Source organism: Lynx canadensis, chromosome E2, assembly GCF_007474595.2.
Source record: "Lynx canadensis isolate LIC74 chromosome E2, mLynCan4.pri.v2, whole genome shotgun sequence".
NCBI classification, from domain to species: Eukaryota; Metazoa; Chordata; class Mammalia; order Carnivora; family Felidae; genus Lynx; species Lynx canadensis.
The window spans coordinates 57,077,404-57,149,492 of NC_044317.1; the positions used below are offsets into that span (position 1 = coordinate 57,077,404).

Sequence of the window (72,089 nt, forward strand, 5' to 3'; positions counted from 1 at the left end):
GCAAAGGAAACAATCAACAAAACTAAAAGGCAACCAACGGAATGGGAAAAGATATTTGCAAATGACATATCGGACAAAGGGCTAGTATCCAAAATCTATAAAGAGCTCACCAAACTCCACACCCGAAAAACAAAGAACCCAGTGAAGAAATGGGCAGAAAACATGAATAGACACTTCTCTAAAGAAGACATCCGGATGGCCAATAGGCACATGAAAAGATGTTCAACGTCGCTCCTTATCAGGGAAATACAAATCAAAACCACACTCAGATATCACCTCACGCCAGTCAGAGTGGCCAAAATGAACAAATCAGGAGACTATAGATGCTGGAGAGGATGTGGAGAAATGGGAGCCCTCTTGCACTGTTGGTGGGAATGCAAATTGTTGCAGCTGCTCTGGAAAGCAGTGTGGAGGTTCCTCAGAAAATTAAAAATAGACCTACCCTATGACCCAGCAATAGCACTGCTAGGAATTTATCCAAGGGATACAGGAGTACTGATGCATAGGGGCACTTGTACCCCAATGTTTATAGCAGCACTCTCAACAATAGCCAAATTATGGAAAGAGCCTAAATGTCCATCAACTGATGAATGGATAAAGAAATCGTGGTTTATATACACAATGGAATACTACGTGGCAATGAGAAAGAATGAAATATGGCCTTTTGTAGCAACGTGGATGGAACTGGAGAGTGTGATGCTAAGTGAAATAAGCCATACAGAGAAAGACAGATACCATATGGTTTCACTCTTAGGTGGATCCTGAGAAACGTAACAGAAACCCATGGGGGAAGGCAAGGAAAAGGAAAAAAAAAAAAAAGAGGTTAGAGTGGGAAAGAGCCAAAACATAAGAGACTGTTAAAAACTGAGAACAAACTGAGGGTTGATGGGGGGTGGGAGGGAGGGGAGGGTGGGTGATGGGTATTGAGGAGGGCACCTTTTGGGATGAGCACTGAGTGTTGTATGGAAACCAATTTGACAATAAATTTCATATATTAAAAAAATTTTTTTTAATTTAAAACTTTAAAAAATAGGAAAATCGAAAGTAGTGAAAAACTTACCAGAAATGAAACAAGCAATGACCAAAATAATATAAAATAAAAATAATGATTCTTTAGAGTTTTCTAAAGATCATATCATCTGTGAACAGAGATTTTTTTTTTCCTTAGGAGTTTGTGGCCACCTTTACAGTAGTGTATTCCTGTGATTTGGTAACCTGGCAATGCTGGTACCACAAAGTATTTTCATATTTTCTCTTTTCACTCCTTGGAAATACTTGAAGAGATTTAAAGTACTTTCTCATGAGCTGTTTGTTTGAATTCTCCAATGAAATCCATCAGACATAGGACTTTTCCTTATTTGGAGTTAGTTTGATTTTTTTGTTTTTCGTTTGTTTTGCATGTTTTTTATTACTCTTTAAGTCTACATAGTTGTCAGCACTAGTGATTTTTTTTTTCAGGATGGAGTACAGGTGCTTCTACCATTTTTTGAATTCATTCTCCTTTCTTGGTATATATTTGTGGGCATATAAGTATCCATTATTGCCTCTCATAATTTTTTTAATTTCAGTTGTATCAGTTATAATGTGTCTGCTTTCACTTCACTGCTGTCTTTAGTTGGTCTTTTCTCTTTCATTCTGACTTGAGTGAAAGGTCTATCAATTTTGTTCATCTTTTCTGAAAGCCAACACTTCCTATGGTAGATATGGTCTTAGTTTTACTGTATCCTGTCTTAAGGATTTCAGTTTTATGTTTAAGTTTCCTTCTGTGGTGATTTTGGGCTCATGTGGTACTTTTCTTGATGATTCAAGGTATAGGAAAATGATTTGCACGATAGCATGACAATACTACAGAATTATCTATTAGGCTATATGGTCAGTGTCTTGTGTGCAAGTTTATGTGTCCATGGAGGAATGAAGTCCTGATGACTCATTCTCAAACATTTGGCTGACGTTTTCTGATTGATTCTAAGGTTGCATAATAAAAGTCTTCAGTATATTCATCTGAGAGTAGTAAGTGGGATGATTTTACTTTTCTGTTATTTGATCTCTTTCAGCTGTATCTTCACAATGCACCCAGAATTTCCTGTCAAAGCCGTACTTAGAACCTTCTCTCCAAAAAGTGTCAGTGGGTGAACATAGTACCTATGAGAATTTACACTTAATGATAGACTGGGACAACAATGGGGAGAATGAAGGGCATCAAACATATCATGACGGACATTTCCAAATGGAGACATCTGCCCATGAAAAGAATCTCATTGCCCCATATGGTGAAGGATATAAAGCATTTTGCAAAACCTCCCCTTGTAAGTTAGCTACTTCTACAAAGCAGTGTGTTTCAGTAACCAAACACTCAAGTCAAAAATTCAAACATAAATATTTGTCGATAGAAAATTTGGAAAATCTGGAAAGTTACCTCATTCAGGTGGAAAATAAGTATTTGAACCAATTTGAAAATAGGATTGGAATGACCTATCAGTCAACTGTTTCTGAAAACCATAGATTTAAAAATAAAGAAGAAAGTGTTAAGGGGTGTCCATTTGAGGGGCACGTCACAAAGAAAACAACCCTACAAAACAATGAGAGTATTTTCAATGGACATAGAATTGCTCCTTGCAGTGAATCTGAGAAAACATTTAACCAGGGCTCAAATGTTAACAAATGTCTGCGTACTCATTTGCCAGACGACCATTTTGAATGTAATAGAGGTAAGGAAGTCTTTTCTCAAAGATCTAAACATATTATACAGAAGAGTACACATATGAGAGGAAATCCTTATAAATATAATGAATGTGGGAAAGATCTCAAGCAGTCCTCTTATGGTGATCATCAGAAGATTTGTGAGGAGAAAAACCCATACACATGTTATAAATCTGGAAGTGTGTTTAGTCAGTCACCAAGACTAAATACACATGAGACAATTGGTACTGGAGAGAAAAGGTACACTTGTAAGGACTGTGGCATGTCTTTCATTGGCAGTCAACACCAACTCAACATCAAAAATGCATGCTGGAAAAAAATCATACAAATGTAAAGAATGTGGTAAAGCCTTTAAGGACTGCTCATCGCTAAATAGACCTGGGCAAATCCATATTAGAGAAAGACTTGATAAATGTCAACAACGTGGCAAGGTCTTTACCAGGCATTCAATTCTAATTCGCCATCTCAGAATTCATACTGGAGATAAACCTTACCAATGTAAGGAATGTGGCAAGGCCTTTACCCAGCCCTAAATCCTTACTCAACATCACAGAATTCACACTGGAGAGAAACCTGATAATGTAAAAAGAATGTAAGTCAGTGCCTATAAATGGTGCCCAGACCTTACAGGACATCAGAGGATTCCTATTGGAGAGTAACCATACAAATGTAAAGAATGTGCAAGCTCTCCCTGCAAGTCACATCTTACTCCACATTCTAGTTATCACATAGGAGCCAAAGTGTGAAATGGAAAGTGGCCATGCCTTTACCTGGAATTCAATCTGTGCTCGATATCACAAAAGGCACCCTAGATGCAAACCCTAGAAATTTAATGAATGAACAAAGACCCTCACTTTAATATACACTTTAGGAAACACAAGAGATGCATATAAGAAAGTAACTGGAAAGGTAGATTTACAAAAGTATTTCATTGAACATCAAATGTCAATGTTACAGAAATCAAGTGGAAAGGAGTACATCAGTCACTCTATTCAGACATTGCTTCGAAATACTTAAGGAATAATACAGAGTTAGACACTTGGAAAACATATATGCTATCTGGTTCAAAAGATCTAGGGGATAGGTTTTTGCATAGGTATACTTAATTTCAAAATGTGCTTTTTTTTTTTTTTTTACATTGACCCTATTTGGGATTTGTAAGTAGCAAGTATTAATGTATTCCTACTCTCAAATCACTTCAGAATATTCATTTCTTCCTAGTGGGTGTGTGAAACCATGTGGCTGACTGTTGTTGCATCAAAGGTGTGAGATGCCCTTCTTCATTAGACGGGACCCAGGCATGTCTAAGTTTCCACAATGGATAAAGGACAGTATGATGCACATCTGAAACAAATCTAAATGGAGATGCTGTTTGTGGTTATACCACTGATGTAAGTTGTCCTGAGACAGGTGTTGAGAACACCATTGTCCATTTATTAACTCTAAAAACTTCCTGAATATTAGAAAGAAAATGTTTTACGATAAGGTCTTAAAGGCAAAAGAGGTGGCAGTCCAGTGAACTGATAGATCTTTACAACAGCAATAGTCAGAGCACATGAGTTGATGTGGCTGCAATGAAGACATCTTCACAGATGGCAGCCAGAACCTAGCTAACTCTTCCCCCAAATGGCATAAATTGTACATCCACATCTCTCAACACTTGTCTCCGGCCTGACACTTATGGAAATCACTATTTCCATGTCATTACATCAACAAATGAATGTTTTTTTAGCATTGTATTCTATATTTTGAACAACGATTTGTTGAGTCGAGTGGATTTGAAATGCATAAATTGGTCTGTGTGAACTTAATATATTTTAATTAATAAAACATAATGGTTTTTAATGTGTTAACGTGGATGTGTAGTGAATGAACTGTGATCCCCCCAGCAATGTTAGCCCATCCTCTTGTATTTAAGGTTGTAGGTAACTGATGGAATCTATAACTCATTTCCTAACCCAAAGGCATAACATACCCAGTAATCCGTTTTCTCCGCGGCCTTAGGATTTACATAATATGTCATTATTTTTCCCCTCGTTTATCCATGATACCATTTTCTCCTCTTTGTGAATACTGTGATATTATTATGGATATATCATAGATTCTACAGGGTTACTGTTGACGTTTTACTTAAGGTACTCCATGAAACCCTATTTGGCATTCATTTTGCACAGCGAGTACATATGTTTTTAAGTTTATTTATTCTGAAAGACAGAGAGTACAAGCATGGGAGGGGCAATGTAGTAGGGAGGGAATCCCAAGCAGGCTGTGCTGTCAGCCCACAGCCAGACACAGGCTTCAGACCCATTAACTATGGAATCAAGAGCCACATGCTTAACCTACTGAGCCAGCCAAGTGCCCCTAGCCAGGAGTTTTACAGGGCCTTGACTGACACCAGCCCCTCTCACTAGTACATTCCCTAGAGACTCACAAGATAATGTAACTTTTGATAAGATGTTTTTAATCTGCCTTTCTGAGCAACCGGATCTAATTTCTTCCAGTGCTTTCCCCTCTGTGTCCCCTACAGAAGGCACAGAGGTTGCTTAAACCTGTTTTAGTCTGAATGGTGAAATCTGGGCTTAGGGAGGGGGTCCAAAGCATGCCTCCGTGACAGCTAAGACAGCTATGTGCCCCCGTCATGGCGGGGGGAGGGGGGGTATTGTTTTGACGTGCATATGAAGCAAACATGGACATATGCTAGTACTGGGTGTGTAATAGATACCCCATAAGTAGGAGAAACAAATTCCAATAGTAGAGATAATGTAGCCCCAGATGAGACATAGAAAATATACAAGGTAAGGAATTAGCATAGTGGATTCTGCGTGTGGAGGAAACACGTGTCTCAGGTTGCACAACTGAGAATGCATATAGAAAAATAATTTCTACTTGTTTTATTTCCCAGTTGTCTCCATATCTCCGGTGCTATGTTTGTTCATTTTTGGTGCCAGATTTGTAGACATCACAAACATTCTTCTGTGCCTGTGTTGTGGTGAGAGTGTCTTCACTAGCTGCTTAGTTGAGATGAGAGAGATGTAAGGCCGTGGATATTCAGACCTGTAGCGCTGGAATGTGGGATGGGAATAGAAGTAAAATATGATGAAGCCATCATCCTCAGAGAGAAAGATAAGACCTATGAAAAGAAAATGTGAAGGACTCTTTCCAATGCAGGGAAGTACCTGGAGGTTGTTTCCTTTAGTCACCCAGGGTCCCAGGCAGCTCTAGCTGGTGTCATTGGATGAATAAGTGTCATGGAGATAAGGAATTGGCAAAAGTGGTAGATTTCTGAAGATTGGGGATGTCCTCCTGTATCTCCATGATTGCTCTGAATTCCTTTGTCTTACTGAGGCCCAGAAGCTGTCAGATGACAATGATTACTGGTTTGCCCAGGCCTAGATCAGAGGCAGTGGATGGAGGAGGGGTATTAGATGATGCAAACGTTTTGGGCGTAGCTTTAAAATGTCACATGGCACAGTAGATTTTGGAGATGAAGAAGATTTCTAGATGCTGTAATGGGATCAGCGGGACATGTGCTGTGGTTGTTCAAGCACTAATATCCCAGGATATAACTCCAATGAAAGTGAGATCCAGTGTAGATGGATGACCTCTCAAGAAAGACAATTCATTGTTGTGAGGGACCTTCCTGTCATCAGTCAGCTCCAAGATGAGTATAATTCTGTACTCTTGCTCTGTCCAGGGCCCAGATTTGTTGGAACAGCAGTTCAACAGTGACAGCCAGTGAGCTTTTCTGATTCCAACAGTCCAGCACAAGTGTTCACTGACTCCTGAATGAATAAAGATTTGGTGTGTATGTGAATGTTAGTAGACACAAAAAGGTATGAAACCTTGCCATTTTTTAACATTTATTTATTTTTGAGAGACAGAGAGCATGAGTAGGGGAGGGGGAGAGAGAGAGACAGAATCTGAAGCAAGTTCCCAGGCTCTGAGCTGTTTGTTAGCACAGGGCCCAACACGGGGCTTGAACTCATGAAGTGCAAAATCATGACCCGAGCTGAAGTCTGAAGCTCAACCAACTGAGCCACCCAGGCACCCCAGAAATTTTGCCTTTTGTATGAGTGGGTGGTGTTACAGAGTGTTATGCTAATTGAAAAGTCAGAGAAAGACAAATCCTGTATGATTTCACTCACATGTGGAAATCAAGAAACAAAACAAGTGAGCAATGGGAAAGAAAAATAACAAAAGGGAGAGGGAGACCAAGAAAAAGACACTTAACTATAGACAGGAAACTGATGGTTACCAGAGTGGAGATGGGTAGGCAGATGGGTTAAATAAGTGATGGGGAATAATGAGGTCCCTTGTGAGTTGAGACCTGGGTGTTCTATGGAATTGTTGAGTCAGTATATAGTCCACATGAAGCTAATGTTACACTGTATGTTAACTACCTGGAAGTTAAAGAAAAACCTCGGGGAAGTGTTTTGTTGTTTACTGATTGAGGAACCTTTTCCTCTTAGGTTAACTGACTTCAGCAAGTGCACAGAATATAACTTGGTGAACAAATGGAAACATTTATCTCTTCTTCCTACCTGGTTCTTCCAGATCTCAGAAACTCTCAGTGCCTATTCTTATATGTTTATTCCAATACATGTGTTTGCATAATTTCAATCAGTATCTTTTCTCTGTATGACAAGACGCAGTTGGAAACACTGTTAGGTAACCAAGACTTTGACTAGAATATCATAGCTGAGAAAGTCCGAAATCGATTCAGAAATGAGGAGACGGCTATAATGATTTCTGATGGACTTCATGGACCCAATAAAGCCCCCTTGGAAGTATGAGCATGATTCCTTGCTTACAGAATCCCTGGAAGCCTTCCCAGGTGAATCAAGAACTTTATTCCCTAATAGGCTCAATAGTCTTGGGATGTTTTGGAGACCTCAAGAATAGAGAAGTCACCCAAATCTATAAGTGTTGCAGGCAAAACCGATGGCAAGTATTTGGCTTCGTTTCTGCCCTTGAGAGGCTATTGAAAGTTTAATGTAGTGACTTCCTATGAAAAATTCCAGGAAAGCTGGTTTTAAAGAATCTATCGGTCAAACCTCTATTGTAGCTGCACTTATATAAATAAGGAGGTCAAGTTTTTTTCTCCAAATACACTGAATTTGCAATCCCATTACTGTTAATTTGGCTCTACTTGGTAAACTAAGGATGATTATAGACAAAAATGTTTCAATAACACATCTTTGTTGATTTAGACTTTAATAGTATTCATCATAAATTGTACCAGATCCTGATTTCTTCTTGTGTCCTCCAATGCCTGGCTACAAATACTGAGAAGAACGTTTTATTAAATCTGTGTTGAATTAGAGAGAGAGTTAGGGTGCACAAGTGAGGGAGGGGCAGAGAGAGAGCAAGAGGGAGAATTCCAAGCAGTCTCCCTGCTGTCCGTCAGGGCAAAGCCCAAAGCTGGCTCAATCCCTGCAACTGTGCAGTGATGAGCCAAGTCAAAATCAAGATTCGGCGCTTAATGGACTCGGCCACCCATGCACCCACCACCCCCCTAAAGTAACATTTTGATTTTTCTCCTTTCTGTCTTGGAATCATTTGAGGACAAAACTGCCTTCTGTCCTGAAGCTCTGGAAACTTCATATAAGTACTTGATGGAAAGAAATCGTCATAATAGCTCATGTATAGAGAATCTTTGTGCTGTGGCTGTATGGGCCACTGAAAAGATTACCAGAGGCATTCGAACTATAAACCAGGAAGATCCTTCAGGTTGCTCCTACTTGCCCTCACTGTATCTGAAGATGATTCAAGTCTGACATCTAGACGTCTGTGCCTCTGGCTACCCTGAGAAGTCAGGAACTGGCCTAAGAGTTGATGTCATCATGAAGCATAGTTGTCTTCTTTGGTTTTCATAGAAATGCCTCATTGAATAACATTATATGAACCACAGGGCTAACTTTGAAAAGGCACCTGCATCAAGGCCTCCTAAAACGAGTTTGACTAAACAGATCTACCGTCAGAACTAAAATGCTGGATCCATGACATGAAACAATGTAGGTCAACTTTTAATATGTGCGGCTTCCAGGGAAGTTTCATATGGGGGAATGGAAGGGGTTTAGGACAGCCTTTCCAGTCCCCTCACCCCCAGGATGGCCACTTTGTCATGCAGATACTTTGACATGAAGGTACTTGAGAACCTGCTGGTTCAGAAGAAGCTTTTCCCCCTTAACCAAGCAGAAGAGTCTAAATTGGGGAGTCTTCCCAGAAAAAGAGTTATTAACAGAGCCAAAGTTATCTCAGTGACCCATCTGTAAGTTAGAACAAACATCTAATTACCAAGTATGTGCTCTTCTGATCGCCCTGTGAAGTGCATTGCTTTCCTCTGAAGCCTCAGGCCCCTACCCCTTTTTCCTTAGTTCACCATGATATTTGGATCTGACGTTGCTGGACAGTCTTTGGAATTTCCATGTTTGTGTGGATTTCCTGTACATATGTGTATTAAATTGGATTTTTTCACCTGTTAATCTGTGTCATGTTAATTTGATTTCCCATCCAGCTAGAAGGACCTTTGAGGAGACGAGAATTCTTGTTCTCTGACAGAGGGTTTGACTTTAATGCCTCATTTCCTGTCATTCCATTTCACATATAAAAAAAGGCTGGTGCAGCAGAAAGTACTTCCACAGGGGTTGATATTTTTGAAGAAAGTTTTTGTCACTATTTCAGCAGATTCCTTATTTAATACCTGTGTGGATACTATCTTGTCAGTGCTTTCCTTAAAAGTTTCTAAGGAGCACTCAAAATATGTATCCAGCTCCATTTGTCTAGCTGATTAGATGGCTCTCTGAAGATGGGTTGCATGAGTACACAGATTAAGTATTTCAAGGGACCTCACTTAGGCCACTTGAGCATTGAAATCATCCTTAGGATCCTTTTCTATTTATTTAGGTTTTTGCAAACATGTCCTCCGTGTGTGTTAAACACGAGTCCCACCAGATTGTTGGAAGGTGGTTCTCCATCCTTTTTCCCCATTGTGATGGTTTATTTTGAATCCTAGTGGAATTAGATGTTCAGCACTACTTAAGGATTTTCAGCTGTGAATGATCTTTTTCCCTCAGATACCATTCTGGAGTCGGTTGATTGTATTTTGTGTCTTGGTTTTTTCTGGACTTAGCCAGCCTAAATTCACAGCGTTATGTATGTTAAAGGGCTCTTTCATCTCTTCTTCCTGCGAGAGTGCAACTAAATTTTTTGTGTTGTGAATGGGAATCCTTGTGGGATGGCTATTGGGTAGTGTTGACTCTGCCCCCGTCTAATGATGGAGCTAATGCCCTTTGTCTTTGGATTCAGTCAGAATCTTATCTACAGAATGCATCAAGCATTTATGTTGGAAACACTGTGAAGAATGTTAAGTTTCTAGGAGGAAAAGTCATTTCTGCCACAGACCTGCATCTTTGCTTTTCCTGATTGTAAAGTGTATTGTGGCCATGGACTATTACAGAGGAAAATCATCTTTCTTTTAGTAGGGTCTTAATGGAACACCAGTCAATTGTGTAACATGCAGCCTCACAGGCTGCACAAGGAGAGCTAGATCAGCAACACTTCCCCCATTGCTAGCCAAGAAGAAACTGAAACATCACCCAGAGAGAACCAGAAAGAGAAAACATCTCAGATTCTTAAACCTGCTATAAACAGAAGAGGACTAGTCCTCAGGAAAATGAGTTGATGATGAAACAACAACCAAGTAATTAAAAAAGTTCTTTACCAAGGGAGTCCTTCCAGCCAGATGCTTTATTTCTCTCACTGCACAATGAAAGCACCATAGTCAAGAGACATTTCACATTTTCCTTCATAGTCTTCTCAAAGGTAACTTTTTGATAGGCTCTGTCATTTTAAGCTAACCTTTTGTGGGGCACCTGGGTGGCTCAGTCAGTTAAGAGTCTGAGTCTTGGTTTCATTTCTGGTCGTGATCTCACAGTTTCATGCATTTGAGCCCCAGTTGGGCTCGGCACTGGCAGCACAGAGCCTGCTTAGGATTCTCTCTCCCTTTCAAACCCTCCCCATCTTATGCATAAATTGGTCTGTGTGATTTCTTAGTTTCTTCTTCTGCTGCCTCATTACTGGTGTATAGTCATGCAAATGATTTCTGTGTTTTGACTTTATATCTTACAACTTTGATGAATTCATGTATCTGTTCTAGCAGTTTTTTGGTGGAGTCTTGGGGGTTTCTACATAGAATACCATGTCTTCTGTGAAGACTGATAGTTGCACTTCTTCTACACCAATTTGGATGGCTTGTATTTCTCTTTGTGGTCTGATTTCTGAGGCTAGGACTTCCAGTACTATGTTGAACAAGTGGTGAGAGTGGACATCCTTGTTGTGTTCCTGACCTTAGGGGGAGAGCTCTCAGATTTTCTGCAGTAAGGATGATGCTATCTGCGGGCCTTTCATATATGGCCTCTCTGATTGTTGAAGTATGTTCCTTTTATCCCTACTTTCTTGAAGGTTTTTATCAAGAAAGGATGGTATATTTTGTCAAATGCTCTCTATAAACCTTACTTTTTGATGATAGTAGCCACTACACTAATTAATTGTATTTTTGGATTTCATCTATTTTTTATGCTTTTGGATAACAATTTTCAACTGAGTGCTTTTGAAGAAACTGTAGGGGGGTTTTTTGTTGTTGTTTATTTACTTTTGAGAGAGAGAGGGAGACACAGAATCCAAAGCAGGATCCAGACTCTGAGCTCTCAGCACACATGCAGGTGTGAATCTGAAATGCACGCACTCTAAGATCATGACCTGAGCTGACTTGGGATGCTTAACCAACTGAGTCACCCAGGCACCCAGAAGACTATATCAGTGTTAATCCAAAAAGGAATCAGTCATATGTCAATTGTCAATAACATTATATGTATATTTGTTTTGTCAATATTAAATGTACATTTTTGGTATATGACATACCCTGTTTGTTTCTTTTCATGGTAATTTGTCAAAGGTTGTTTCATCCTGGGTAGGCTGTCATATGGTATTCTTGTCTTTACCTATTTGTGGGTGAGTTTATATTCTCTTTGAGAGCAAACAGGTTTTTGAATTTAAGGTAATTTTTTTTACCTTGGGTTGGTAATCTTATTTTATGTGAGTTCTTCCTTCTAAAACCCTGGGAAATGAGTATGGTATGTTCATTTATCGAGGAGAGTTTGGTTGCTGGGTGAGCCTTCCTGGGAGTAGAGATTGTTTCTCTTCTTTTGCATTATCTTAAAAATAATATTAAGAATAATATTGGAGGTGAGGGCACAAGTATACACAGCAGAGTGAGAGATAGTAAAGAAGGCTGCAATAGAGGCTCTGAGGAAAATTTGATGGGTCAATCATTTGCATTTGTGTATTTGGTCAATTTGAATGTGTGACTGTCAATGGACAGCCCAGAACCAGAAGATGAGATGCAACATATTAACTTGGGAGCAAAGTTTGAACCAGAAAGGTGAAACTGACTCCCCAAACTATAAGTCCTTTCTCTCCTCTATGTGAGTCTGAATGTCAGGAAAGTATGAATGCCAACTTGGGTGGCCCAGCAGGTAGAAAAGTTAGGAACTCTGTTCTCAAAAGGGAGGATCAGAGACTAGCAGTGGAGCTGTGGAGAAAAATTTTGTGGTGTAAGAGGTAATTTTTGACAGAATCTGAAGGGAGAAGTCTCTGTTAGATTCTGCAAGCCCCATGTAGGCAGAGGTACTATTCCCAATTCATATTCTGAGGCAGCTGAGCTGTGTACCCACAACATTAAGCCTGAAGTATGAAACTGGCAACTGGGGACGTGAGAAGTTCCACTGGAGAGGTGGGAATGACGGTTGGCTTATGAGTTTCTACTACACAGTGTGGTCCTGGGTAACCAGATCCCACTCCCCATCCTTCTCTGTGGTCCTGTGCATTGCTGGAAGGGCCTCATCCGGGTCCTGGAAGGCTTCACCTGCATTCTCTCTGTGCACATGTGGGAAGTTTTGGCAACAGGAAAGACAGAATTGGGAGAGGACATCAAAAACTCTTGGTATGATAAGGGGGTCTGGGTGACTCAGTCAGTTGAGTATCCGTCTTTGACTCAAGTCATGATTTAGCAGTTTGTGGCTTTGGGCGCTGCTTGGGGCTCTGTGCTGACAGCTCAGAGTCTGGAGCTTGATTCAGATTCTGTGTCTCCTTGTCTCTCTGCCCCTAACCCACGTGCACTCTGTCTTTGTCTCTCTCAAAAATAAATAAACATTAAAAAGAAGAAGAAAAAATCTGGATGTGGTTACAACATTGTTCAGAGGGAGGACTGGTCTGGACATAGACTCTGGTGTCAGTTTATCAAAAATGTGAACTCAGGTGTGTGGGCTTGGTCGAGATGGGATTCTAGGCTAGTGCCTGGAGACCTGGGATGGTGGGAAAAGGAGCACATGAATGCAGGTTTTGGCCCTGGAGGATCTATTGGTGCCACCCATCCTCTGTGCGCGTGTGCATCATTTGTTGGGGAAATTCTGTCTGTGCAGGAGGTACCCAAGGGTGAAATCTGGGCAAGGGAGGGCAGAGTCACACTGGTGTCCTAGGTGCATGTGCAAAGAGGATGGTGAGAGGCTGGGAAAGGTGTCATGCTGAGTCTTCTGCCCAAGTTGCAAGGGGGCAAGGTGTTCAAGCCATGTGGGGAAAGCGATCAAAATGAAAAGGGGTACTGTGTAGGGTTAAAAGATGAACTGATATACATTCCAATTTTCAAGACTTAATTTGACCATTTAATTTGTCTTTCTTATTTGTATGCAAATAGATAGACATGCTCCATCTGTAGGAAATGGTAGTAAGGTTTTTACAGAGACCATGTGGAGACAAAGCAAGGGCAGTGGTTGATTGGATATATCGTAAGCATTTCCCTTCTTTTTGGGAGTCTCAATTGACTGCAATTATTTGCTTATATATATTTTTTCCATTCAAGTCCAATGACTGAGAATTAAGTTGTGGTTTCATTACAGAGGCTGCCATGGCATTAGAGCCTCCTCAGGTTATGGCTTCCCTATTTAATTTACTTCACAGTGGAAACACACTTGGTAGGATACTACCAGATTTATGTTTTTTGTTGTTGCTGTCATTGTGTTTTTTTGTTTTTCTTTTCTTTTTGTTCTTTTTTCTTTTTTCGTTTTCTTTCTTTCTTTTTTTTTTTTTTTTTTTTGAGAGAGAGATAGTGCAAGCAGGGGAAGAGCGGCAGAGGATAGAGAAAGTCTTAACAGGCACCATGCTCAGAGTGGGGCCCAACTCACAGCTGGATCCCACAACCCTGGGAATATGAGCTGGGCTCCAAATTCCAATGAGTTTTTCATCTGACTGAAACACTAGGGCACCTTGTTTGTTTGCTTGTTTGTTTGTTTTTTAATCCATTTGCCAGTGTGATTTAGCAATTGTCCACCCATTATAAGAATGGTTCTTATGGTACAACAATCCCATGTCCCAGAACCACCCAATTAATTCATATGTACAAACCAAACATCCACATTTCAAGATGTGTGTGATAACAGAAGACAGATACATTCAACCATGCAGTTGTATAAAAAAGAATGTTTCCACATGGAGGTTTTCTTTACAATTACCTTGGGATATGAGGTGTTTCTGTGTTGCAGTAGATTCGTTTCTACCTGTGTGAAAATGTCACTTTCATGTAGCATGGTTAAGGAAAGCACTGGATTAAGTCGATGTGACAATACTTATGTAAACATTGAACCAAGTGCAAACTATTTTAGTGTCTTTGTGTTATACAATTGCAAATGCAATTTACATATACTGTGAAACTGCATAGTAGGCAGGATCCACCTCAACCTAAAACTGTTATGTTTGAAGATCGATCTATTATTGATGTAGGTAATTAATGGAGATTTTTACTTGATTTAAATACTTTATGAGTTTATCATTTTCATTTTACAATTAATGGCATGCCTAGGTGTAGTTGTGTTCTATCACTACCACAATCGATTGCATGCATTTAGGAACTATAAAAACATAATTCTGTCGTTAATAAGTCTGAAATTCAGTGGACTTGGCTCAGCTTTCTGTGGAGGGCACTCTGGTGTTAAAATCAAGGTTCAAAACTGAGGGTTGATGGGGGGTGGGAGGGAGGGGAAGGTGGGTGATGGGTATTGAAGAGGGCATCTTTGGGATGAGCACTGGGTTTTGTATGGAAACCAACTTGACAATAAATCATTTATTAACAAAATAAAAATTTAAAAAAATAAAATAAAATAAAAGTTCATGAGGCATTTGATCTACTTGGGAACCTCTACAAGCGCAGTCACTTCCAGGACCATTCAGGTTGTTGGCAGAATCCATTTTGTTACCATGGTTTCCACATGATCTCCATGGGCACACCTTGTGCATGGTTATGTCCGAAGAAGAGAAAAAGTGTTGAGTCTCACTGTTTACTCAAGGTTTCAACTGTGGTCCTTTATTGTCTATTCAGTTGAAAGGATTACTGGGTGTTTTATAGAAGTAAGGTTTTTGCCTTGTGGGCTGAACTTAGACACCACTCACAATTGTGAATCAAGTGCAAATCAGAGACTTAATGAGGATGAATCCATGATGTACAAAGGGACCCTGCAATTGTCATCTCCCCCATCTCCACCCCTCTCTCTGTGTCCCACATTGTGACCTCAGTCTCTCCACTCCTGGTGCCTCTAGATATCCATGAAACCTGACTATTTCCCTGCAAATGACACTTCTAGTCTTCATTGCTCTGTTCAGTCCTGCAGGTGCACTTTTTTTTTTAATTTGTATATGTTTGTTTAATTTTGAGAAAGTTTGAGCAGAGGAGGGAAAGAAAGTGAGAGGGACAGAGGATCTAAAGTGAGTTCAGCATGACAGCAGCAAGCCTGATGTGGGGTTCAAACCCATGAACCGTTAGATCAAAACCTGTGTCGACGTTGGACACTCCACCTACTGAGGAACCCCAACACATGTATTTCTTTCTCTTTTAAAAAATAAAATAACATGTTCATTTGCTTTTGAGAAAGCATGAGCAAGGGACAGGTAAAAGGAGAAAGCGGCAGGGGATCTGAAGCTGGCTCTGCATGACAGCAGCGAGCCCTATGCCATCAGGTGTATTTAGACCTCTATACCAACAAAGCACGTTTCACGTGATCCCAGAGTCCTCATCCCGAATTTCCTCCCCTTCCACTGCCCCTAAATACTCCATTCTCCATTCTTTCTTCCTTCCCCATTCCAATACGTCAGCCCACTTCTTGTGTCTTTTATGTCCACTGCTCTCGTGTGCCAGCCAACATTTATCAGGAGTCCTTAGTTTCCTCATGACCCTGCACTTATTATCCCCAACCCTAAACTTCCTGACTTTCTCGTGAGCCCTCTAGCCTCCTGATGACCACCGTTCTCCCAGCTCTCAAGGTCCCCACCCACCCATGCTAACTCCCTGTGCCCATGATGTTTCCTAGGCATCATCTTTTCTTTCTACTCTTTCTCTCTGGTTGGAGCACTGAATACTCCCAGGACTCCAGTCACAGGCAACTATCTCCCTTCCATCCCTATCTTCTTTAATCCTTCATTGGCAAAAAGTTTCTATGCTCTCTACCCAACCTTGTCACTTCACTCCCTTTGCCAATTAATTTGTCATCCATTATCCCCTCCTTCCTAGGACTTCTTTTACCCTCTTATTCTTGCAACACATATAGCCCAGCCTTACTCTCCCTGCCTACACTCCACTCCCAACCTAAAACCAGTAGTGCACCTTAACCCCTCAGTCACATTTCACAACTTAGTGCCCTTTAGCCTTAGTGTGGGTTACATAGTGTGTGTCAAATAAATATGCCTGAGTGCTAACCCTCATTACCTGTAATTGTACCCTTTGGGCAGTAAGCTCTTGGCAGATGTCTTTACATTAAAATGAGGTCATGCTAGATATGGGTCAATTTTACTCCAATGACTGGTATCCTTATAAGAAAAGAAAAATGAAGACACACACAGAACAAGGTGTGATGATGAAGGCAATGATGGAGATACATCGACAAGCCAAGCCAGGCCAGGGACAGCTGGCAGTCCCCAGGAGTTAGAAAGAACAAAGACTCAATTCATGAGCTGCGAACATCTCCCTTCAGATTTCTAAGAACCTCCAGAACTGTGAGACAGTAATTCCTCAGTGTGCTTAGACTAAGAGACCACTGCAGCATTGCTCATTTTAGCCAGTCTATATTGTATATATGCAGCATATTATCTACACAACTGACTATGGACACAAGTTATTTTCATGTCTTGGTTATTATGAATAATGGGGTATGTTGCTTAGTTTTTGCACATTTGTGAGTTTTCTAGTTTTGTCCTGTTACCTGACCTCTAGTTTCATGCCATTGTGGTTGAAAAGATGCTTGATAGGATTTCACTCATAAATTTATTAAGACTTGTTTTGTGTGCCAACATATAATCTATACTGGAGAATGTTCCGTGTGCATGTGTGAAGAATGTGTTTTCTGCTGCTGTTGGATGCAATGTTGTAAGTCCGTCTGCTGAATGTCCTTGAAGTCTGATGTTTCTATATTGATGTTGTGTCTGAATACTCAATCCATTATTGAAAGTGCAGTGCTGAAGTCCTGCACATCTTAATACATGCTGTATACATACATAGCTGCTTTTATGGGGGGGGAGGATAAATATTTATACAAGTTCTTTCCTTTGGTGGAATCGACTCCTTTATTTTTTCAGTTTTGTTCTTAGCAAAAGCAGCTTATATTTATTTCAAAAAACTATAAACGTTTACTATATCTCTATAAAAGAAAATGATTTTAAAAAGTGATGCATATGTATCCAAATGTGACCAAATCAACACAACAATTCAATGCACAATAAGAGTATTATGTAACTCATGGAACAAAAAGCAACACACAACTAAATGTTTTGTCAATACAAATGCTACACACGTATACAAACCTATATAATACAAACCTATATAAAGCTGTAATGCAACACAAACAAATCCTAAGTACATGGGATAGCTACCTTTCTCCTACATTCAAGGAGTGAATGTCTTCTATGTAGTAAATAGACATAGAATGTATAAAAACTTTAGTCACATATAGGGTAGTCTAAAAAGTGTGAAGTGAATTAAATGCAGGGTTACCTTATGGGAAGATGCACATTTCAGAAAGAACTCAACTTAAATAAATCCACTATATTGACACGGTGATCCATAAAAAACCCATCATTGCAAATGTACACAAACAACTGCCCAGAAATATCAGAAATCTTACTGTGAGGTATTATGGTGCCCTGCCTGAAACAAAAAATAACTTGCTTGATGGCTTAAAAGAGCAGATAACAATGAAAATTAAATAATATGTGAGTGAAAATAATTGCAAGGTATAATAGTACAATGTTCAAAAAGTGAATACTCTGGGAAAGATGTATTAGCCTGTACAAGTTGGTTTCGATCAACTATTGGCTGCTTTTGCAGTAAATTACCAAGATTTCATTGCAACAGTATTTTCCCACACACATCAAAATCTTGAAGTATTAGCCTTTCCAACTTGTCATTTAGCCTTCTTTTTTTTTTTCCCGCAACCCTCTAAACAGAGCAATCGGTTTTTGAAAATCAAGTAGCCATTTCGAGGAGTCATAAGATACAGATGTTCAGAAACATTACACAAACTACAATTCAGGCATCTGCACAAACACCACCAACACTTATGGGAAAAGGTGTTTCTTTTCAATGTGGTCAGTACATGAGTTAAAAAACCATACTATTATTGTCCTCCAAAACCAAAACGGGAGCAAACTTTATTGCCTTCTGCCAAACAAAACTAAATGCCAAACATTAACTGAAAACCCTGCACAAACTGACCCCTTTGTTTAATACTGACCTTTGCCATGTCTTATTATAGTCCTTGCACTCAAGACCATTTTGTCTGAAGCATAGCTACCCCATTTCTTTTGGTTTCTGATTGTATGCAATATCGTTTTGAATATCTGCCCTTTCAGGCTGAGTGTGTTCTGAGAGCTGATGTGAGTCTCATGAAGGCAGCATAGCACTGAATCTTGGATTCCTTTCCATTCAGCCAATGTCTATCTTTTGATTGGGGAATTTAGTCCCTTTATATTTAAAGGAAGTATTTGATACAGGCAAGGAGTTTCTGTTGTCATTCTTTTCATGGTATTCTTGCTACTTTAGAATTGTTCCTCCCATCCATATCCATTTTCTCTTTACCTTTGCGATCTGATGAGTCTCAAGAATAGTAAATCCTGATTCTTTCCTCTTTATCTTTTGGGTATCAATTACCAATTTTGCTCAGTGGTTACCATGAGGATTCAGAAGACATGACAGTCTATTTTAAGTTATGTACAGCTTAATTTTGCCTACTGAACTTATTCCAGGCCTGAGTTGACTCTTCAAAACTGTGAGTGTAGAATCCTAGCCATTTTAGGAAGGTTTTGGTATACTCTTTCTGATATCTGTGAAGATTTCTTCCTTTCAATCATATCAGTCGATATTCTGTACTTGTAGCTATTGCTATCATGAAGCTGCTTCTCGTTTTTGAGTGGACTGACCCTCTTTTTCCTTAAAGATTAATTAGTACAACATGTTATTTGTAATACACACTTTTAGTTGAAATAAATGGACATTGGTGTCCTGAACACCTCTTTCGTGATAATTACAACAAGGTTAGAGGCACAGAAAGTATCTCCATATAGATTTTATTCAACTCTTCTCCTTCACCTTCCATGGAAAATTACATATGTATGAGTCCCACCTAAGAAAGAAGGGAACTCATATCACTGATGTAGCAACACTCAGCCACATACATTCAAACACCCACTAGGAGTAAATGAATTTTCTGAAGTGATTTGAGAATAAGAAGTATATTAATGTTTACTAGTCACAAATCTTAAATAAGGTTAATGTAAAAATATTGAGATTATACCTATGCAAAACTCCATCCCTTTTATCATTTAAAGCATAATAGCATATACATTATCTAAATGTTTAACTTTGTATTATTCCTTCTAATAAGTATTTTGATGTAATGTCTGAACACACTGACTTATTGCTTTCTGCTGTGAATCCTGTGACACGTGTTGACATGTTATGTTCAGTTAAATATATTTTTAAATACTTCTTTCAACTTACTTTCCTTTTGGTACTCTCTGCTGTTTTCCAAATGGCATATTTATGAACAAGGGCTTTCCTCATGCATTAGGTTTGTATGGTTTCAACTCAACATGCATTTGGAGATATTGAATAAACATTGAATTCCAGATGAAAGCTTTGTCATTCTCTTTACATTTTAGAGATTTCCTCTGATATGGGAACTACGATGTTGAATAAGCTAGGACTTCCACCTAGGGGTTTGCCACATTCATTACATTTGCAATGTTCCTCCTATGTATGAACAATGTGATGGTGAGTAAGGCTTGAGCCATGTGAAACGTTTCACCACATTCTCTACAATTATAAAGTTTCTCTCAAGTATGAAGTTGGTGGTGTGGAATGAGGCTTAAGCACTATTAAAGGGTTTCCCAGATTCTTTCTATGTGTAAAATCATCTCTATAACACATTCTCTAACAAGAAATCAGGGATCAGCATTGGTTTAACTCTTGCCACATAGTTTACTTGTGTATCGTTAATCTTCAATGTGGATTCTGTGATGTGGAGTAGCATTGAGCAGTCCTTAAAAGTTCTCTCACAGTCTTGGGGCTCCTCAGTAGCTCAGTCGGTGAAGCATCCAACTTCACCTCAGGTCATGATATCGCGACTTGTGGGTTCGAACACTGCCCCAGGCTCCGAGCTATCTGTGCCGACAGCTCGAAGCCTGGAACCTACTTTTGATACTGCGTTTCTCTCTCTCTGCTCCCTCCTACTCATTCTAAGAAAAAAAATTTTTTTAAATAAAAAGAAGTTCTCTCACAGTCTTAAACTCTGTCTTAAACGTTTGCTCCAAGATGATTTGTGTGATATTGAATAAAGGGTGATTGGTGATTAAAACCTTTTGCACATTCGTTGCATTGGTAAGGATCTCTCAAGTATGAATTTTGTCATGTCGAGTAAGTTTTGAGTGTTTGGTAAAGGCCTTGCCACATGCCTTATATGGTAAGCTTTCTCTCCAGTATGAATTCTGTGATGGTCAATAAGGGTGACTGCAACCTAAAGGCCTTGCCACATTCTTGACATTGGTAAGGTTTCCCTCCAGTATGGATTCTGTGATGCAGAATAAGGCTAGAACCGGAAACAAGGTTTTGCTGCATTTGTTACATTGGTAAGATTTCTGTCTGGTATGAATTCTGTGATGTCGAGTAAGGATTGAGTATTCACTCAAGGTCTTGCCACATTCTTGACATTTGTATGGTTTCTCTCTGGCATGAATTCTCTCATGTCAAGTAAACTGTGAATACACCTTAAAGGCCTAGCCACATTTGACATTTGTAAGGTTTTTCTCCAGTATGAGTTCTGTGATGTTTACTAAGGTGTGAGTTTTGGATAAAGGACTTGCCACATTCTTGACATTGGTAAGGTTTCTCCCCAGTATGGATTCTGTGATGCCGAGTCAGGGTTGAGTATTCACTAAAGGCCTTGCCACAGTCTTGACATTTGTGAGGTTTCTCTCCGGTATGAATTCTGTGATGTTGAGTGAGTAGTGAGGAACGGGTAAAGGCTTTTCCACATTCTTGACATTGGTAAGGTTTCTGTCCAGTATGCATTCTATGATGTTGAATAAGGGATGATTGCTGGCTAAAGGCCTTGCCACACTCTTGACATTTGTGAGGTTTCTCTCCAGTATGCATTCTGTGATGCTGTCTAAGGCACGATTGCTGGCTAAAGACCTTGCCACATTCTTGACATTGGTAAGGTTTCTCTCCAGTATGCACTCTATGATGCTTACTCAGGGATGACTGCCGGCTAAAGGCCTTGCCACATTCTTGACATTTGTAAGGTTTCTCTCCAGTATGCATTCTGTGATGCTGAGTAAGGGATGATTGCTGGCTAAAGGCCTTGCCACATTCTTGACATTGGTAAGGTTTCTCTCCAGTATGAATTCTGTGATGTTGATTAAGGTATGAGTGCCATTTAAAGGACTTACCACATTCTTGACATTTGTGAGGTTTCTCTCCAGTATGCGTTTTGTGATGTTGACTAAGGGATGATTGCTGGCTAAAGACCTTGCCACATTCTTGACATTTGTGAGGTTTCTCTCCAGTGTGGATTCTGTGATGCTGAGTAAGGGATGATTGCTGGTTAAAGGCCTTGCCACATTCTTGACATTTGTAAGGTTTCTGTGCAGTATGGATTTGACTGTGTGCGTGAAGTGATGACCCACCCTTAATGGTTTGACCACCTTGTTCACATTTGTCAATTTTCTTTGCAGCATGCATTTGCTGATGTTGAGATAGTGTTGAGTGCCTGTCAAAGGTTTTGCCACATTCCTTGCAAATGTACCTTTTCTCTCCAGTACCACTTGTCTTACAGGTATTTAGACTTAATGATTGACTAAACATGTTTCCAGATTCGTTACCTGTGTATGGGTTCTCCCCCACACGAATCCTTTGATGATCAGCAATACTGGAGGACTGCTTCAGAGCTTTCCCACATTCATCATATTTAGAAGTAATTTCTCCCCTTTGTGTACTCTTACTATTGGTACATTTGGAGTTTGGGTAAAAGACTTCCTCATCTTTATTAGGTTCAAAATGGTTTTCTTGCAGAGGAGTCCTCAGACATTTGGTAACATGGGATCCCTGGTTAGACTGTGTCTCAGATTCACTGTATTGAGCCAGTGTATCTCGATTGAAAATGTACTGGTAATGTTGTAGGGTCACCTCCTCTGTGAAGCACCTCCCAAACTGAGACGTCCTAGGCCTTTCATCTTCATTTTTGAATCTCTGAGTTTTAGAACTATTTGACTGAAAGGTCAATCCAATCCCACTTTCACAATGGTTCAAAGCATTGTTTTCAGCGTGGACGAGGTAACTTTCCAAATGTTCCAAATTTTCGTTGCACAAATATGTATGTTTGCATGTTTGATTGGAACTTCTGCTTACAGATGCACACTGCTTTGCACAAATAGTGGATGTAAAAAGGGTGGTTTTCCAAGATGTTTTATGTCCTTCACCACTTGGGGCCATGAGGTTCTTATTATGGGCAGTCCTCTCAATTGGACCACGTCCTTCATGAAACTTCTGGTGCACTTCATTCTTTCTACTACTGTCCCAATTTATCATTAAGTGTAAATTCTCAAAGGCATGATGTTTCCCTGTACCCAGTGACACATTTTGTGAAGAGGTTTCTATGCATGGTTTTGGCAGGAGGTTCTGGGTGTCATGTGAAGATATAGCTGAAAGATAGCAAATAACAAAAAAAGGAACATCATTCCAATTACTACTCTCACATGAATGTACTGACAACTTCTAATATACAACCTTCAAATCAGTCAGAGAATGTCAGGAAGATGGTTGAGAAGGATTCATTGGGACTTCATTCTTCCTTGACACAGAAATTTACACACAACGTGCTGAAGACATAGCCTAATAGATCCTTCTGTAGTTGTTCAATGGTGTAGCACAAATCACATTCCTGTGCCACAAAGAATCAGGAAAGTACTTTATGAGCCAAAATTTAGAAGGACATTTAATTTAAAACTCAAACAGAAATGATGAAAATACGATATAGCAAAAGTAGGAATAAAACAACAGGACGAGTTTGTTTTTACAAATAACCCAAAAATTTTACAGACCTATACCACCATCAACTAAGGATGAAAAATTGAAGTTCACCTAAAATCAGAAGTGAAGAAGTAAAACAAGACACAGTACATGTGATATCATAGAAATAAAAGTAATTATAATTGGGAAAAAGGATAATAACATGCTAACAAATATGTATCCAAAAAATAAAAAAATAAAAGTACCTATTTCAAAAAAGGTATAACCTACCTGACATCATCATGGATTAAAGAACATGATGAAAGGGAAACCTGAGTGGGTTAATTGGTTGAGTGTCCAACTCTTGATTTTGACTCAGGTCATGATCTTAGGGTCATGTGATGGACCCCCATATCAGGCTCTGCCCTAAGCAAGAAGCCTGCTTAAGATATATTCTCTCTCTCTCTCTCTCTCTCTCTGCCTGCTCCCCCACTCACTGACTCTCTCACACTCAAAAAAAAGAATAAAGTCAACAGATGTACAACTACTAAGTAGATTAAAACTGTAATAAATAAACTCCCAACAAGGGAGTCTTGTGCCACATGAATTCACAGGATCATTCATAGACACACATGACAACGTACTAGAAATCTCCCCAAACATTTCCAGGGAGGGAAGAGAAGGGAGATTATGAAACCACTTGATCATATGAGCATTAACAGGTTATCAAAGCTAAAGGAAGATGCGACAAGTATACAAGAATATGAATTACTATCTGTGGGGAATATTCATAAAAGTCCACCATAAAAATAAGCAAATAGGGGAGCCTAGGTGCCTAAGTCAGTTAAGCACCCAACTCTTGACTTCAGCTCATGTCATGATCTCAGTTGGGAGATCAGGCCCATGTCCAGCTCATTGCAGACTGTGAAACCTGCTTGGGATCCTCTTTCCTCCTCACTCTCTGCCCCTCCCATTCTCCTCTTCCTCCTTCTCCCTCTCAAAACAAATAAACAAAAAACAAACTGAATCAAAAGCACATTTTACCATTTTACAACACAATCAACTGGGAATTCTTCCTGAAATTCAAGGGTGTTTCACCATATGGCAAACTATCGAGTTGGGACTGCACATTAGAGACTAAAGATCACAAAGAGAGGATAATCTCAATTGATACAGGACAGGAAGTGAGCATATTGGACACCATTTCACGATTAAAGATACTCAATAAAGGAGAAATCAAAGGAAACTTACTCAACCTAATAAAGATCAGGTATGTGTGAAAAGCTGAAATCTAACAAAATCAATGAGGAGACCAAAAGCTCTTCCTATAGGATCAGAAACAAGGTAAGGAAGCGACTCTCCCACTTTCATTCCACACAGTACTGGGACTCTTCACAACAATTAGGCAAGAAAAAATACATAAAAGGAGACCAAATTGAGGACGCTTGGTTGGCTCAGTCGGTTAATTGTCTGACACTTGGTTTTCAAGTGGCTCCTGATCTGACACTTTGTGAGTCTGAGCCCCTTTGACTCCTCTGCATTTCAAGACTATCCTTGAACATGCCTTGGAGTGCTGTTCCAGTGGTCACAAACTCCTTTAGTTTCTGTTTGGAAATCGCTTTCTCTCCCCTTTAGTCTGGATGATAGTCTTCCTGGATACAGTATTCCTAGCTGCATATTTTCCCCATTCAGCATTTTGAATCTACCTTGTCCCCCCATCAGGCTTGCCAAGTTTCTGTTGAGAAATCTTGAGCTGCTCTTATGGTTTGTTCATGTAGGTGAAATACTTCTTCCACGTTGCTGCTTTTAAGATTTTGTCATTATCACCATAGTTTGCTAATTTGATTCCAATATGTCTTGGTGTTGGCCTCCTTTTGGTGATTTCAATGGAGTTCTGTGCCTCCTGAGTCTGCAGGTCTGTTTCCTTCAACTGATTAGGGATGCTGTCTGATACTATTCCCTGAAATAACTTCTCTAACCCCCTTTCTCGTCTTCTTCTGTGACCCCTGTAATATAAATGTTTTCACTTTTGATGGAGCCCCTGATTTCCTAAGTCTATTACATGTTGCCTAAGTCTCCTCTCTCTGTCTGTCTGTCTCACTCTCTCCACCTTAAGCTTCATTATTTTCCATTATTTTGTTTTCAAGGTCACTAATTTGCTGCTCTAATTCCCCCAACCTGCTGTTCATTGAATCAATGTGTTTCTCATCTCATTTATTGCATTCTGCATCTCTCATCCTTTGTTGAGCCTCTTGTCTCTGTGTTAAGAGTCTCACTGCTGTTGTCTTTTCACAAGCCCAGTGAGTATCCATAATGTAGTTCCTTCAGTTTACTATTGAGAATGTTACTGACAAAGGTTTCACTTAGAACTCTGGCTGTGGCCATAACTTGTTCTTTCATTATGGATAAAATCTTCCATCTTGGCATTTTGTCTAAGTCTCTGGCACCCTCTGTATGTTAAAACATCCAGTATGTCTCCTGCTCTATCGTTCTGGCCAGTGGTCTGTCGAGGCTCTCCTTTCCAGGGTTTGGACCCTGTCCTCAATGGATTGAATTTTAACTAGTTATGCTGTGGGCTGCTTGTGAGATGAGACCTGACATCACCTCCACCAGAACTGAGGCCCTACAGAACTGTGTGGTCACATGAGGTGTGGGAAACAGCTTAAGCAAATCTCTTGGGGAGGGGACAGCCTTGCTGGGATTGAGTCAGGCTTGACTGAGAAGGGAAGTCCCACCAGAGGATAGGGGCTTGGGGCTTGTTGTAAGCAAGGCAGACAGCCAGTGTCCCCGCTGTGCCCTTTCTCTCAGGGTGCTCTGTGTTCCTGCTGAGGAGGATGGGAAGGAAATAGAACCAGCCAGCTCATTTGTTCCCATCATGCACCTCATTGAAGGGCCCCCTAGGATATCAAATAATCTCACTCATGTGTGCCCCAGGTGCTCTTCACATTGCTGTTTCCATGCTGTCTACCCTCAGGTTGTGGGCCTACCTTCTGTTCAGGAGCAGTGCAGTGCCCTCTAGGATCTTTCTCAGCCAAGCTTGCTGATCTTGAAAACTCGAGGCTTGAAGCCACACTGCTTGCAAGAACACACAAAATGAAGGTCTTCTCATTTTCCAAGACAATCACACTAGGGAAATGTTCTCCTTGTGCATTCTCCTTTGGGTTCCACTCTCCTACCTTACTCCACAACCACAGCTCCTGCTTTCAGCAGCACTATAATCTGTTGCTCCCCCAACCAAATCTCTATACTTTCTACAATCTTCGATGTGCCTCTTCTCTCTCATTAGCTGAGTAGTTCCCTGTCAGTCTTAAGGTTGCTTTTTGGGATACTTAGGATGGCTTGGTGGTTATCTAGATGTGTGTGTGGGATGTGATGAGGGTAGGGTACTCCTAGTCTGTCACGATACTATCTTCTTTTTCTCTGAAGAATCCCTATTTTTTTTTTATTTTTAATTATTTTATTGGAGAAAGAGAGTTTGTGCAACTAGGGAGAGGGGCACAAGGAGGCAGAGACTCTCAAGCAAGCTCCATGCGGTGTGAAATCTGAGGCAGGGCTTGATCCCATGACCTTGGGATCATGACCTGAGCCAAATTAACAGTCAGAAACTCCACCAATGGAGTCACCCAGGTGCCCCTGAAGATTTCTCATTTTGAAAAACTTATTCAAACTCACACAAATTTTATAAAATTGGAGATTACAAACCCAACACACAAAAATTCATTCTTTATACACAACAGAGAACAATTCCCCAAAAAATACAATTACAGTTATATTATTTTCACAAAGAATAAACTTCTTAAGACTTATAATAATGCTAGAGGTCAAAACTAGTGAAATGAAAACTATAAAATATTGTGAAGAATAGAAAGAAGTGAAAACACATCCATGTTCTTACATTGGAATACTTAAAATTACCCAACTGTCAGTACAGTCTAAGTGATCTACTGATCTTGCGACGTCCATCAAATTCCCAATGACATTTTTGGCAGAAAGATCACAACCAAATGGAACATTCACATGGGTATTGCAGGATAATATATACCCACAATAATCTTGAAACAGAGTACTCTGGTGGCACCACACTTCCTGATTTACAACATACTATAAAATCACTTATCAAAATAATGTACTACAGAAGAAAACAGAGACACAGAATAAGGAAAAAGTGATGGTGACCTACACGTGCACTTCAATGTCAATGTGTATGAAAACAAACAGAGCATCTTCTTAAAACTCACATTCTGATTTGGATTTTTAGGTGGGGCCTGAGTTTCTACATTTCTCACAAGCCTAAAACTCATGCCAACATCCTCACTTCGAGCCACACTTCTATATTCCAAGAAAAAAAAAAAAAAAAAAAAAAAAAAAAAAAAAGAAGAAATCACGGAGGACTTTGAACTTGAAGAATAATGAGGAAATTACTACTCCTCATATCATGAACAGAAACAACCATTCTCCTTGAACACTTACTACACAGTACAAACCATTCTAACAGTTTTGCATAATTCACCCACCAATCCCAGTAACTTATGAGAACAATAGTATTGTTTTTCATCTTTCAAAAGAATATGTGGCAAAATTGCAGTAATAGTATAGTATGTGTCTTTATCCAGCTTATCTGACTTAATTCATCTAAGAGAAACACACCAACCATTATAAAGAGATAATCCTTTAAGAAGGTTCACAGAAAGTTTCAACATGACAATGGTAATGCAAATATGATAAAACCACAAAACTGAGTAACATAAAGCGAAAAGTGAGGATACCACATAAAATACGAATATTACTAATTGAATACAAAAGAATAAAAGTGATACAATAAAATGTTTACTCTCCTTAAAACTAAGAAATGTTTTCAATGAGTAAAGCTTATACATCTATTGGGGGAGAAGGGTTTTGTGACTTGCTAACACCACAAACATACACACTCACAAATAGAAATAGGTATTGTTTTTGAGTCTTTTATAGCATTGAAAGTCTAGGTCTCAATTCTCTTTTCTGCTGGATTACATTTTACAATTTGAAGGCATTTGAACATATATGATGCATATTTTCTTTTTCTGGAGCAACAGAAAAGAGGTAAGGAAGAGTATCTATGGGTCACACAGGCAGAATACAATGGAAATTTACAGGACTGAGCCCTGATTCACAATCTCTACTTCAAACAGCAATTCCTACAGCACACATAAAAGAAATCCTTCATTTTCCAAATCAGACAACAAACAAAGTGAAATGAAGGAGGAAGCTTCCAGAATAAATGAGATGATTATGTACATCTTCCTGTAAAGATATTTAATGATAACAGAGAAAATATATCCACCTTCTAGTGGAGGGATCCAGCATAGAGCACACAGGAAATAAGGAACCTGTAATGGGTCACATTGGGATCAAGTGCCTAACATTCTTCAAAGGACACATATGACAGCTGTGAAATAAACGTCCAGAACAAATATGTAATCAGTGTCTACATGCCAACATGAAAATATCCATTTTATTCAAATATCAAGCCAATAAAGCATGGCAAACAATTCAAATGATCATCTTAGAGAGACTCCTGGAGGAAGAAGAGGGAACACGTAACTAAATGATATCAGGAAAACTCTTGCAGGACCAACAGGTCAACCCAAATGATCTACCTCATACCTCACGAGGTGCATGCCATGTCAGAATTTTGATCTAATGAATCAGAAATGAATCTCATGAAGAAATTGAAAAAACGTTTCAGAAAGTGAAAACGTTTATGACAAAGACAAAGGAATTTGCTATTATACAAGAAAAAAAGTTGAAAATGATGAAGTTACTAAGAAATAATGTAACCATTGAGACTTCATTACAGGCTGTGAGTTCTAAGTTCTCAATGTTCTAGTTCTCTGGTGGCATTAATATTGGTAGGAATGCTAAAATACACAGACAAGTTAGTTCACCATTGAGGAATGGAACACATAGAGTGGAAATTTCTTATCGTTCATAAGAAAAATGAACTTCTGAAGTGAAACAGAGGATGACATTTTCTCATTTTAGAAAGTGCTTTTTTTATCTGGTGAAAGTATTCAATCTCAGTGTTGTACGATGAAGATGAAAGCCTCTGGGGCGCCTGGCTGGCTCAGTTGGTTGAGCATCCGACTTCAGCTCAGGTCATGATCTCATGATCTGTGAGTTTGAACCCCACGTCAGGCTCTGTGGTGACAGCTCAGAGCCTGGAGCCTGCTTCTGATTCTGTGCCCCTCTCTCTCTGCCCCTCCCCCACAATGGCTCTGCCTCCCTCTCTCGCTTGCTCAAAAATAAACTAACATAAAAATTTAAGAAAAGAATTAAAGCCCCAGTAGCATTGGAAAGCATAAACCAGAAATCACGTGATCCCTGTCCCCAGTGTTCCTGCGATTTGGGCACCAAACACAGTATGTCCACCACTACCCTGACACCCGTCTCACAGGAGGCAAAACAGAAATTGGCAATGGCTTAGGATAGAATGTCTCAGAAATATGGAGAATTCCCCAGGCTCTTCAACGCAATGGAGAAGCTCTCAGACTTTGGAGACCCTCAAGCTCCAAGGGGAGTCTCCTGGCACTCACTGTGGAGATGATGGACCATCACTGGAACTGAAGAAAGAATCCTTAGAGAATGTAAGAGCATGATGTGTTGGATAGCTGATGTCCTGCCATGAGAAGGACAGATATAATACGAGGCTTCTCAAACTAATTTCCATTCAAGGAGAGCTACTCCAACCACATTTTAAGGTCTAGCTTCACCCTGTTTACATTTCACCTTTGTCATCTTTTTCATTCATGCCCAGCAACCTAGGGGTGAGGCTAGTCTTCTTTCTCTTCACATCCCAGAGCTCCCTCTTGTGTTCCAAAAAAAATGACCAGGTCTGGATTTGACATAGTGACACTTGGTTATCAGAAAAAAAAGGAATGTAACTATTTCTCAGATTCTATCTTTCAACCCAATATTGTGCTCAGTACACAAGAGAGGACAGTGCAGAATTCTAGAAAATGATTTCCCAAATGCTGTGGCCCAACAGCCCCTTTAGTACACTCAAGAGGAATTTCCAGTGTTCATATCATGACCTCACTTTCAAGTACTACTACTACAGGAATGAGTAGCAGTTGGGAGCTTAAGTGGGCAGTACCAATTTATGCCACTCAATGTTTACAATTACCACCATCTATAGATGATGATGCTCTTACCTAACCTTAAAGAAGGGGATCTACAGCTGAAAAGGACACCTCATGAAGATATTTCTCTGTATCTACAAACCCTTACTTCTTTCCCTGACTGCCGGGATCTGAATCCCAGTCATGCAAAGAGGATGTTTCCAAGAGACAGTCTTCAAAGGAAGGAACAAACCCGCGAGTGTGGTTTGGGAAGTCTGGAAGGAGTTATCCTCACCCAAGAAGAGGAGGTGTCCACAGGTCTCTAACATCACATCCCTGTACAGTTCTCGCTGACTCTGGTTCAGGCATCCCCATTCGTCCTGGGAGAATTCTATGGCCACATCCCTGAAGGTCAGCAGTCCCTGCAACAAATACCACAGTTACCAAGTAGCCATAGGCAGCATTCATAATGGTACCTAAGATGCAGGAGGGAGTTAATGTCACCAGCTGGACCCCAAGACCTGACCTTCACTGGTTACTTGTTGATACCCACTGCCCTTAGTCCCTCATTTTATTTCACTTCTTCTTTCAACCTTATCTGTTACTTCAGGCAGCAACCTGAAGACGATACCCCAGGGCCATCATCTCTCGTGATGGAAACAGAACGTATACAACAAAAGGTATGTCATCTGAGAAAGAGCTTATACCCACCCAGTCTGAGCTTATCCCCTGACTCACTCCTAAGCAAGTAGACAGTGGTGTCAACCACGGGGAGAGGATTGTTACCATGACCTCATTATAATGCTAAACTCTCCACCTAAGAGCGAGAACAAACCTCATTTACTATGTAACATCCAGAGTGTGTATAGAAGGGTTTGCTTTAAAAAAGAAAAAAATCGAATGTGTATTTATTTTTGAGAGAGAGACAGAGCAGGAGCAGGGGAAGGACAGAGATGGAGACACAGAATTGGAAGCAGGCTCCAGGCTCTGAGCTGTCAGCACAGAGCCAATTGCAGGGATCGAACTCACAAACCGCAAGATCTTGAGCACACAGACTGCATGATCATGACCCCGAGCTGAAGTTGGATGCTCAGCCAATTGAGCCACCCAGGCGCCCCTGTATACAACGGTTTTCTTCAGGGCCAAGTGCAACCTTATCCCCACCTTTACATAAGATGATGGGCTCTCCCTCTAATTCTCCACCCTGACTATATATGAAGCCATTCCCTTCCCAGGGTCTCTGCTTTGGAAGTGATTCCCTGTGATCTCCTTAATTGTTAAAATTCACATTTCCTTTGTGTGACAACCCCAGCTGGTATAGAATCTATCTGTGACTCACCAAGAAGTGAATTCCTGTTTCTTCAGGTACTTTAGGAAAACTGGTTCTGACTTAGAGGAGTTTCCTGCTTTCTGCAGAAAGATCTTTTTCAACACAATAATATGCTTTCATGTATTTTCTAACTTTGAGGTAAGAACCAGTATGAATATTGTGTTTATTCAAGCGAATTCATAAAATGAAGGCATCAACAAAGGCATCCACATTTTTAAATACTATATTCACATCACATAGTATACCTGGTGTCTCTTTCTTAGATGGAAGGTCAAGGTGTGTTACAATGTATGTAGCATATTCTAATATGAATTACAATTTCACAACGGTGTATTGGAAAGCTTTTTATTTTTTAAGTTTATATACTTATTTTGAAAGGAGACAGACAGACAGAGAGGGGAGATGGTCAACAGAGTGGGAGAGAGAGAATCCCAAGCAGGGTCCCCACTGTCAGTGCAGAGTCTGACTTGGAGGTGCATCTCAGGAATCATGAGCTAATGACCTGAGCTGAAATCAAGAGTCAGATGCTTAACTGACTGAGGCATCCAAGTGTCCCTAGATTCTGCATTTCAACGTTTTTATTTATAAATTTTTTTTTCAACGTTTATTTATTTTTGGAACAGAGAGAGACAGAGCATGAACAGGGGAGGGGCAGAGAGAGAGGGAGACACAGAATCGGAAACAGGCTCCAGGCTCCGAGCCATGAGCCCAGAGCCTGACGCGGGGCTCGAACTCCCGAACCGCGAGATCGTGACCTGGCTGAAGTCGGAAGCTTAACCCACTGCGCCACCCAGGCGCCCCTAGATTCTGCATTTCTAACAAGGTATTAGCCTATTGGCCAGGGAATAGATCTTTAAATAACAAAGAGTAAGAACTCAAAGGCAAGAACTCTTGGAATACTTGGAATTAAATGGGTTTTGTAACAAACACAGGTTCTACTAGAATAGCAAAATAGGCAACAACAAGCCTTTCTGAGCATTTCCTACTTAGTAGAAGGCACCTACCCATTTTTCATATATTAATGGAAAATAAACGATAATTATAAAGAATTATCACCTATGAGAGCAAACACGTTAGTCTTCTATTTCTCTGAGTATTGTGTCAAGCATCCAGTACATGGAAGAGACTAGGTTTTAACCCAGGTTCTCTGACCTAGAGTTGATCTAAAATGGCACACTGGCTGATATCCAGAGGGGATCCTAAAGCAATGTTCATACCAGGTGTCAAAGCTGAAAAGAATGATGGAAACAAGAATGTGTCCCCACAAAATTGATCTTTTTACACTTCATGCACATACCCATACATTTAGAAAGTAGTTACATACACAATAAAAGTGACAGAGTGAACGGCCACCTGGGTGGCTCAGGTAGTTAATCATATGACTCTTGATTTTGGCTCAGGTTGTAATCTCAAGGCTCCTGAGTTTGAGCCCTACATTGGACTTTGCAATGATAACAGGGAGCGTGCTTGAATTGTGTCTCTCTCCCTCTCTCTGCCCCTTATCCATTTGTGTTTTCTCGATCTCACTCTCACTCATACACAAAACAAATAAACCCCCCAAAAAAAAGTGAAGAGTAGAAAATGGTCATGGTAACTAAGAAACATTTTCAGTGACATTAAACTCATAAATCTAGTTTTGGATACTGATGCTTAGGTCTTCTATTCACACAAACACGTTGAATGATATACATAGACAGCTATTATTTGAGTCTAGTATGATGAGGGATACAAAGAGAAAAATGTTCACCTTTAGCCCAGAAGATTGACCTACAGCCTGCATGGATTTAATAAGCATCCAGTAACTGCTGCTTGCTACATTCTGAAGGCGTCTCCTGACTGCCTATACATGTCCTCAATAACTAACATTGAAGTGAACGGTAACCAGAGAAATCCTGCAGAAGCAGTGTTACAATTAGAAATTCAAAGGAAAGGGGACCTGAGTGGTTCAATGGGTTAAGCCTCCAGCTCTTGGTTCTGGCTCAGGTCATGATCTCACAGTTTGAGTCGAACCCTGAATAGGGCTCCGTGCTGCTACAGTGTGGAGTCTGCTTGGGATTCTCTTTCTCTCCCCATTTTTCCCTATTCCCCCCTCACGTGCACTATCTCCTTCTCAAAATAAGTAAATAAACTTAAAAAAAAATTCAAAGGAACATTTGTGATCTTATACTGCGTGCATGTACCCTCCTCCCCAAGACATATAAGCTTCATGAAGCCACAGTATAGCTCTCTCTGCCCACAGGTCCAGACTCTGTGCGACTCCAATAAACTATCTTGCATCATCCAACATCTCAAGAATAGTTTCTTGACCATTGTGCTTGATGATCTTACCATATGCTGTTTCACTAAAAGCTTTTGTTTCAATCCTCATTTCTGTTCTATTCTACTTCAGTATTCTAAGGTGCAAGCATGTAAACTATGGGATTCTTCTTGTTCTGAAAATACAAAGTAAATAGAAGAATAGATTTGCATCAAGAGTGTGGAGTAAACTAACAATCTACAGGATGGAGGTCTGAGTGATTTAGAACCTCCATTCCCAGAAGTCAATATCTCTACTACACAAAGGTGAGGGCCTTCATTGTCCAGTGGAAACTGCTGGGATGTGGCTTGGGAGAAGGGGTCAAGAAAGGATTCTGGAGACCTCTTTGGTCAAAAAAGCTGTTTTCATGAAAGCACAGAGAGAGGAATTGTGGCACCAAGGGCTGCAGTAGGATTGTGAGGAGACACTGATGATATGCTTTAAGTTGGAGGCATAGAGATAAAAGAAGTTTCTAAAGCATTTCCAGATAGTCAAGAAGACATACAGAATACTGGCAATCTGCCTCTCCTCAAGCTAAGCTTCCCTTTTGCCTCTAGCAAAGCATTCACATGAAGGCAATTGTGAATTCCTTGAGCAATGTCATACTCTGCCTATATCTAGTGTTTATCAATGGATGGCAAGCTGTAAGAAAATTTAATCCTATCGACATTTCTTTTGCCTCCGTTCCTTTCATCAGAACTACAGGCAAAGAGAAACTCAGAAGAAAGAGGTTTCTAGTTGAAATGGGATGGTTTCTGAACACCACTCAGGAAATCTACCTAAAACCTTTACAAATGAGAAGGGAAATTTGCACGTTATAGAGGAGAAATCTAGTAGAGAGCACAAAGCCAAGTTAAAGCATTTCATATCAGCAATAATGAAATCAATTGTAATGAAATAAACTGAAAATGGGGTGTCTTCTTTACATTCTAAAGAGCAGAAGTCTTCTTTTTATCAGACAACTTTGGAGTTAACCCGGGCCTCATATCCGTCCTGTGTATTTGTCCACTTTCTTCCTCCTGGTCTCCAGAGAGGTGATAAAGCATCCAGATCTGACCTAATGGGAATTATTTTCCTTGAGTGCTAACCCAGGACCAGACCCATCAGCAATAGGAATCTTGGACTCAATGCCTTCCCCTGTAGTTGGTTCACAAAGGGAATATTTTCAATACTTGCATAACTTTAATTTGGAGTTGGAGAAGGGGGAGAAAGCTCAGCGATGCAATGGAAGAGTGTTCTACAAACCTAGAGTATCATCGGAAAAGGTTAAAAATTAGGTGAAAAAATAGATCAGAAATCTCAGAACTAGAAAAACCAACACTTGCAATTTCAGTTAGCATGGACTTTCAAGAGAAAAAGAGGGCACGGGCTCTGACCTCGGACGCACAGTTTACCTGTGAACTGGCCATTTCGTCTTTCATCTGGTCCCCTAGATTTCTTCTCCGAAGATTTTGCTGGAGATCTCACAGCTGTATCAGGAGAAAATGTCTTCCAAGCCAGGAACACAGCCTCTCCACCTGTAAACTGATCGCCTGCAGGCAGGACTTTGTAATGCAGAAAAGGCCCAACCTCCTAGTTCTTTGTATCAGGAGCTATTCAAAACCTTTGAGCTCCAACTTGGAGAATAATCTCTGAATTTTCCTTCCTTGTTGTCACAGGACTTCTCCTCCCACAGACCCCCACAAATGCTGCTACAGCATTGGCACACTTTGTTACATGGACCTGATCCTCTGCAACTCCCATAGAGCAGACCCTGGTACCTCTCCTAGAGTCAAAGCCTGCACTCACCTCTCTTAAATTAATGGGAAATCTTCGTGCTTCTTCCTGGCTTCAACTTAGAATCACCTGGAGCACTTAACTAAAACATCATCATTGTTTCAACAAACCCCAATTGACAGAATCTGAGGGGGAGGGCACCGGATCTGATCATTTTTTGAAATTCCACAAGTGATCCTATTGGGAAGGTTCTGGGGAGATGACCAGACAAAAAAGAGTATCATGGCTATTGTCGTTGTCCAGATTTCAATCCATGCCTTCTCCACTGACCAGAGTTTCTGGAGATTTACACATTCTTCCTCTTTCCCCTGCAGAAGAGGGAGGCACCCTCACAAATGAAGCTTTCCTTTATAAAAGCAAATGGCTCTTTCAAAAGCAAACCTCTACTGGGTCCACAGCTTTTCCTTTGTCTGTACCTTTAAAGTAATCCTTAGGCCAAAGAGACACATTTTGGAAGGATAAAACCCTCCCCTTCAGTAGCAAAGCTTATTTTTGCAAGTCGCTGCCAGTTTTCCCAAGTGAATGTATTTTCTAACTCCTTACAGCAATATATGAGATTTCTAATTTTTCATTATTTTCACTGAAATTTGGTGTTATCCTGTTGTCTTTATTGTAGCCATCCTAGAAAATATTGACTGGTTTGTCACAGTAAAATATGAAGTGATCTAACTTCAGTTGTCCTGCTGCCTGAAACTGAAGCCCCTTAGAAACATCAAGTTGAACAAATCAAAATGGTGGCATGAAACCAACAGCAAGCCTTGCTATTAAACTAAGTAACTTTTTTTTTCTCTTGGAGAAACCCCTCCTTATCCCTTCTTACGCCCCGCCCCCCCTTTTTTTTTTCTTTAAGGAACCAAGGCCCACACTGGAAATATGATGACAAAGGCTGGCAACACAAACACAATTCCTGTCAAAATCTATGGATCGTGTATTTCCCTATAAACGCCCCCCACCCCAGCCTCTTCTGGGTGGGCTTGCAAGGTTGAAGGCTTTAACCTACTTCAGCCTCTTCTGCCTGACAAAACAATAAAGCTATTATTCCTCTTTTGCCCAAACTCTGTCTTCCCATTATATTTTAGCTCTGAAGAACAGAGGTCGTTTTTAACAGCAGAATGAATGTGTACAAGAATAAAACATTTTCCTTCATCTGTTCTCTATTCTTTGGCCAGCCTATCAATTAAACTGATATAAGGCACGGTCATAAGACAAAAAAAACCAACTTCTTAGTTATGAGAAACTTAAAGATGATGAGACTCAAAGTCAGGCAGTTGATACTTATATACCATTTTGAATAAAGGAGGAGGGGATAGGGATTTACATCTCAAAAAGTAGGAAGTGCATTCAAAGAAAAAGGAAAGAGCAAATGTTTATCAAACATATGTTTGCCCTGCCAGGCAGATAACTCTATAAAATGTTCATCGCTGGGGTCACCTGAATGGCTCAGTCAGTTAAGTGTCCCTCCTTGGCTTAGGTCATGAACTCACAGTTGGTTAGTTTGAGCCCCACATCGGGCTCTCTGCTGTCAGCACAGGGCCCACTTCAGATCCCCTGTCTCCCTGTCTGCTCCAACCCTGCTCGTTCTCTCTCTGTCTGTCTCTCTCTCTCTCTCTCTCTCTCAAAATAAATCAATAAAATTTACAATAAATAAAAATTAAAGGTTCGTCTCTGCTATTAACTCCTTCCTAGTAGAGGTCCTTCATCTAATTTATTCTTGGTATATGTATCAGCCTCAGAAAAGAAGGACATTTTTCCATTTCCAGCAACTTAGAGGTTGCTAGAAGATATTTTGTTAAGTTAAATAAGCCACACACAGAAAAATATATACTGTATGAAATCACATACATGCAAATCTTAAAAAAGGCAAATTATTAAAGATCAGCATGTTTGTTGCCAGGGGCTGAGAATGGGTGAAATGTTTAGATGTTGGTCAAGTGGCAAAAAGCACTAATAATGCAGGATGTGTAAGCAGTGAATGTTTACAGCTTGGTGAGTATGGTTAATACTAGTGTATTATGCCCTTAAGATTTGCTGAGAGAGGCTATTGGAAGTGTTCTTGGCACACACACGTACACACACAATCTTAACTATGAGAGATGAGGGATATGTTTATTGGATAGATTGTGGTAATGACTTTGTAAGCAAGACCCAAGGGTGCAAGAGCACCTGGTTCCAGTGGCCCCAGACAGACCCAGTTCTGCCACTCATGGCTGACCAAATCCAAGGGCAAGACAGAGGACTTTTGCTGCCTCAATTTTGACCTCAAACTTCCTCACTGGGTTCCTTCCAGCTTGTCTCCTGGACCAGGAGGAAGACCCTGAGGACAAAGTATCCCTCAGGGGAACTGGAACTATCCCTTAAGCCTCAAGGACTGCCCTGAGCCAGAAAGACCCCACCCTGGATTGACTCCAGGACAATGACAGACTTCACAGTCTACCTGCAGATACTGACTCCTTTTGCCCCTCCACCCACCTCTCCCCTTTTCCCTTCCATAAACCTGGAAGTGTATCCAGCACTTTGGAGACAGGCCTTGAGATATTATTCAGCCATCTTTGCAGTGTCAGCCTCCCTGAAATAACTTCCTCTCATGTTTCACCACCTCTCATCTCTCTGCCTTTGGATTTTGTCAGTGGCAAGTGGCCAAATCTGGTCTGTGTGGGACCCCCGGAGCCAGCAAGAACACTGGCAAGATGAATGGTGATAAAACAAGATTTTCTTCACGGAGGCCAACACTGAGAAGGCAGGTAACTAACATCTCAAACACTGTCCCCAACCTGCCGAAAATCCTTCCAGGTTTATATAAAGAAAATGTAGGAGGAAGGGTGGTGGTACATGCAGGTGGTGAAGGTCAGGCCAATCACTGCATTGCTGTGAGGCATTTGGGGTCCTGCTGGCTCAGGCAGTGCCTGTTGCTGGAGGGGGTAGTTTCCTTTCCCATCCTGGGATGCTTTGCCTGCTGGGGCTTCTTCCTGAGCTAAATGCTGACCTGGAAAGAAGAATGGAATCAGCTAGAAAGGACAGACGAAGGTCAAAAGAGAGACAGTTGAAGGCACTGCTGGGTCCTCTTTCCATTTCACAAAGTCTATGTATATTTACTTTTTAACACTTGACTGACCTTTAGATGTTCAGAAATGGAAAGCAGAGTGATGAATGGGTTGGCTCCTGAAACTCCCATGGAGCAAGAATGTCCTATCCCCTTTTGGGGGTGTCAGAATTCCTGTCCCTTTCCGGTTGTTCAGGCTGAACTAAGAAATTGACATGAGACTGGGTGGCTCAGTTGGTTGAGCATCTCTTGATTTTGTTTGTGAGATCAGGGATTGTGAGAGCAAGCCCCACATCAGGCTCTGCTCTGACAGCACAGAGCCTGTTTGGGATTCTCTTTGTCCCTCTCTCTCTGCCCCTCCCTGGTTCTAACTTGCTCTCTCTCTCTCTCTCTCTCTCTCTCTCGCTCTCGCTCTCTCTCTCTCTTCCTCTCTTTCTCTCTCTCTCAAGTAAGTGAACATTTTTAATAAAACTGAGACTGGCAAACACAATCCTTGTAACCTATTTTCAAAAGAGTCAATTGACATCAAAGCTCAATATAGACCAAATGAACTTCAGCACATCTATCCATTTCAGTTCCTCAGACTGGAAATGTCTATTAATTACTGACTACCTACCACCATTCTTTTTATATGTATCAGCTGACACATCCACCTGCATTTTCTTCTGTCCTAGGCAGTTCACTATTACAATTATAACTGAAAACACTTAATCATGCTAATGGATTTCCTTAAGTATTTCTTCTGTCAAGATGTCAACATTTCTCCTAGGACACAAGGCACAATGTTCAACATTTGGTCTTGAATGCCTGCATTCCCTAAAACCTAGGGAATTTACATTAATGTGTAATGTGGTCAGTTACATTAAATTCAGAAACAGTTTCCCTTAACTGTATTTCTTGAAGGACATTTAAAGTGTCTTTGTGCAACAGTCTTCAAACCCCATACCCAGATAAATGCTGGGCAACTATAATCTCTCATATTGAAAGTTATGCATTCAAAGATAATTTCAAGTATTTCTTCATTATTACAGGACAAACTCTTATATTACTGATCAGACTCTGGCCTTATTTCTGGGACCATTAACAACATAATTGAACAGCTGTTTATAGGATAATTATAAAAGGTTTTATTTTATGCCTGTAATTTATTATTTATTACTAGAATAGATTACATTTTTTGTTTATTTTAATTAATTTATTCAGTGTGTGTGTGAGAGAGAGAGGGAGAAAGAGCAAAGAGGGGGAGGGGACAGGGAAGGGAAGACAGAATCCCAAGCAGGCTCCACACCATCAGCACATAGCCTGATGTGGGGCTGGAACTCAAACCATGAAAACAGGACCTTAGCCAAGATCAAGACTCTGAGGCTTAACTGACTTGTGCCACCCAGGCATCCCTAGAATAGATTACTTTATTCACATTACTTACAAGGTCACTGATGTGTAATTGAACATAACACTCTTGGAGGCATGAATATATAAATCACTGACAGGAAGAACAACAGACTATATTTTCCTCATGAGATGAGGAGGTTTTGTAATTTCTCCAGGCTACAGAGAAGAGCCTGAACACATAGTGATTGTCTCTCAAGATAAATGTCCTGACAGTTGGGGGAAATGCCTTGATTAAGCCTCAGTTGTTTACTTGCTTCCAGGTGGCCTAATGAAAAAGAGAAAAATTGTAATGATGGAAGACAGGGTATAAAAAGTTACCGTGTATAAAGGACGCTCCCTAGGACAAGGATGTTTGGTAGCTATTTCAGGAGACTATCTACTTGTGATACTTTTCCTATCAGTAGGTTGGTCCCTCAGCTTGTGCATGCACAGCTGAATCCATCAATGAGTGCTAAATGCAAAACATCTGACGGATAAGGATCATCATCCAGTATAGATGATGTGCCGAGTCTGCAAAAAAAAAAGTCTTAAGACATTTAGGAAGAGTTAAATCATACAAGTTTCCTATTTTGGCCACCATGGACTGACACAAAGTTTTTCTTTGTTTTTAATGTTTATTTATTTGAGGGAGATTGTGAGCAAGTGTGAATGGGGGAGTAGCAGAGAAAGGAAGAGAGGCTCCATGCTCACTTTGGAGCCCCTTGTGGGGCTTGAGCCATGCCCATGAGACCAAGACCTGAGAAAAATCAAGAGTTAGACCCTCCACCAACTGAGGTACCCAAGCACCTCTAATTCCATTTTTAGTTATTTTAAAACCTCATACTGTTCTCCTGAATGGCTGCTGCACCACTTTGCTTTCCCACCTAAAGTGCAACAGGGTTCCCCTTCTCTTCATCCTCACCAACCCCTGTGGTTTCTTGTGTTGTTAATTTTACCCATTCTGACAGGTGGGAAGTGATACCTCATCAGTGTTTTGATTTGTGTTGCTGTGATGATAAGGGATGTTGATCATCTTTACATGTGTCTGTTAGCATTCTGGCTATCTTCTCTCAAAAACTGTCTATTCATGTCTTTTGCCCATTTGTTAACTGTGTTGTTTGATTTATGGGTGTTGACTTTGAGAAGCTTTTATAGATTTAGACTTTGCATTCAAGTCTCAATTACTCTGTCATCCCTCTCTTTCCAAATAATAGGGTAAGGTTTGTCCTGTTTAAATAAAGCATATGCACTTTCAACTATATGAGAGAATTTTGGAATCAAACTTCAGAAATGACCAAACAGTCCCAGAGAGTCTCAAAATAGGTACTTAGTTTTAGGTTTTTGATTTTCAGGATGTCTTGAAATGTAGTCCTTGTTCTGACAGCAGATGCCTTGAATATCTAGGCTGGTTTTGAGCAAACTGCAATTTTTCTTTGGGCACTTTATGTCTCTTTAAAGCCACAAGTTTTCACAGGTGTATACTGGTGTCATGCAAAGAACCTTCAGAAGGGGAGCAGAGAATGAAATTATGTACATACTATAACATGGGAGACACTGCAGAAAACTTCCTATCATCCAATATAGTCTTTAAGGTTGTCACATACAGGATGGACCCTCTGTGGAACCCTGAGGATTACTGACCAGGTGTATTGCCTTTCCTCCCAAGAGAAGGTAAAAAGATACTGGCTATCCTTATCAAATGGACTATATTGAATAGGACTGCATGGGTGTTTCAGGGAAAAATCGGTTTTCAATGGGAATAGACATCACTAGTGCATGAATGTTGGGAACAAAAGATATAGACAGATATCAATGTTACTTATTGCTCAAGGGTCCTAATCAAACTTCCATCCTCAGCCTTTGGGTTTTCTCACAGGTACAATAGGGGTCATACAGGGACTGGAATCCCCTTTCCTTGCCAGGACCCTCCTTCCCAGGAACCTCCTATCCCCCAGGACCTCCACCCTGTGCTCTCCAGCCCCTGACCCCCGTGGCTGCCATGGTCCGAAGTCCTGGCCTTTGATGCAGCTGTGGCCCAAGATGGCTTGAGTGTGACCATTGATCTAGGGCCTAAGCCTTGTATTCCTCTCTTATGTGCTTGATGTCCTATTGGGTTTCCTTATTCATGGAGTAATTCAGGGCAGAGATTTTGAAGGACCTATTTGAAACTTGATGAGTGATGCACTGTGGATTGTGCCAATATCAGTTGAACATTTTCCTCACAAGAAGGTTGGTAGCTCATTCAATAGGACTAAATGATCAGTTCCACTAATCTCAGCTAAAGTGCCATCAGAGATAGAGCTTAGAAAACATGTTGAAATGTCATTTATTTCCCCTTCTTTCCAAATGCGGTTACTACTGTCAAATTCTAGATATTTTCCCTTGGTGGCAAAAAGAATTTCTGGCATGACATTTTCCAAAGAAATCTCAGTCTAGTAAATGAATTGGGGCAAGAAGACAGGTTTATGCCCAAGGCACAGAGTAGTTTCTCCAAGCCAATTGACAGGGAGGACTAGGAAGATGCCTGTGGTTCCTTGGAGCCCTGTCATTGGGAATTAGGAAGACATGGAAAAGGTTGGCTAAAGAGCTCAAGAGGTGTTTGGCTCTTAAATTTGTAAGTCTCTTTTTTTCCAATGTCCAGAAACTCTGATCACTGGGAAAGAAATGGGTTTAAACCTGGATAATAACCATAGCCTTCCTTACTTCCCTAAATGGTTCCCAAAGGGATCCCGTGTGGAGTTTCAAAACCGACCCTTGCTGTTGCCCCCCTCCTCAGATTCTGTCAATTGGTGTGGATTGAAACAACAGTGTTCGCTTAATTAAGTGCTCCAGGTGATTCTCCCTGAGGCCAGAGTCAGTCGGCAAGGCTTCCCGTTAATTTATGAGATTTGAGTGCAGGCTTTTGCTCAAGGAGAGGTAATGGGGTCTCCTCTACCTGAGTGTGAGAGGATTAGGTCCACCCAGCACACTGTTCCTATAGTTTCCTACAGTTCTTCTGTAGCAGAATTTGTGGGTGTCTGTGAGAGTAGAAGCCACTGAAACTATAGAAGGAAAACTCAGAGGTTGGGCTCCAAGTACGTAGTCTCCGTTTCTGAAAAACTCCTGACACAAAAAACTAGGAAGTTTGGTCCTCCTGCATTTCAAAGTCCCGCCTACCAGTGAGCACTTTTCTGCTGAAGACGTTCTGTTGGTGCCTTTAAGGGCATTTTCTTCTGATGCAGCTGTGATTTCTCCGCCGATACCTTCTGAGAAAGAAATCTAGAGGACTAGGGGAAAGAAGTAGAAATGGCCAGCTCTCAGGTAAGCCTGGTGTTCCAGGTCGGAGGCCGTGTCATCTTTCCCCCCTAAAATTCCATGCATTTAGAAACCGCAAATGTTGATTTATGTGTTTGGTGTTTCTGCCTTATGTTTTCACCAAAGCTTTAAAACCTTCTCAGGAATGATACTCAAGGTTAGGTCTTTAGAACTCTTCTCCCCTATAACCAGGAGTCTTCTCTACATTCTCCAACCAGGCTTTCACTAGGACATCAACACTTGTCACTTTGAGGTAAAGTCCTGCAAGTATTGCAAACATTCCCTTTAGGACAGATCCAAAGGGGAAGGTGTTGAGTCCAAGATTCCTGTTGCTGATGGGGTCTGGTGGTGGGATTTCAGTTGAGGAGAACTGTTCCCCTTTAGTTCCCCATTTAGTACCTGTCTGTAGAGCAGGATTAAGAAAATGAAAAATACAAGGCCCCCAGTATCTTACGAGTCCTCTTTAGCATATGAGAGTCTCCCTTTTGCCTTTCCCTCCCCCAGCTCCATAGTATATAACCAGCCACTCTTCATAACCCCACTGTGGCCCTTGGTGCCCACAGGTCCTCTCCTTATGCCATAATGAAACCAACTTTTTGCACTAAAAAATAAATACAAAATACACAGCATTGATACAAGGCCCAGAACAACTTGGAAAGTTAAAAACCGGGGGGGGGGGGGGGGGGGGGAGAGGTGGGAAGTCTTGGTTTTTAAAATGTGAAAAAGAAACTCTGTTTAAAATATACTAGACATAACAGGACAGGGAAACAGCCGTCTAAATGTGGTGCTTCTCCCATTCAGATGGGGGCTCCCAAATATGGGTCACTGATCCTGTGGAATCCGAGGGCATGAGTGGTGAAAAGGATTCATCTCTGGCAGAATAAGACATTAGATATTTGAATACACCTCAAGGGAGTGGTGGGATGGACAGCAGAGGAGAGGCTCCTGCCTTGAGGCAGTGACTTGGGACTGATTTTGCTGCGGGAAGATGAGTTTGTATGGTGACTTATGGAATTTGCCCTCATGTGGTAATTCTGCCTGGTTGTAAGTATCCATTTGTTAGTTAGGGCCTATAGATATTTTGAGGCAGGTCACCTGCTGGGGCTGCCTGTCTTCAGCCAGGTGGGCCCTGTGGACTCCTCTACAATCCATTGCTTGAAACTGTTTGCCTCAAAGCTGCCTCTACTGAAAGTATATGTAATTGAAGTTTGTATAAATCCACTGTATTCTCTCATAATTAGACTGACAATCAGATTCACTGGGGGCCAACAGAACACACCAGGGATCATGTGTCCTTTGGTGTGTCTTAGGCACTGATAGCAATTTGTTTCCTTACACTTCGTGTTCACTTCTTTAACTGGCCTGGTTCACTTTGCCAGATCTCTCCCTTATAACGTTCATCCTTTTCCCCCGTATCTTTGCTAAGGATCTTAGATTTACTGAGCAATGTGCAGAAGCCATCACATTTTAGCTGGAAACTTCATTCTTCTGCGTTTCTCTTTGCTTGTAGTTTCTGGTGAGGAGAACAAAGCCAAAACAAATGTAGCTTCCATTAATTTTCCTTACACCTACCTTGATGCCCATTGATGAAAGAATGTCATATTCTGCATGTCTCAAGTATTTAATAAAAATTAAACTTTGAGGCATGAAAGCAGTTATCATTTCCTTGAGGAAGGGCATATCCTGTATGTCTCAGGTGCCTATCATTGGCTGCAAGGTGTAAGGAAATTTAATTGATGCTACATTTCCCCGCTTGAACGAATTACACCCTTGTATCTTTAAGGTTGTTAAAGATGGAAGGTCTCCCCTTCAGTAGTTTCTTCCTGCTGAATCGGTTCCTACCAATGAGTGAAGGTTGGCCAGTTGAGAATTTAGTAGGAGTTGGAAAGGCAAGGCAGCTGCCTTTAGAGTTGATAACATGTGGGAGTTTCTGTGATTAGAAAGAGTCATCTGTCCCCTTGAAGTTCTGCCACTGAAAGGGTCTCATCACCAGGTGGAGAAAAAAAGGAGAAAACAGCAAACCATGATAAAATGACAAAAAATGAAAGAAAGTCCAAGGAAGTTTACCTCCACACTTTGGTCACAGAAATACCCTTCTATTTACTGCTTTATATTTTCAGAAAATGAAAACAAGATTCACATACTTGACATGTTTGTGTGTTAAAATCCTCAAATATAATAGAGTCATAGATAGAAAGTGCAGCACTTGAGGTTGTCACATACAGGAACCTTGATTTGCAGCCAATAAGCAGATCAGAGGGAATAACTTCCAAAGGAGAGATGCACAGAGCAAGAGGGAGGGGCGTGATTATTTCCTTTTATTTAAGATTTGGGTGGACAATTAGGAAGTGGAGCCATGTCATTTTCTCCGAACTGGGCATAAGGTGGCACACGTGCCTTAAGAAAACACTTCCGTACATAGGCTGTGTGTTATGTAAATGAGGTTTGTGCTCCCCCTTGGGTGGAGATTTGGGTATTACACGGGGGTCAAGGTAACTGTCCTCACTCCATGAGTTAACCCAGTCACCCATCTGCATAGGTATGAGTCGGGGGTTAAGCGCAAAGTTGGCCTGCCCAAGCTCTTCCTTAGGGCAGTCATTACATGTTGTTGTGTGTTTTCTGTTTCCATGACAGGAGACTGTGCCCATAGGGTGTTTTGCCAGAAGTAAAAGATAAGGTAGAAAAAAGAGGTGAAGTAAAATGATGGAGTATGGTCCGTGGGTACAAGTAGGTAAGTGGTGAAGAACAACTCTTGGAGTCTAGCTGGTGACACTACTCCCTCTTGCATCTTAGGTACCATTATGAGCTCTGCCAATGGCCACTTCATAACTGTGGTTTTTATTGTAGACACTGCTGACCTTCAGGGACGTGGCCATCAAATTCTCTCAGGAGGAGTGGGGATGCCTGAATCACAATCAGAGGTAACTGTTCAGGGATGTGATGTTAGAGACCTATGGACACCTCCTCTTCTTGGGTGAGGATATCTCCTTCTAGATTTCCCAAACCCAGCTCGGGTTTTGTTCATTCCTTTGAAGACTGTCTCTTGGAAGCTTCCTCTTTGTATGACTGGGATTCAGATCCCTGCAGCAAGGGAAGGAAATGGGGATTTGTAGATGTAGAGAAATATCTTCATGATGTTTTCTTTTCAACTTCAGCCTGCCCTTTTTAAAGGTGCCATCATCATTTCTGTAGATTCATGGCAATTCTAAACATTGAGTGGCATAAGACGGTATGGCCCACATCTTAAACTCCAACTTTTACTGCTTATTTTGTTGGTAGTACTTGGAAGGCAGGTCATGATGTGAATATTTAAAGCTCCTCCTGCATGTTCTAAAGGGGCTCTTTCTTGGGCAACAGTGTATGGAAAATCATTTTTTAGAATTCTTCATTGTCCTCTCTTGTCTGCTGAGTACAATACTGAGTTGAAAGGTAGAATCTCCAGCAGTATTTCTATTCCTTTCTTCTGATAAACAGGTCTCATTGTATCAAAACCAGACCTGGTCATCGTTTTGAAGCAAGAGAAGGAGCTGTGGGGTGTGAAGAGAAAGGAGACAGTAGCCTCACACTCAGGTAGGTGGAAGTGAAGCACATGACACAGGTGAGGTCCAAATGTGAAGGAGGAAGCTAGATCTTAAAATTTTGTTCATGTAGCTCTCCTTGAATGGAAATTCATTTGTGAAGCCGAGTTTTATGTCTTTCCCTCTCACAGAGGGACATCTGCTAACTAACAAATCATGCTTTTTGATTCTTCAAGGATTTTTCTTCAGCTCCAGGGAAGGTCCGCCATATCCACGGCGAGGACCTCCATAATCTGAGAGCTTTTCCATTGCTGTGAGAGCCCTAGAGGATCTCTCTGTAATTGTGAGGAACTCTATGCTAGGTCATTTCTAAATTCTGTTTTTCTTCTTGTGACAATTGTGTCAAGGTAGTGGTGGGCACATTGGGGTTTGATGCAGAAGTCCTGGGAACACTGGAGACAGAGATCGCATGTTTTCTGGTTTAGGATTTCCAAAGTTCCAGAGGATTTTATCTGAATTGTGCACAACTGAGGCTCAGTAATTTCATAAGATCACAGAACAAGTCCCTCAAATGAGAAAATATAATCCTTTTTTTCACATCAAAAGTTAATTTGTCTTTGTATTAACTAAAATTTGAAAAATCCACTCCATGTGTTCCATTGCTCAGTGGTGAAATAATTTAATGTATCTATGTGTATCCTAGCATTCCCACATATCAATGCCATAAGGGAGCTAGAACATTTAGAAGTTAGATCTCACAACCTATAACAAAGTCTCCATCATTACCTTTATTTCCTAGTAATTGCATCATTTTGTAATTTTGTCTTGTAGGAAGTTCCTGTGACTTTTTCATATGTGTTTCACTCTCTATTAATGGTATAGGAGATCAAAACTTCTGTATGACATGTGTATGTGCCCTATAAGAAATGAGGTATAGGGGCACCTGAGTGACTCAGTCAATTGAGCATTGGACTGGCTCAGTTCATGACCTCACACTTGGTGAATCTGAGCCTAGTATAGTGCTCTCTGCTGTCAGGTGGAAACTTGCTTTAGATCATCTGTCCCCTCTCTTTGTCCTTCCTCTGCCCATGTGCTCTCTTGCTCTCAATAATAAATAAACATTTTTAAAAAAAGGAAGTAATGTAGATAATTAGTAAAATTCCATATATATAATAAGGGATTCTTCATATATGTAATTTTACTTCAGGAAAAAAATTAATCATGAGATTATTCTACTTTCCTCAGAACGTATCTGAATTTCATCCCAAGTATTTATTTGTTTATAAAGTGATTGTCAGTGTATTTTACGTTGGCACTGTTTACTCAGAAAGGAAAGCTTTTTGTTAGCTTGGTTCTAAAGAATGGATTATACCCTTACACTCTGTGTAAGAGGAGGAATATATTAAGAAAATAATATATTTTTAATATCTTTTAAGTGCTTATTGTAAAATTTTTCATTAAAGCCTTGTATGGTTAATTTTTTTTACATTTTTAAAATTTTATTATTAATTTTCTTTAAATTAACATCCAAATTAGTTACCATATAGTGCAACAATGATTTCAGGAGTAGATTCCTTAGTGCCCCTTATCTATTTAGCCCATCCCACCACACACACAAACCCTCTGGCAACCCTCTCTTCTCCATATTTGTGAGTCTCTTATATTTTGTCCCCTTCCCTGTTTTTGTATTGTTTTTGTTTCCCTTCTCTATGTTCATCAGTTTTCTCTTAAAGTCCTCCTATGAGTGAAGTCATAGGACTTTTGTCTTTCTCTAATTTCACTTAGCATAATACCCTCCAGTTCCATCCATGTAGCTGCAAATGGCAAGATTTCATTCTTTTTGATTACCAAGTAATACTCCATTGTATATATACACCACATCTTCTTTATCCATTCATCCATAGATGGACATTTGGGCTCTTTCCATACTTGGGGTATTATTGATAGTGCTGCTATAAACATGGGGGTGCTTGTGTCCCTTCAAAAAAGCACACCTGTACCCTTTGGATAAATGCCTAGTAGTGTAATTGCTACATCGTAGGGTAGTGTTTTTTTAGTTTTTTGAGGAACCTCCATACTATTTTCCAGAGGGGCTGCACCAGCTTGCATTCCCACTTTTATGGATGATTTTAACGAATACTTTCCTGTTTTACTGTCAATGAAGACATGCCAATAATTCAAATGCTCCTTTTTCATTGGTCAATAGACACAGTTTAAAATTATAGTTATATAGTAGTTTTCCTTTGAAAGGATTAATCTATTTCTTTGATGTACACTGTTAGGGTTTAAATTTTGTCTTATTCTGGTTTTGCATTCTGTAATTGATTTCTTTTATATGGGACTTTCCACACATTAGTTAGTTGTATTTTCATTTGCCTGTGTTCATTTTTCATTACAGGATGACAATGTTCATCTACTACATTTTAAGACCATGTGAGTTTAAGTCAACTCTGAATCAACCATGCCCTTTACCAGTAAAACTATATATGTATTTCTGTAAAAATATGACCCATAAATACTTGGGACTCATCTTGTTTATGTCTTTCCATAGTTAGTAGTCAGTGAATGTTTTATCATCTCTAGGTGAATTGTCATAATAATAGATAACTAACGTCTTGGTGAGTTGTCATGATAGAAAATTTCATCATTTATTATTGGTGACTTTATATTCTCCTTGCATGAGAGAATCGTTTTTTTGAATTGAAACTAATTTTTCAACATCTCTACCTCCAGGGTGCCTGAGTGACTCACTCTGTTGAGGATCTGAGTCTTGATTTTTGGCTCAGGTGATGAATTCAGGGTCATAAGATTGAGTCCTGTGTCAGGCTACAATCTAAACTCCTGCCTTATTCAAGGGTCACTTGTCCTTGTCACTAATAATCTATTTTCCCAGTGGCCTTAAACCTCAAATTATTTGAAGTTAATTTTCCCGAAGTTTATATATTATACCTTCCTTTTTGTAAGTGATGAGGCATTAGAAGCTTTTAATAAGGATGATATGGAAGTATTATTGAGAGTGAGAATGGACAATTGCATGATACTACTGCCTTGGAATCCATTTTATATAACCAGGCTGACTGCAGGGGGTTTGAACTGACTCTAGCTCCACCCATAGCAAACTCACTAGATAACAGCTCCACAGTCACAAGCAAATAGAAGTTCCTGATAGGAATTCCCCAATAGCATTTGTATAAGAGTGCCCACTCTCAGTATATTTACCTTGCACATCCCTTAGAGAAGACCCCCGCAGAGAGCATCTGTCATTCTCCACTCATTTTGAGGTCAACTGTACATTCTAGACTTAGCCCAGGAGCTCCACAGCCCTCCAACCATGCACCCCAAAAAAGGCTTCTGCCCTATTTCCTGCCATTCTCTCTGCCTGTACTCAACCTTGACCACTCCATGTTGCCCCTCATGACATATTGTATACATCCTCCATGCTCTATGAGTAGTCAATTATTTCTTTTTTGTTTATTGATCCTTGGCTCACAAAATAATGCTCAGCCGTTCTACTTAACAACTGCTAATTAAACAAATTCACTACAAATCTAAGACCTCTATACAGATTCTTAGTCACTATTTGAAGTCTTAACCTATGTGTTTTGTTCTGTTTTGTTTTGTTTTGAATGTAGTTTTTGTGAGCATATGGAACCCATATTTTCACAGTTTTGAAATGCACAGAATGCAATATATTATATTAAGCTAAAGATGGATTTTGGAATAACAGTACTAATAAGGAAGAAGAATGCGTATGTATGCAAACCAAGATCTTCAGAAGGAATGGGAATATTTGTCGAAATGAGGATATTTTAAATCTCAAAATTGATAATTTCCTGACAACCAAAAATGTTATGGATTTATAAAAACAGTAGTACTTCTCTACATTGTTTGTGTTGAATTTATGTCTCCTAAATCTCTGAGTATCTTGGTTTGAGAATCTCCCCGTGCAAATCCTGTCTTGTCTACCTGGTTAATATTCTTGTAGAATCTATTCTATTTCCACGTTCCAGTGTTCATGAACTGTTGCTTCTATGAGTGGCTCAGGGATTTTAAGATTCTCTTGTATGAAATGACATGGTGTTCAAATGTTAATTTGAATATGGAAGTAACCCATGTAATTTATTTGATACGTTCCCTTCCTAGTAAATTGGAGAAGAACACAGAGTAAGATTTCTTTAGTTACTATTCCTTTGCTTTCTTGGGAGTGACCTCATCCAAGATACTCACTTTAGTGAAAAAATTTGATGAGGTGAAAACTTGGAGATTCATGAGTCATGGGTTGTGTTCACCTTTATTTGAAGGAAACAAACATGGACAGTGCTGAGAGCTTAGTAGATGTTCTAAATGTAGGAAGAAAACAGTGTCTATTAAGAGTGATGGTGCAGCTCAAGATAAGAGATAAACATCTAGGCTGAAGCATTGGCATGAATTCTTCTTGTGGGGAAGGACATCTGTCCTAGGCTGCATGAGTGACTCTGAATTATAATAGAGTAAATTTTATTTGTTTTCTTTCCAAATCCTCTCCAGTTTTTTCTGTCTCCTCATCTCCATTTCAATGATGTAGCCATCACAGCTGTTCTTTCCTGTGTTATGGAGACTGCCCCCTCCCACAAAAGCCATGCTAGACCTTCTTGGTTCTTAGTAGCTTAGAATTTTTGAATTTTTAAAAAGTATATTTAATTATCAGAGAGAGAGAATGGTGAAGGGACAGAGAGAGTGAAAGAGGGAGAACCTCAAGCAGGATCTGCACTGTCAGCACAGAGCCTGATGCACAGGGCTCAAGCTCATAAACCGTGAGATCATGACCTGAGCTAAAATCAGATGCTAAACTGACTGAGCCACCCAGGCACCCCTAGAATTTTTTAATATAATGGAAAATGGTTGCTAATTGAATCAACGGAGCCATCTCTAATATTGCAATACATTGTTGACACCACTTCAATGGAAGGAACAGGAAAACATCAATTGTACACAGGATTACTTCAGGCACTTGGTATGGAGAGAATTATGAGGACAGATAAAACATGAGGATAGTATACTTTGAGAGGAAGATAGGTCTTACTGAAAGCAAATATGGGACACTCCTGAAATGCGATGAAAGCTCTGACAAGAAGCTCCCTTTGGTCACTGCAAGGTCTTTGAAAACTTCTTGTGATAAACAAATGTGACAGAGATGGGGACTTGGGAACCAACCTGGTGGTTTTCTGGGATCGAGGGAAGTCTGATCCTTTTCTCATGATTTATTAAATTCCCTAGTGATACTGTGGACCAGATGCTGTTGGATGCCATAGATATCTGTACTTTCCCAGGACCAGTTTTGTGGAAGTTGATGGGGAGGGGAATATTGTGGGCATTGCTTGAAGGCGTCACATGACAGAGTTGGGGTTGAAGGTGAAGAAGGCTGTTGGACGCTGATAGAACGAACAGGGTGTATGGGAAGTTCCTCAAAGCACTGGCATCAGAGGAATATAAGCCCAACATAGGTCTGGTCCAGTATTGATGGGTGACCTTCCACAGCTGGCAGAGACCTCCCTCACATCCACACAGCCCTATGATAAGTCTAGTCCTCTGCTCTGAACTGTGTGCACAGCACTCATTCCTTGGGAAGCTGGTCACCAGTCATGGGCCCTGAGCATATTTCTGCTGTAAACAGCCTACACAGTTTTTAGGCTAGATGTCCTGATGTTGTTTCATGGCCTAGGCTGTCCTTACACCCATTTGGACCTGAGTGGGAAGAGGATTTCTATCAGTTGTAGAACCCAATAAAATAAAGTAGGGTGACATGATCTACTCACATTTCACATTGGTTCAATGGAAGGAGAAGAATTCATTTTCAGTACTTGTTATTTTGGGGTATTGAGATTTGCCCAGTGATGTCTAATATGAATAGTTGCCAGTTGAGCTTACTCTGAAGTACCAAGTGGGAACTACCTCTGTCATCATCTTTATGATACCAATCTGTCAATCCTCCATGATGAATGTTTTTATGTCTCACAAGCTAAAAAAGAAAGTCCCTATATACATGTATTTATATTTGGGTACTTATATACAAATATATGTGTGTGTATAAATATTCACACACACTAAAATTGTTATCCATGGAGTAGAGTTTTCAAATAATGTAACTTGATATTGAAAAAAATAACATTAAGTCCTTCCTTTTAAGGATTATTCTATATGATATATTGCCATGCTGTTTGCTTGGTTGGTTATGACTACATGGTGTTTGTTTGTTTTTTGTTTTTCCAGTTTTGTCACCCTCTTTTAGGTAGAGTTCTAGAAAAATTCCAAAGTACTACATTCAAGCAAAGTTTCGTGTTACCAGGAACATAATTTTTCTTTATGTTTAATATTCTAATGAAGTTATTGGGGTTTGGATTTACCATGTTTGTTTTTTCCTTATGCCTTTACCTATTTTTTATTTGTTTCTTGTGTTTTTCCGTCTTCATATTCAGAAGTTGTACATTTCTATCTATTTCTGTGGGCATTGTGTACCCAGTAACATATTTCTTTAGATAGAAATTAAAACATACTTTTTTTTTGAAGCATGCTTTTAAAATCTAGTCATGGCATGACATTACTTTCTACATTTAATTTCCATTTGTCACTATATGTATATAGATACTTATTTACTGCTGTTTTTTTATGAGGACTTCGTTCTGTTTAGTGAAGTCACATGTGCAGGTCATAAGGGAACATCTCAATGGAATTTCACAAACTGATCACATCTCGGTAAGCCATTGAGATCACGAAACACAAATGCTGGTCCTCTATACTACCTTTTCATGGCTGTTTTAGAAATCTTCTCTTATATTGAGACCACAGGCACAAAACTTTTTCTTTTTCAAAACATATTATTATCTTTACAATTCCAATCAGAAATGTATGTAAAATCTGCCTAGTGTGGTTTCTGTACAGAGATTTCTATTCTTTATCTTTCTCCCAACATGGCTAACAAATTGCAGTGTATTCTGAAAATGTTTTAGCATGCTTTCTTTTCATTTGCTTGAACAAGTCATTTCTTCACATGGATTAACCTCATTGTTATCTTGGAACAGACTTATGTCAGTTCTCTTTTTCTGCCTCTAGTGATGTTGAGAAATCTCACAAGACTACACCCTCAATGTCAGTTTTGATATCAAAAACCTACAAGGTGCCTCTGTGCTCAGATGAATGCTTATTCCTCTATTTCTATAGCAAAAAGGCCTGCAGGGTCTTGGCAACAGCAATAATTTCATGTTACAGACTGTAGCATATGTAGAATATTGGCAAGCTGATAGCTGTTTCCCATTATCTCTCTCTTTACTGAGTGTAGGTTAAGTTCTACAGATTTTTTTTTTTTTCCAAACACATGAGTATAGCCAACTAACTGGTCATTGTCTCTAAAGGAGTCTCAATCACAGTGATAGCTTTTAGGTAAAAAGATTTCTGCCACGACGTTAGATACACAAATTTTGGGTTCTTTGTAGAATGGTCAGGGGTATATCCATTGTGGTACAATGTGCATCTTTGGTGACTTCCAGACCATTCATATTAGCCCCATGGACCCTGTATGGAAGGAGCTTAAACTAAAAGCTTCTAGATACATTTTTTAATTTTCCTCTGTATGTCATTGCTAAATGAGCAGCAAAACATCATGAAGGCACACATATTTTGGGTACTGTTGTGGATATCCAAACGAAATCATACATTTGCTTTACACAGCATTGTTACTATTTCTTGAGATCACTGTGTCAGCTTATGATCTGGACCAGAATTTCTGTGATTTTCATCAAGTACAGGCCCAAGCAGTGTGTCACATGCATTCATAAGATCAATGTTTCCTCCATACCTTCACTTAAGTTCAGAGCCATCCAAAGTATTTTTGTCCTTGTCATCACCCCTCTGTTTCATTTTATATACTCTCCTCCATCTATTATCTCTGGGTTGCCCTTTTAAATATGCCTTGTTGATGGTTTGGAACACCTGCTAATTCCTACCCGTTTCTCAATTAGCAGCTCTTTCATTACAATGAGCTGTGATTTCATGGTATCCAGGACCTGCTTTGCCTGGGTAGGGAGTATATAATCCTCTCCAATACATGTATGTCATACGCTTTTGCACAGTTTAGGTGTGCCTTCACCCATCTCCCTTAGAAAGTTCACTATAAAAATTTAAGGTAGACCATCATAGGTATTAGGATTTCTTTACCCAGTTGAGTGTAAGACCCCCCAGGGACATTGCAGAAGTGAATGCTACAGGTCACCTGATTTTTCTGTATTGAATCATGCCAATCATAGCCTTAGAAATACTTCTTGACATGAATTGATTTTATTCCATTTTCTGTGTCTGATTCGAGGTTTTGATGAGGTGGTGGACACAAGGGAAAATTAGGCAGGAGCCAAACCAGGGTCAAATTGACTGAAAATATTGTTAGATGATTCTCTATGGGTTTAAGTTTTTTCACATGTCATGGATACAAGCATTGAAAGTTCTTATTCTATGCCATTCCACTTATATTTGTGTATAAAAAAAGCTTTGGAATATAGTGATAGTATCTTGCTTTTAGATACAGGACAGATTGGTTTCTTGGACACAAAAACACATGTCTCCTTTGTCGGCAAAGGTTGGAGCAGATATGCTAGATATTCCTTGAACATACTGGGGTTTCCTATGTCCAGGGTCTCACAAATTCACTGTATGTGCAGCATCTACCTGTAGGAGTTGGGGATGGGGGCTGACAAGTGATATTAAAGTGATCAAGGAGTTTTGGTACTTGCTGTGTCATGAACCATAAGATCATTGGATATTGATCTAGGAGTCTCCTATCTTCAGCCAAGATTGGAAAAATGTTACACACCAACTTGTTACATAATGGGATGTGCAGAATTATGCAATTTTTATAGGTCTTGAGAGTATCCATGGACTTTATCAAAATAAAGTAGATATTCATGGGTTGGCTTCTCCTCTTGTTTGTGCATTTGTTTTGTTATTAGTACATTTATGTGATATCACATACTATCATTCTTTGACTTATGTCACATAGCATAATACATTCAAAGTCTATCTACATTGTTACACAAGCAAGAAAGAACAACAAAAGCAGAAACGTCTGGTTACCAAGGTGGAACAGGGAGGGAGAGTGGGCAAAATGGGTTAATGGGACAGTGAAGGACAGGTTTCCAGTTAGGGAATTAATAAGTCATGGTGATATAAGATACAACACAGGGAATACATTCAATGGTATTATAATGGCAGTGTATGATGACAGATGGTAGCTCACTTGTGGTGAGCATAATTAACCCTGTAGAGTTGTCAAGTGACAAAGTTGTATATTGAACTGATGTAACATTGTGAGTCAAGTATACTTGAAGAGAAAAGAGAGAAAAAGTAGATACCAATCCACATGTACATGTATAGGTTAAACTATTTTGCTAAGAAGTTGCCTGTAACGAAAGCTGACCTACTCTCCAAATCATGCTCATCCTAGGTGTTCATAGTAAGATGCAGACTTAGGAAGGCAAATTTATCTTTATCAAAATGGAGATAAAGGTAAATTACTGGAGAAAAGGTAGGACATGGGAGAGAGGAGAGTGTGCGCAGCTGAGTGGAAGGTGAATAGGACCATCTAGAGGACTCTGGGGTCCTCATTGGCTGAGCAGTCCAAGAGATACATGAAGAACAGTCATTTCTGTGAGAGCTTCTCAAACCGCTTGCCCTGACGTGTGCTCTGTCTCATCTCTGCTCTCCTAAAGTGCCTGTAATAATGGGTACATGTCTTCTGAAGGCTCTTCTGTATAAGTGGGTCCTTTTGGGAAAATGCCAAAGAGCAACTAAACTTCATGTCTATGCTCATTTTAGTCAAAGTCAGATTTTGGGAAGAAACCTGAGTTGAAAACACAAGACATCCTGTAGCATGAAGCTGTGGGAATTACTAAAAGGACAGGAAAACTTGGTATTTTTAAAGGCTATGGAATTTATAGTCTCCAAACTAAGAAATGCAACAATGCAATCAGAAGCAGTTGTACCTGCATTACTGGGTAAAAGAGGCAACTATTTCCAAGAATATGTTTGGCATGGTGACTAGAAGGAGGAGAAATAAAAGTGGATGACCAAATTCTTCATGCAAGGGTGGAGGGAGCTTAAATGAAAAGAGGAAAGAGAAGGGCCTTAGGCTCACCTATTTTGTCCTCTTCCCCATGTTTAATCATCCTTTGAAACTGTTCATTTCCTGTGATGCAGGCCTGGAATTTTACCTGGGGCATACATTCTACAGCCTAGGAGGGTCAGTGTGCTTCTGATTATAGAAGTATTGTGTGGTTTTGTTTCATTTTGTAAATACACTTAGTGCCTCTGACTGAACTCAAGCTGGATTTTGTGGACACTTGATTCAACCTGTTAGTTCCCACTTGAGGTGTGCCTCTTCCCTCTCTTTTTCTACCACCTCAAAAGGATTCACATTTTTATCATTCTTCCCTAGAGATAAATGGGGTAGGGGACTCTGCCTGTCCCTCTTCTACCTTACTGGATGAATAACGTTTGTACGGAGAGGTACCTTGCTCTGGGCACTCTCAGGAAGGAATACAAGAACATCATCCTTGAAAGAAAAAAAGTTAGGACATCAGTCAGCAGGAGGACTAGGGCTCCTGTCAACATGTTTTCATGTTTACTTTTAGATTGTGATTTACTTACTTGCGGCTCTGGACATGTATTTCCCAGCAGTTATTATATGTCCTTTCAAGAATGCTAAGCACCTGACACCTTTGTGAATCATCACGGGTCCCTGCACTTCATTTTCTCTGTGCTATCTGCAAGTTCCCTCCACGATAGGTTAATATTTTTTCCCGTACAACATTAAATTCCTTGGGAGGCTTTACTGAAAGATGTGCATAAATCACCCCATTTAATCTGGAAATTTGCTTCTATGTGTCATATTGTTTTTAGTCTCTTTAGAAAATGAAGGCTCTCTCTTATGTTTGATGGAGATACTAGTGTTTGAAGTGGAAACTGTAAATCAGGCCTTGCTGCTGAAAGTTTCCATTTGATTCTATACTCATGTCACAGATATATTGTTCCTTATCAGTTCTCTGTTGCTCTAGAAAAAAAATGCATCATATATACGCAACTGTCTTAAATATGTAAAATATAATTCAGCAGAAAAGATCAATGGGGCGAGAACTTTGAAAACCCTAGGGAATTCACAAACAATAGCTATGTCGGTTATATCAATGTGAGTGTTGTTCTCTGTGGTGTGTTTGGGGAACACAAAAAGCTTCCACCACAAATAGATCTGTACGTTTTAAGCCCCTGAAAACATTTTTTGGTTTCAATAACCAAAACAGCTTAATTCTATCTCATTTGTTTTTTTATTAGATTTGCAATTTTCATATTTTGTGTTTCCTTACTCCCCTCTTTTAGTTGATGAGTTGTGTGATTTGGTCGTGTTTCTATTACCTTTTTCACTTTGAGACCTGATCTGAACCTTCTTTCAGGGTTTCATCTGTATAGTGGTCAGTGTGTTCCATTGGACAAATGCAAAGTCAGACAATCTGAGCTAAAACTCAAGCTCCACTATGACTACAGTTTTTCCAAGACATTCTTGGGAAAGACGAAAATCACATCTAACGTTCTCATTAGTCACCGTGGATTCATGGGGGAATTTATGAAAAAGTGTTAGAATGGTTTGTAGTGTGTAGTAAATGTTCAAGAACACTTGTTGTTACTGTTGTTGAGGTTACAAATTGTAATTTCCCCAGCAATCTTTAAGTTCAAAGTCATCATGATTTCTCTGTTTTCTTTTCTTTCTTTTGTTTGTTTTTTATTGTTTGTTTCTTTTGTTTTGTTTTGTTTTAGAAATTAAAAGCATGTCTTTGAAATAAATGTATTAGCATCACTTGCAACTTGAGAGAAATGTGGAAACTCAGACCTCAGCCTGAAATCCAAGTCAGAATATGAATTTAATGAGATCTTCAGTTCATTGTCCTACACATTAACATTGGTGAAGTACACATCTAGCTCAGCATCACTTGTCCATTATTCTATGCCTGTCTTTATATCTGTAGGATGTTATTTTTATAATTATGGCTTTGTAGTATGCTTAAATTAGGAAGTGTCTGCCACCAAGGTGCCCTTCTGGGATTATTCAGGGTATATGTTACCCTGTGTCATCCATGTGAATGTGTGGATGGATTTTGATATATCTGCCAAAAATGACATTGGGATTTTGATAGTGCATTTAAATGAGTAGAGCACTTTGAGTACTATTGACAACTCAATAATAATAAGTATTCCAGTCCACGAGCCTCCATGTTTCTTCCTTCAATTCCTGCACAATATCTTATAGTGTTAATCAAACTAGTTTTGACTTCTATCATTATGTTGAATTGTAAGCATTTTTTTTGTAGAGAAACACAACTAATTTTTATGTTTTGTGTTTGTATTCTCCAAATTTGTGAACTGTGTGTGAGTTTTATAATAGGCATTCTTCAGAGAGGAGAAAAATGGCAGTGGAGTAGCAGGACCCTAGGCTCCTCATATCTCATGAATACGACTAGGTAACTGACAAATCATTCTAAAAATCCCAGAAATGAGCCTGAACACTGACAGAACAAAATCCCCAATTTAAGGGTGAGAAGAGGCCACACTGAAAATGGTAGAAAGTTTAGAGACATGGTTTAAGGAGAGAAGGATTGCAGTGCTGCAGAAGACAGGGAGCAGTGGTCAAGGAGAATGTCACGTGAGACAGGAGCACACATGAGAATGCATATGGTGAAAGTTTCCCCAAAGCCACTGGTTAGGAAAATGAGAAGGACTCAATTTTGTGAGTTCTGGCAGCTAGCCTGTCATAAAGCCTGGAGTTTTAAAGATCATCAGACTTGGCCAGGATAGTGTCAAGAATGTAGTGTGCTGCTTCTTGACACAAGACAGGCAAACAACCTGGGGTCAGTCAATGTGGCAAAGCCATCTTAAGAATGCCTGGAGCACATAAGGCGGGAGACTATTCACTACACTAGAAGCAGTGCCCTGACAGGCAGTGCTCACTGAGATGCCTGTAGAGGAACTAAAGACCTAGCTGGAGCCCCTTCTCTCCCCTGCCCCTCCGCATAAACACAGAGCCACCTGTGGGAAGTAGCTCAGTAGAGATCCTGGATGTCGCCTTGCTTACTCCAAACTCCCACCTCCCTATGCTCTGTTGGGACTGTCCTTCTCTGTCAAGCTTGCCTCATTTCCTGCAAGGTCTGCCCCTGCCCCAAGAGACCTGCAGAAGCTGCTGCCCACACCACATTTGCTGACCAGACAGTTCTGCAGGGCCTCAGTTCTGGTGGAGTTGATGTCAGGTCTCAGTTCACAGCACACCTAGCTATAGCTTACCATGTTCAGACTAGGGACCCTACACTGCATAACAGTCAAGGAGAACATCTGCAGGCCACTGGCCTAAATGATCTACAGCAGACATAACTGTCTTTTCTAACATAAAGAGGAAGGCAGAGTCTTAGACAAAATGCCAAGATGAAAGAACTTACCCAAAGTCAAACAACAAGATATGGCCCTGAAGAGAGATTTAAGTGAAATGGTTGTAAGTAACATGCTTGATGGAGAATTGAAGGCAACATTCATAAGGATACTCTCTGGGTTGAGAAAAGAATAGTGAGAACCTTACCAGAGAGCTGACAAAGTTAAAAAAGAATCAAACAGAGATGAACAAAGCAATGAAGGGGATTGAGGGACACCTGGGTAGGTCAGTCGATTAAGCATCCAACTCTGGATTTTGGCTTAGGTCATGAAGTCAGGTTTGGGAGGTAGAGTGCCAACTTGTTCTCTGCAGTGACTGCATGGAGCCTGATAGGGATTTTCTGTCCCTCTCTCTCTGCCTCTCTTCTGCTTTCACTCTCTGTATCTCTCTAAGAAAATAAATTGTTTTTTGTTTTTTGTTTCACGTAAAGAAAAAAAAGATTGGAAACAGACTTAGCAGTGAAGAGCAGGCTGGAAGTACCAGAGGAATGACTTTGTCACCTAGAAGAAAAATAATAAAAATAATGAATCTAAGCAAAAGACAGGAAAAGAATCAGGCAACGGTATTGACTTGGGGAACTCAGAGACTCCATCAAATGTAATAATATTTGCATGATAGGAGTCTCAGAAGCAAAAGGGAGAGAAAAGAGGGAAGAACCGTTATTTCAAGAAATATTAGCAGAAATCTTCCATAATCCTGGAAGGAAACAGACCTCCAGATCCAGGAGTATCAAAATAGACAAAAACAAAAAACCAAAAAACTATGTGCCTCTAAGGACTCATATAGACATAAAGACACCTGCCGGATGACAATGAGGAAATGAAGAAATACATACCATACAACATACAAAAGTAAGTGAGAGTGGCAATACTTGTATCAGACAAACCAGACATTTTTGTTCTTCTATTGTGCTTATCCTGCTTGGTGTCAGAGTAGTGCTGGCCTCACAGGATAGTTTTGAATGTGTTCCTGCTCTTCCACCTTTTGTAGGATTTTGAAAAGATTATCTTTATTATTTTTTAAATGTTAGTTAGAATTGACCAATGAATGCATGTGATCTTGGGCTTTTCTGTGGTGAGAGTTTTATGATTTTGAATTCAACTTCATTCTTCTTTGGGTATAAGAAGTTTTCTGAATTCTTGGGTGTAAGGGTAATATTTCAATCTTAGTAACTTGTGCATTTTTAGCAATTAAGTGGAAATATTTTTAATGTTTATTCCTTTTTTCTTTAATCTTTTAATCTTTATTTATTTTTGAGAAAGAGAGAGACAGAGTGCGAGTGGGGGAGGAACAGAGAGAGAGGAAGACAGAATCTGAAGCAGGCTCCAGGCTCTGAACTGTCACCACAGAGCCTGACACAGGGCTTGAACTCATGAACCGTGAGATCATGAACTGAGCTGAAGTCAGATGTCCAACCAACTGAGCCACCCAGGTGCCCCAATGTTTATTTCTGAGAAAGAGAGAGACAGACAGAGAGACAGACAGAGCATGAGCCTGGGAGGGGCAGAGAGAGAGGGAGACACAGAATTGGAAGCAGGCTCCAGGCTCTGAGCTGTCAGCACAGAGCCAGACACAGGGCTCCAACTCACTCTCCCTGAGATTAAGACCTGAGACAAAGTCAGACGCTTAAGTGACTGAGGCACCCAGGCACACCAGTGGATTTCTTTTCTAAGTTATTTAATTTGTTAGGATATAATTGTATATGTAGTTGAAGCATTAAAAATTTTGTTATTTTCTCATTAAACTGGGCATTACTTTGAATGTTATTTTTTATTCTGGTCTCTATATTCTTCTGATTTTTCCTTCTAAATAAAATAATTTCAGATTTTGCTTTGTAATTTCTTCCTCTACTAAATTTCAGCTAACAGTCTTCCTTTTTTAGTTCCTTTTGTGTAATGTTAATTTCAATGTTTTTCTTAACTGAAGTATTTATGGCATTAAAAAATAGAAAACTCGAAAGCAGTAGAAAACTTAGCAGAAATAACTCAAGCAATGACCAAAATGATACAAAATAAAAATAAGGATCCTTTAGGGTTTTCTATAGATTGTGTCATCTGTGAACAGAGATAACTTTTTTTAGGAGTTTGTAGCCTTCTCTATAGTACTTATTCCTTTCATTTGGTAACCTGGTAATGCTGGTACCACAGAGAGTATTTTCATATTTTCCCTTATCTTCACTCCTTGGAAATACTTGAGATTTAAAATACTTTGTCATGAAATGCTTGTTTGAATGATCCACTGAATTTATCGGACATAGAACTTTTCCTTGTTTAGAGTTAGTTGTTTTTTTTTTTTTTTTGCTTGTTTGTTTTTAATTTTTCAGTAGACTTAGTCGTTGGCAGGAGTGATTTCTTTTAATTTTTTTCATGATGGAGTGTAGGTGGTTATACCTTTTTACGCATTCATTCTCATCTATTGGTATCAGTTTGTGGGCATATAGTTATCCATTTTTGCCTCTTATGCTTATTTTTATTTCAACGGTATCAGTTATAATGTGTCTGCTTTCACTTCACTGCCGACTTTAGTTGGTCTTTCCTCTTTCATTCTTACTTGATTGAAAGGACTATCAGTTGTTTTTTTTTTTTATCTTTTCCGAAGCCAATACTTTCTATGGTTGATATGGTCTTAGTTTTACTGTATTCTATTTTGTTGATTTCAGTTTGATGTTTAACTTTCCTTCTGTGGTAATTTTGGGACTCATGTGGTACTTTTCCTGATTATTTGAGGTATAGGAGAATGATTTGCACTATAGCCTGACAATACTACAGAATTATCGATTAGGCTATATGGTCAGTGTGTTGTGTGCAAGTTTATGTGTCCATGGAGGAATGGAGTCCTGATGATTCCTTCTCAAACATTTGGCTGACGTTTTCTGATTGATTTTAAGGTTGTATAATAGAAATATTCAGTATATTCATCTGAGAGTAGTAAGTAGGATGATTTTACTTTTCTCTTATTTAGTATATTTCAGCTGTATCTTCACAATGCACCCAGAGTTTCAGGCTAAAGCCATGTTTAGAACCTTCTCTTCAAAAAGTGTCAATGGGTGAACATAGTACCCCTGAGAGTTTACAGTTAATGATAGATTGGGACAACGATGGGTAGAGTGAAGGGCATCAAACATACCATGATGGACATATCCAAACGGAGACAACTGCCCATAAGGAGAATCTCACTTCCCCATATGGTGAAGGGTATAAACCATTTTGCAAAACCTCCCTCTTTAAGTTAGCTACTTCTACAAAGCAGTGTGTTTCAGTAACCAAAAACTCAAATATAAATATTTGTTGAAAGAAAATTTGGAAAATCTGGAAAGTTACCTCATTCAGGTGGAAAATCAGTATTTGCATCAATTTGAAAATAGGATTGGATTGACCTTTCAGTCAACTGTTTCTGGAAATCATAGATTTAAAAATGAAGAACAAAGTGTTAAGGGGTGTCAATTTGAGGGGCACATCACAAAGAAGTCAACCCTACAAAACTACGAAAGTATTTTCAATGGACATAGAATTGTTCCTTGCAGTGAATCTGAGAAAAAATTTAACCAGGGCTCAAATGTTAACAAATGTCTGCATACTCACTTGCCAGACAACCATTTTGAATGTGATAAAGGTGAGGAAGTTTTGTCTCAAAGATCTAAACATATTATACAGAAGAGTACGCATATGAGAGAAGATCCTTATAAATATAATGCATGTAGGAAAGATCTGAAGCAGTCATCCAGTGTTGGTGATCATCAGACGATCTGTGAGGGAAAAAACCCATACTCATGTAATAAACCTGGGCAAATGTTTTGTCAGTCACCAAGATTAAATATACATAAGAGAATCGGTCCTGGAGAGAAAAGGTACACTTGCAAGGACTGTGACATAGTCTTTCATTGGCACTCAGCACTATCTCAACATCAGCGAATGCATGCTGGAGATAAATCATACAAATGTGAAGAATTTGGTAAAACGTTTAAGGACTGCTCATTACTAAACAGACATGGGAAAATCCATATTAGAGATTTGACAAACGTCAGCATTGTGGCAAAGCCTTTAGCAGGCACTCCTACCTTCCTAGACATCACAGTATCCATACTGGAGAGACACGTTACCAATATAAGGAATGTGGCAAGGCCTTTAAAGGGCACTCAGACCTTACCCAATATCACAGAATTCATAGTGGAGAGAAATATTACCAATGTAAAGAATCGGTAAGGCCTTTAGACAGCACTCAAACCTTACTCGACATCACAGGATTCGCACTGGAGAGAAACCTTACAAATATAAAGATTGTGGTAAGGCCTTTACCAGGCACTCAAACCTTACTCTACATCTCAGAATTCATACTGCAAAGAAACCTTACAAATGTAAGGAATGTGGCAAAGGCTTTACCAGGCACTCAATCCCTATTGGCCATCACAGAATTCATACTGGACAGAAAACTTATAAATGTAAAGAATGTGGCAAGGCCTTTAGCCAACACTCAAACCTTACTCGACATTACAGAATTCATACTGGAGAGAAACTTTACCAATGTAAACAATGTGGCAAGGCCTCTCACCAGCACTCACACCTTACCAAACATCACAGAATTCATACAGGTGAGAAACCTTAAAACTGTAAAACGAATGTGTCAATGCCTTTAAGTTGTGCTCAGCCCTCACCGGACATCAAAGAACTCCTATTGGAGAGTAACCATACAAATGGAAAGAATGTGCAAGCTCTCCCTGCAAGTCACAACTTACTCCACATTCTACTTATCACACAGGAGCAAAACTGTGAAATGGAAACAAAGTGGCCACGCCTTTAACTGGAATTCAGTGTTTACTCAATATCCCAAAATGCACACTAGCTGCAAACCCTAGAAATGTAATGAATGAGGAAAGACCCTCATTTTAAATATACAATTTAGCACCAGACAGTGCATAAAAGAAAATACCTGGAAAGATAGATCTAAACCCAGCAGAAGAAGAGTAATAATAAAGATCAGAGCAGAAATAAACAATATAGAATCTAAAAAAACTGTAGAGCAGATCAACGAAACCAAGAGTTGGTTTTTTGAAAAAATAAACAAAATTGACAAACCTCTAGCCAGGCTTCTCAAAAAGAAAAGGGAGATGACCCAAAGAGATAAAATCATGAATGAAAATGGGATTATTACAACCAATCCCTCAGAGATACAAACAATTATCAGGGAATACTATGAAAAATTATATGCCAACAAATTGGACAACCTGGAAGAAATGGACAAATTCTTTAACACCCACACTCTTCCAAAACTCAATCAGGAGGAAATAGAAAGCTTGAACAGACCCATAACCAGCGAAGAAATTGAATCGGTTATCAAAAATCTCCCAACAAATAAGAGTCCAGGACCAGATGGCTTCCCAGGGGAGTTCTACCAGATGTTTAAAGCAGAGATAATACCTATCCTTCTCAAGCTATTCCAAGAAATAGAAAGGGAAGGAAAACTTCCAGACTCATTCTATGAAGCCAGTATTACTTTGATTCCTAAACCAGACAGAGACCCAGTAAAAAAAGAGAACTACAGGCCAGTATCCCTGATGAATATGGATGCAAACATTCTCAATAAGATACTAGCAAATTGAATTCAACAGCATATAAAAAGAATTATTCACCATGATCAAGTGGGATTCATTCCTGGGCTGCAGGGCTGGTTCAACATTCGCAAATCAATCAACGTGATACATCACATTAATAAAAAAAAAGAGAAGAACTATATGATCCTGTCAATCGATGCAGAAAAGGCCTTTGACAAAATCCAGCACCCTTTCTTAATAAAAACCCTTGAGAAAGTCGGGATAGAAGGAACATACTTAAAGATCATAAAAGCCATTTATGAAAAGCCCACAGCTAACATCATCCTCAATGGGGAAAAACTGAGAGCTTTTTCCCTGAGATCAGGAACACGAAAGGGATGTCCACTCTCACCACTGTTGTTTAACATAGTGTTGGAAGTGCTAGCATCAGCAATCAGACAACAAAAGGAAATCAAAGGCATCAAAATTGGCAAAGATGAAGTTAAGCTTTCACTTTTTGCAGATGACATGATACTATACATGGAAAATCCGATAGACTCCACCAGAAGTCTGCTAGAACTGATACATGAATTCAGCAAAGTTGCAGGATACAAAATCAATGTACAGAAATCAGTTGCATTCCTATACCCTAACAATGAAGCAACAGAAAGACAAATAAAGAAACTGATCCCATTCACAATTGCACCAAGAAGCATAAAATACCTAGGAATAAATCTAACCAAAGATGTAAAAGATCTGTATGCTGAAAACTATAGAAAGCTTATGAAGGTAATTGAAGAAGATATAAAGAAATGGAAAGACATTCCCTGCTCATGGATTGGAAGAATAAATATTGTTAAAATGTCAATACTACCCAAAGCTATCTACACATTCAATGCAATCCCAATCAAAATCGCACCAGCATTCTTCTCGAAACTAGAACAAGCCATCCTAAAATTCATATGGAACCACAAAAGGCCCCGAATAGCCAAAGTAATTCTGAAGAAGAAGACCAAGGCAGGAGGCATCACAATCCCAGACTTTAGCCTCTACTACAAAGCTGTCATCATCAAGACAGCATGGTATTGGCACAAAAACAGACACATAGACCAATGGAATAGAATGGAAACCCCAGAACTAGACCCACAAACGTATGGCCAACTCATCTTTGACAAAGCAGGAAAGAACATCCAATGGAAAAAAGACAGTCTCTTTAACAAATGGTGCTGGGAGAACTGGACAGCAACATGCAGAAGGTTGAAACTAGGCCACTTTCTCACACCATTCACAAAAATAAACTCAAAATGGATAAAGGACCTGAATGTGAGACAGGAAACCATCAAAACCCTAGAGGAGAAAGCAGGAAAAGACCTCTCTGACCTCAGCCGTAGCAATCTCCTACTCGACACATCCCCAAAGGCAAGGGAAATAAAGGCAAAAATGAATTACTGGGACCTTATGAAGATAAAAAGCTTCTGCACAGCAAAGGAAACAATCAACAAAACTAAAAGGCAACCAACGGAATGGGAAAAGATATTTGCAAATGACATATTGGACAAAGGGCTAGTATCCAAAATCTATAAAGAGCTCAACAAACTCCACACCTGAAAAACAAATAACCCAGTGAAGAAATGGGCAGAAAACATGAATAGACACTTCTCTAAAGAAGACATCCGGATGGCCAACAGGCACATGAAAAGATGCTCAATGTCGTTCCTCATCAGGGAAATACAAATCAAAACCACACTCAGATATCACCTCACGCCAGTCAGAGTGGCTAAAATGAACAAATCAGGAGACTATAGATGCTGGAGAGGATGTGGAGAAATGGGAACCCTCTTGCATTGTTGGTGGGAATGCAAACTGGTGCAACCGCTCTGGAAAGCAGTGTGGAGGTTCCTCAGAAAATTAAAAATAGACCTACCCTATGACCCAGCAATAGCACTGCTAGGAATTTACCCAAGGGATACAGGAGTACTGATGCATAGGGGCACCTGTACCCCAATGTTTATAGCAGCACTCTCAACAATAGCCAAATTATGGAAAGAGCCTAAATGTTCATCAACTGATGAATGGATAAAGAAATTGTGGTTTATATACACAATGGAATACTACGTGGCAATGAGAAAGAATGAAATATGGCCCTTTGTAGCAACGTGGATGGAACTGGAGAGTGTGATGCTAAGTGAAATAAGCCATACAGAGAAAGACAGATACCATATGGTTTCACTCTTATGTGGATCCTGAGAAACTTAACAGAAACCCATGGGGGAGGGGAAGGAAAAAAAACAAAAAAAAAAAAGAGGTTAGAGTGGGAGAGAGCCAAAGCATAAGAGACTCTTAAAAACTGAGAACAAACTGAGGGCTGATGGGGGGTGGGAGGGAGGGGAGGGTGGGTGATGGGTATTGAGGAGGGCACCTTTTGGGATGAGCACTGGGTGTTGTATGGAAACCAATTTGACAATAAATTTCATATATTGAAAAAAAAGATCTAGAAAAGTATTCAATGGAGCATCAAATCTCAGTAAATGTTACAGAGATCAAGTAGAAAGTAGGACATTAGTCACTCTATTCAGACATTACATCAAAATACTTATATTGAATAACACAAAGTTAAATACGTAGAAAACAGATATGCTCTAATGTTTCAAAAGATTTAGTGGATGGATTTTTGCATAGGTATAATTAATTTCTCTAAGTGCTTTTTTTTTCATTAACCCTATTTGGAATTTGTGACTAGCAAATATTAATGTATTTCTACTCTCAAATCACCTCAGAATACTCATTTATTCCTAGTGGGTGTGTGAAACTCTGGCTGATTGTTGCTGCATCAGCAGAAGATGTGAGATGCCCTTTTTCATTAGATGGGACTCATGCATATGTAATTTGCCATGGATAAAGGATAATATGATATACAAGCTACGAAAAAAAACCTAAATGGAGATGCCCTTGTGGTTTTAACATTGATGTAAGTTATCGTGAAATAGGTGTTCAGAACACCATTCTTCTCCGTTTATTAATACTAAATAACTGCCTGAAGATTAGAAATAAAATGTTTTACTCAATGGTCTTAAAGGCAAAAGAGGTGGCAGTCCAGTGAACTGATAGATCTTTGTAACAGCAATAGAGTACATGAGTTGATGTGGCTGCAATGAAGACATCTTCACAGATGGCAGCCAGAGCCTAGCTAACTCTTCCCCCAAATGTCATAAATTGTACATCCACATCTCTCAACAATTACCTCCAGCCTGACACTTATGGAAATCACTACTCCCTTGTCATTATGTCAGCACATGAATGCTTTTTTAATGTTTTTATTCTGTGTGTTGAACAAGAATTTGTTCAGTAGAGTGGATTTGAGATGCATAAAGTAGTCTATGTGTGAACTTAATAAATTTTCATTAGTAAAATGTAATGGTTTTTAACGTGTTAAACATGGATGTGTAATGAACGAAGTGTGATTGCACCACTAATGTCAACCTGTCTCCTTTTACTTAAGGTTGTAAGTAACTGATGGAATCTATTACTTATTTGGTATCGCAACGGCATAACATACCTAGTAACCCATTTTCTCTGGGGCCTTAAGGTTCAAATAATGTGTCATTATTTTCCCTTTGTTTTATCTATGTACAGCTTTCTCCTCTTTGTGAATACTGTGATATTATTATGGATACATTACAGATTATATAGGGGATACTGTTGACCTTTTAGCTAAAGTACTCTGATACTGCTATCGGGCAACTACTTTGTATAGCCTGTAGTTTTGACAATGCTGGGTGTGTAACAGATACACCATCAGTAGGAGAAACATATTCCAGGAGTAGTTGTATTGTAGCCCAGGTAAGACATAGAAACTATACAAGGTGAAGAATTAGCATGATGAATTCTTCCTATGGAGGAGGACACCTGTCTGGGGTTGCACAACTGACTCTCTGGATTTCGAAAAATAATTTCTATTTGCTTTATTTCCTAATTATCTCCTGATCTCCAGTTCTGTTTTTCTTCACTTTTGGTTCCAGCTACATAGATATCACAAACATTCTTCTGTGTCCTCAATAACTGCTTAATTGAGATTAGAGATGTAAAGCCAATGGAATTCAGACACGTAACACTGGGATGTGGGATGGGAACATAAGTAAAACGTGATGATGTCATCATCCTTAGAGAGAAAGACAAGACCTATTAAAAGAAAACATGAAGAACTCTTTCCAAGGCAGGGAGGTAACTGGAGGTGGCTCTCTTTAGTCACCCCAAGTCTTAGGCAGCTGTTGGTGGTGTCACTGGGCCACTGGATGCATAAATGTCATGGAGATAGGGAATTGGCAAATGTGGTGGGTTTCTGAAGATTGGGGGTGTCCTCCTTTATCTTCATGATTGCACTGAATTCCTTTGTCTTACTGAGGCCCAGAAGCTGTCAGATGACAAGGATTACTGGTTTTCCCAGGCTAGGTCAGTGGCAGTGGATGGAGGAGGGGTATTAGATGATGCAAACGTTTTGGGCATAGCTCTAAAATGTCACATGGTGGAGTAGATTTTGGAGATGAAGAAGACTTCTGGACACTGTCATAGGCAGGATTAGTAGGACCTGTGCTGTGGTTGTACCCAAGCACTAATGTCCCTGGCATATAACCTCAATTAAGGTTAGGTCCAGGGTAGATGGGTGACCTTTCAGGAATGATAATTCATTGCTGTGAGGGACCTTCCTGTCACCAGTCAGCCCCACGATGAGTATAGTCCTGGACTCTTGCTCTGTCCATGGCTCAGATTTGTTGGAGCAGCAGTTTCACGGTGAGAGGCAGTGAGCCCTTCTGATTCAAACAGTCCAGCACAAGTGTTCCTTGACTTCTGAATTAATAAAGACAATTTGGTGTGTATATAATGGAACGTTAATAGGCTATAAAAAAGGAATGAGGGGCGCCTGGGTGGCGCAGTCGGTTGGGCGTCCGACTTCAGCCAGGTCACGATCTCGCGGTCCGGGAGTTCGAGCCCCGCGTCGGGCTCTGGGCTGACGGCTCGGAGCCTGGAGCCTGTTTCCGATTCTGTGTCTCCCTCTCTCTCTGCCCCTCCCCCGTTCATGCTCTGTCTCTCTCTGTCTCAAAAATAAATAAACGTTAAAAAATTTTTTTTTTAAAAAAAGGAAAAAATAGGGGTGCCTGGGTGGCGCAGTCAGTTAAGCGTCCGACTTCAGCCAGGTCACGATCTCGCGGTCCGTGAGTTCGAGCCCCGCGTCGGGCTCTGGGCTGACGGCTCGGAGCCTGGAGCCTGTTTCCGATTCTGTGTCTCCCTCTCTCTCTGCCCCTCCCCCGTTCATGCTCTGTCTCTCTCTGTCTCAAAAATAAATAAACGTTAAAAAAATTTTTTTTTAAAAAAAGGAAAAAATAGGGGTGCCTGGGTGGCGCAGTCAGTTAAGCGTCCGACTTCAGCCAGGTCACGATCTCGCGGTCCGGGAGTTCGAGCCCCGCGTCGGGCTCGGGGCTGATGGCTCGGAGCCTGGAGCCTGTTTCCGATTCTGTGTCTCCCTCTCTCTCTGCCCCTCCCCCGTTCATGCTCTGTCTCTCTCTGTCCCAAAAATAAATAAACGTTGAAAAAAAAAATTAAAAAAAAAAAAAAGGAATGAAATCTTTCACGTGCAATGAATGGGTGGCGCTACAGAGCGTTATGCTAAATAAATCTGACAAAGACAACCTATGATTTCACTCATGTGGAATTCAAGAAACAAAACAAATGAGCAACGGGAAAGAAAAAAGAGACAAACCGAGAAACAGATGCTTAATTATAGAGAACAAAGTGATGGTTACCAGGGTGGAGATGGGTACGCAGATGGGTTAAATAAGTGATGGGGAATCAGGATGCCCTTCTGTTGAGCACTCAGTGTTCCATGGAATATTGAATCACTATACTGTACACCTGAAACTAACACTGCATGTTAACTGGAATTTAAATAAGAACCTTAAAATGTTCTGTTTTTACAGATTAAGGGTATCTTTCTGACTTGCAATTGAAAGAAATATACGTTGGTAAACAAATTGAAAAATTCATCTTTCCT

General features: G+C 39.9%; 1 protein-coding gene and 1 pseudogene across 1 annotated transcript; one reads left to right on the forward strand and one right to left on the reverse strand.

Moving 5' to 3' along the window:
* Positions 1-20,503: 20,503 nt before the first annotated feature.
* Positions 20,504-36,579, reverse strand: LOC115502665 (zinc finger protein 2 homolog). Its single transcript, XM_030298281.2, has 3 exons — positions 35,420-36,579; positions 30,695-30,821; positions 20,504-22,995 (listed from the first exon to the last, which is right to left on the reverse strand). Exons 1-3 carry the CDS (start codon positions 35,444-35,446, stop codon positions 21,062-21,064), a joined length of 2,088 nt encoding a protein of 695 aa, XP_030154141.2. The 5' UTR covers positions 35,447-36,579; the 3' UTR covers positions 20,504-21,061.
* Positions 36,580-43,497: 6,918 nt separating this feature from the next.
* LOC115502199 lies at positions 43,498-47,090 on the forward strand (annotated as a pseudogene).
* Positions 47,091-72,089: the final 24,999 nt, after the last annotated feature.

Excerpts from the sequence above, each read along its gene's own strand:
- LOC115502665 (XM_030298281.2), bottom strand. The coding sequence starts at position 35,446 with ATGAAAGACGAAATGGCCAGTTCACAG. Across the intron at positions 30,822-35,419 it reads ACGAAATGGCCAGTTCACAG|GGACTGCTGACCTTCAGGGA; the intron begins GTAAACTGTGCG and ends TATTTGTTGCAG. Across the intron at positions 22,996-30,694 it reads TGGACACCTCCTCTTCTTGG|CTATATCTTCACATGACACC; the intron begins GTGAGGATAACT and ends GCTATCTTTCAG.